Source organism: Eschscholzia californica, unplaced genomic scaffold (genome assembly GCF_041429995.1).
Source record: "Eschscholzia californica isolate CP2 unplaced genomic scaffold, dmEscCali1.0.p SCAF_4, whole genome shotgun sequence".
In the NCBI taxonomy this organism is placed as follows: domain Eukaryota; kingdom Viridiplantae; phylum Streptophyta; class Magnoliopsida; order Ranunculales; family Papaveraceae; genus Eschscholzia; species Eschscholzia californica.
This window is the reverse complement of record NW_028238461.1, coordinates 40,510,152-40,571,099: the sequence shown is the minus strand read 5'-3', so window position 1 is coordinate 40,571,099 and position 60,948 is coordinate 40,510,152. Positions and strand designations below refer to the sequence as shown.

The 60,948-nt window shown below is 35.5% G+C and overlaps 2 protein-coding genes across 5 annotated transcripts; both read left to right on the top strand.

Annotated features, from left to right (window-relative positions):
• Nucleotides 1–14,684: 14,684 nt before the first annotated feature.
• On the top strand, nt 14,685–23,058 carry LOC147544683 (uncharacterized). Of its 3 annotated transcripts, XM_086635135.1 has the most exons (7): nt 14,695–15,035; nt 15,179–15,405; nt 15,952–16,062; nt 20,381–20,536; nt 21,875–22,116; nt 22,346–22,598; nt 22,802–23,058. In XM_086635135.1, the coding sequence occupies exons 1-7, from the start codon at nt 14,752–14,754 to the stop codon at nt 22,807–22,809; spliced, it is 1,281 nt and encodes a 426-aa protein (XP_086491261.1). In that variant the 5' UTR covers nt 14,695–14,751; the 3' UTR covers nt 22,810–23,058. The 3 variants fall into 3 exon arrangements, with proteins under 3 accessions (XP_086491264.1, XP_086491261.1, XP_086491263.1); XM_086635138.1 differs by lacking the exon at nt 22,802–23,058 and having other exon boundaries at nt 14,685–15,035; nt 22,346–22,785; XM_086635137.1 differs by lacking the exon at nt 22,802–23,058 and having other exon boundaries at nt 14,720–15,035; nt 15,151–15,405; nt 22,346–22,785.
• LOC147544682 (uncharacterized) lies at nt 22,802–25,308 on the top strand. Of its 2 annotated transcripts, none has more exons than XM_086635140.1 (6): nt 22,802–23,572; nt 23,777–23,894; nt 23,988–24,069; nt 24,379–24,430; nt 24,854–24,908; nt 24,995–25,308. In XM_086635140.1, the coding sequence occupies exons 1-6, from the start codon at nt 23,198–23,200 to the stop codon at nt 25,171–25,173; spliced, it is 861 nt and encodes a 286-aa protein (XP_086491266.1). In that variant the 5' UTR covers nt 22,802–23,197; the 3' UTR covers nt 25,174–25,308. The 2 variants fall into 2 exon arrangements, with proteins under 2 accessions (XP_086491266.1, XP_086491265.1); XM_086635139.1 differs by having other exon boundaries at nt 23,162–23,572; nt 23,973–24,069.
• Nucleotides 25,309–60,948: the final 35,640 nt, after the last annotated feature.

The following is a 60,948-nucleotide window of genomic DNA, read 5'->3' as shown; positions in this document are numbered from 1 at the left end:
AAAGAAAAATATTTCCAAACTTTTTGTTTCCTCCAAACTTCACCTTTATGTTTTTTTAGTGTTTTTATTCTTTCATCTTCCCTTCCCACCTCCACTATAACTACAACGACTTATACCATACTCCGGCGACCTTAACCATTAATGCCGGCGATTTTCACCACCAAATTCGACGGTCTCTTATTTTTTTTTCTTTTTTTTTGTCTTTTTTTTTTTCGGTCTCTCTCTCACTCTTTCTCTTTATCTATCTATCTCTCTCCCTCTCTCTCTCTTTCTTTTCTTCTCTCTCTATCCACTTTCCCTCTCTATATTTCTCTCCAGAACTCCCGACGAAGGGGAGAACCCCTTCGCCGGAATCTTGTGTGGTTTTCCAGACAAGGTGGCTTCGTCTGGGTTCCAAACGAATTAACCCTACCTTAGTCTGGAAACCAGACGGAGGATTCCAGCGAAGGGGAGAGCCCCTTCGCTGGAACTTAAAGAGAGGAGCAGGGAGAGGGAAAGAGTAGAAAGAGAAGTAGCTGGCCAACTCCGACCGACAACTTTCTGCTGACTTGAAGGGTGTGTTTGGTGGATGGTTTTGGGGTTTCCTCCTTTTTCCCAATAAACTTTTCTTGTTTCACCAAAACACCAATCCGAATTTATCTCAATGTTTGTTCTAGTCATCACTTTTTAACCTATTTTATATAATAGACTAGGGTATAGCCCGTGCCTTCGGCACGAAATTTCAAATATTTTATTTATTTTATTTTGTTTTTATAGAAATCAAGTATTTTACCTTGATTGACTTAACAGAGTTGCATCATCATTTTAGATTGATGAAACTATTTCAAAAATCAATTTGACACAATAAATTTTCTCAAATAAAGCCACAAAAATAACAATTTACAAAATCTAAATACATTAATTAACAAATTACATAAAAGTTAAGTTTACCTATATAAAAAAATAAGAGTTTGCATAAGGATAGATTTCATGATTAACTCTCAGTAAATTTCAGCCAGTATGAATATGGTTATAACATAAATGAAGATATTTTGGTGCCATACTTCAACTGAACAACTAATAATATGAAAAAAAAGGAAAAATATGCGTGGACCGATCCAAGTTCAGATTAGGTGAACCCTTATTAATGTCCTTCAAAGTTCTTGCAAGTATCATAGGTTTACGATATCACTGTGGATACGAAATCGAATGTTAAATTAAGATATACCAAATGGTTGAACTTATGAAGGCAAAGAATATGAAAGGAGATGACAAACCTAAAGTTCAAATCCACCCGATAAGCACGTGCCCTTTTGTGTCTCAAACTACAAATAACCTGGAGAATGAATTAAAACTCGATACTAAAAAACTTAGTAAATTCTTAAGAAAGACAATAAAAACAAACTATATATATAATAAACTCATGCCATATAATTTGACACATTTTGTTTCGCCACATGTAAATCTATTATATGGGACAGAAAAGGACACTAATTAACATAACCATGGATCATGTGGGATTGCATAGGACCCTATTCTCTGAAATGACAAGATAAGCAACTCAGTACTCTTCTGATATTAACGCATTTCACTGCAGTTTCAACAAAAAAAATAAATAAACGCATTTCACTGTTCATTGATGAAAATGCCACATTTAGGTCACTTAACTTCGATGAGTTAGTCCCTTTTGAGTATTATAAATAATATTTTATGTACTTTTCTTGTTAGGTATCATATTTGGAGATAAACATGAAAATCGGAATAAAGGGAACGAATTGTCACTATCATTTCATGTGCACAAAACGAGAGAAAAAGATTTCAAGCAAATCAAATGACAAGAGGAGTCAATGACGAGTCCGACGGTGAAAACAGAAGTCGAATCGGAGCACGGGGTGTAGCACGGAGTTCCTTGGCGCATTTCGTCGAACACCTTCTGCGCATTGGGAACACGGGCCAGGAGCACGCTCAGCACGGCCAGGAGCGCATCCCAGCTCGGGACAAAACGTGCTGGCCCGTGCCAGAAGTGTTTTGGCTGGGCCAAATTGAGTTTTTCTCACTTTTGCTCGTGCCATTTGTGTTTTTCTTGCTTTTCCATCCTTCCTTGACCATTCTAGGGTTATTTTAAGTTATCTTGATTAATTATAGGGTCATCTTAGCTACCATAGTTGTTATTTTCTAGGAAGATAACGTACCAAATAAGAGGAATTCATGCTTTCATCCATATTTGTGATATATCTATGATTGAATACTCTTATAAGTGATTGAATATTGTCTAATAATCTCTCTAGTTTTTAATTACTACATGTTTTCTTATTCTTACTAGTAGATACAAGTGAATTAAGTCAAGTACTATGCCATGACCATGATTTTAGACTCGATCTCACTTCCGATTGAATCCTTATGTAAGAATGAATCCATGAGTGGCTAAGTCTCTTGTCTAGGGGTTTGTGATGAAGTCTTGATATGCTATTGTGTGTGTTTATTTTGGTATGATTCTTGAATTTGATGCACATCTCATTTTCGATTAAATGTCTAAACCTATTTCATGTTGTATGTCATGCATCCATCATAGTTATTCGTTAGGCATTATTCTCGATGAAGACTCATGTTACTTGAATATGTCATCCTCTAACTAGGTATCATCACGAGATATACGCTAGTATTTAGGTTGCCTACCTTAGAGTCGAGAATAGCTCGAATTCGAACTCGGACCAAAGTAAACATACAAATGATCATTTCAAGATGAATTCCTAAATCCTTGACCCCTCTCATATTTAGAATAAAACCCTAGCCTCCTACTAAGATTTAGTTAAGAGTTTAAGTTTAGTTATTTCTTTTGTTACTTAATCGATCAAAAACCCCCGTTTATCTTTGTTCCTTTACTTTTTTAGTCTGAGTTAACATGTAATATCTAAACCGGTAGATAAAACCCTTCGATATCCAAACTACCTTCCCATCCTTGGATCGACCCCCGCTTTGCCGGATTACTACTTGATACCTCCGCTTGGGTGTGCAACCTTTCCGGGTGCATCATTCATATTTTAAGATTTAAAAACAATGAGGACGTGCATAATAAATAAAAATTAAAACACAACAGAGTTTGATATACACTCTTCTAGAAAGCAAAAGTTGAAACCCCTTCTGATTCTTGAAGACACACGAACTTCAACACTAAAACGCAAGAATCAAAATCAAAAGCACCAACATTTCAAGAAAGGAATTACCTAAAAGTGACAAGTCCACGGCGGTACCAATGAGGCTTCTTCACTCCACTAGTAGTGGGGGTTGATTTACAGGCAGCCTGCGATGTGGAAGAGAATCAATCATCGACATAGATGTTTAAATACAAAAGTTGGACGTTTTAAGAAGGTGAAAAATTTGACAGACCTCGGTTGTCACACTTAACCCTACAATAATTCTGGAGGAAAGGCTGCTTCCTGGGAGCCTTTCCTCTAATGCACTTGCGAGCAGTTTTCTTAGTACGGAATTTACATAACCAATTTTGATTAGTTTCATATTTTATTGGAAATTGGAATAAGAAATTTGATTAGAGATATCTCTCTTAAAGTTTAAGAAAATAACTGCAAATTGTATAACATGCCAATGAAGAAAGAGATAGAGCTTATCGCATAGAAATTAGTTCAATACGAATACATTGCTAATTAGTTCAATACGAATTCATTGCGGGCATTAAAATTGTACCGGAGGTTACTTTATGGGAAAGCAACTCATAAGAAAACCCAAAACACAAAAAAGTCTATTACGAAAATTCTCTCAAACTAAAAGAGATAAACATAGATGTATTTCCCGCCGTATAAAAAAAAAAATCACTGTGAATTGTATAGCCCATTGTATGAATTGCAACCATCACTACGGATATAAAACCCTAAAGTTCTTCTAGTCCAGAATCAATTTATTTTCTTGCTGGAGAACAAAAGTTCTGTAATTTAACAATCATAAGCATTAAACAACCCTTAAATTTTTAGAATTAAACAAATTCACAATTACAAAGAGTTCATGCTAATAACGAAAAAAACAAAATATTAACATCACAATAAAAAGAGTAGACAAAAGAAAATTTGTTAAAAGGAATATCAATAATCCACCATGAGTTAGAACATTGTGGTGATTTACAAACACACAAAGCAACATTCGATTGATCACTAAATCGTCAAAAACCTTCACTACGAAGAAATTTACCCTAACAAACATCAATGAGACAAACTCACCCAAAAGAAGATGAGAGATCTGACTCTAAAAGAAGAAGATAGTCAAATAAAACCCTAAGATAAGGGAGAGAGAGAATGGTCGGGTAATCTAGAACGGGAAAGATAATTTTGATAGAAATAGGAAAGATGAATGTTCTGAACAGCATGAATAGTTTTAATTAGGGAATTAAATTACTAATGGTAGGGTTAATCAATCTGAACCTGTGGTGACAGATTAGATCCTTTACAATAGAATTGAATCTGGATCGCCAAAATAGAGAAGGACTTTATTATAAATTTTGGAAATGGCTTCTAGACAATATCCTCTATTAAAAAATGATGTTTGTCCCAGTCAGCGTTTTCCCTTCTGTTATATATAATAGATAATAGATACTTGTGACCTGACCTCTTTGATAATGAATACAACATAGAGAAGCATTTGAACTCATCAATTTTTCCCTTTTTATCTTTAGGTTTCTTTCTTTCCCTAACTCTCAACTACTTTTGCTTTTCCTCTAGTCTTCGGATTCAATAATTTCACATGGTATCTAAGCAGGTTAATTAGTCCTGATTCGAGCTTTGATAATTTTTTATTTTTTCATTCAACCTCGTGATTTAATCATCAACCATTTATGGGTTATTTCCCAAATAGCCCCCAACTTTGTGACCAACTTCCTGCCTAGCCCCCTACATTATCAAAAATACCCAGATGACCCCCTTTTTTAGTTACCGTTATAACTCCGTTAACTAGTAATCACCTCTCTCTCCTCCATCTCATCGCCTCTCTTTGCCACCTCATCTTCTCGCCATGTCATCGTCTTCACCGGCGAAGGTCGCCGGCCGACCAATTTTTCGGCCAACAACCTTCAAACATATATATATATATATATATATATTCCTCTCTCTTCTTTCCTCTCTCGTCTCTCTCTAAACAGATCTAGAGAGAGGATTTTTTTTTTTAATGTTTGAATGTTGCCGACCAAAAATTGACGACGACCTTCGCCGGTGAAGACAATGAGGTGGCGAGAAGATGGGGTGGCAGAGAGAGGTGATGAGATGGAGGATAGAGAGGTGTTGACTAGTTAACGGAGTTATAACGGTAACTGAAAAAAGAGGCTATCTGGGTATTTTTGATAAAGTAGGGGGCTAGACAGAAAGCTGGTCACAAAGTTGGGGGCTATTTGGGAAAGTACCCATCATTTATCAAGTTATTTACATTGACTGAAGCCAATTTCTTCTCAGAAGAAACTTCATTTGTGAGTTTTTTTTCATCGATATAGCCACTTTTTCACCGAACTAAATCTCCTCGAGTATAGTCGATGCCCCCGCTTTAAGTTTCTCTTCAACAACTCCATAAACTAAGCCGACTCCAAATTTATTGTCTATTCATGCTAATCGAGCTGACAAGTTTTTTGAGTCGATTCAGTGAGTTTTTTCCCGTCATGTTTTTTTCGTAGATTCTGCTATTTCCCACGATTTTTTTCTAATCGTTTTGGTTTTTATCTTAATTCATATTTGTGAAAGCTCTTCAATTTTTATTGTGTCTATACCATTCTCCATCATATAATCATATTTAATCGTTCTTTACACTAATATTTAATCGTGCGCTCTTAATATAAAAAATATTTTTTTTCGACCTTAAATTTTCAGCCCGGATCTGCGTCAATTTCTGGCTCCGCCTTTGATCAAAGTAAAATGATAGTCGAAGGCTCATCAAAGCAATCAGAAACCTTCTCTCACAATTCCACGACGTCAATTTACCTCATAACCTCGCGAAGGAAATATTTAAGCCGACAGTTAGCTAAATGGGCTCCTAACCATAGTTGTAATTCCATTTGGATTATAGTTTCGTCTTTGCTTTGCCACAAGTATTGCAATAAGAATAAATGACTATTTGGGTTTAGAAAGATATCACTATAATGAAAAAAGCCTACATAATTTTCTATTAATCATTAGTTATCAAATTATTAAGGTTAATAACATGTTAAGTTTAAAATAATTTGGTGAATTATTATTCAGGTCAAAAACTTAAAACAATTTTCTCTATATCCTAAAACTACCATTTCTATTTTTTTCCTCTCTCTCTCTCTACCTTGTTTGATGGAAACCCTAGATGGGGGTTTTCCAACTGAAAATCGACAGGTAATTTCCAAATTCCCCGTCGTGGTATCTTTCTCTATTAAAGTGCACTAAACTGAGCTTGTGATATGTTCTTCCATTAAAGTGCTCTTTTATATAAGCAAGTCTAAATTCAGGAAATCGTCTGAATCTTGTCGTTTTTGCTGCGAACATGGAGTCTACGAAGCTACTGTTCTTCGTCTTGCTACGGCCAAATGTTTTGAATCAATTGAAAAAATCTTTGGACTTCAGAAAAAATTGCATGACATTTCAAATGAAGGATTCACAATCGGCTATGGGAAATTGGGTTTGTTTGAATAAGCCTCTTAGACGTTCGATGAAATGCTTGACTTAAAATGTGATCCAACAGTAACATCTTTCAATGCCACTGTAAATGGTTGTATTGACTTAAAATGTGATCCCACATCTCAAGAAAAAATTATATAGATTTAAAGTTTAAAGACAAAAATGAAAAATTAGTTACACAAAATAACAAAAAGATATTTAAGACTTTGTATATTTTTTTTACTTGAATAATAATAATCAAATGTTTTTTTGTTTTCAACTCATTTTTAATATGATTTTGACCTATTTAGCTAGTCGTTTCAAGGCATTGATTAATTAAGAAGATGTGATAAGCACGATAAGTGGAAATCAAACTTAGGACCTCCAGATTTATGGAATTTATTCAACCCCTTGCACCACTTGGGCAACCAAGCCTCTGTTGGGGTCCCTCCTTATAATAAAAGGACTCCTAGTTGGAATAGGATTTCCCTTATTCCTTGTTTGGGGAAAAAATAGAAACTTCTATTTTTTCAAGCCTAAAAAGGAATTCCTATTTCTATTGGTAAACCTCCCTATTTATCATTATAAAAGGGAATGAAAGGGAAGAGATTATACACAACAACTTCCAGAACAAAGAGAAGTCAGAGAAAGAGAGATTTCTGAAGTGGTTCTTTCAAGAGAGATTGAAAGAGAAGAATATTGGTTTGAAGAAAAGAAGATTATTAATCTTGTGAAGCAATTTAGTTTGTGGTTATCTTCTTCAACCTTTGGTAATCTAGGATTTGTTCAAATCCTAAGGAGTAGGAAATATCTATTTCTTTGTTTCTTTGTTCAGTTTATCCACCATAGTTTTGGTGAAGAGTTGTTATCCAAGAGTGTTTCTACACATCTTGAACAATTGGTTTATCCACCATAGGTTTGGTGAAGAATTGTGTAACCCATTATTTAATTATAGTGGAAGATTTCTGGACTAGGTCCCGTGGTTTTTTACCTTCTATCTTGGAGGGATTTTTTGCCACGTTAAATAATCTTTGTGTCTCTGCTTTTACATTCACATCGTTTATCTTCATATTCCTGAACAAGTTAATTAGGTTATTTTTCCTAACAAGTGGTATCAGAGCTAAGGTTGGATTTATTGTTCAGAAATATGGAAGTGAATACTAATCGAATGATTAGTTTAGATGGAGAAAACTACTTGATGTGGAAAGCAAAAATGGAAGATTTGTTATACTACAAAGACCTAGCTGCACCCATTGAAAATCACGGTACATAGCCGATGAAGATAGATGAAGAAGACTGGAAGGTATTAGATCGTAAGGTTGTTGGATTTATTCGACAATGGGTAGAACCTAGTGTTTTTCATCATGTATCGACGGAGACTTCCGTTTTTAGTCTATGGAGGAAATTAGAAGAATTATATGATCAGAAGACAGCTGCCAAAAAGGCTTACTTGTTCAGAAAGCTAGGAAAATTACAATATAAAGAAGGAACCTCAAATGCTCAACACTTGAATGAGATGAAAAGTCTAGTAAATCAGCTTTCTGCAATGAAGTTAGTTTTGGATGATGAGTTGCAGGCCTTACTTCTTCTAAATTCTTTACCAGATAGTTGGGAGACATTGGTGGTGTCTCTTAGCAATTCTGCTCCTGATGGCATAATGCGTATGAATCACGTAGCAGGTAGTTTGTTGAATGAAGAAACAAGAAGGAAATCCTCGTAAGACGAGTCTCATTCAGAGGCACTTGTTACAGAAAGACGGGGGAGAGGTAAAAGTAGAAAACCTCATAACCGTGATAAGTCAAGGGGGAGATCAAAACCAAAGAAAGAAGTTTAATGTTTTGGTTGTGGAAAAATGGGTCATTACAAGAGTGATTGCAGGAAACCAAAGAAGGAAAATAAAAAGGATGATGAAAAACAAGATAATGTTGCGGCAGTTGCCTCAGGTGATGACATTATCTTACTCTCAGGTTGTGGAGACACTTGCTTAAGTATAACTGAGTCAGAACCAGAAACAACATGGTTGGTTGACTCAGGTGCTTCGTATCATGCTATTCCATGTAAGGATTTCTTTAACTCTTACAGAACTGGTGACCTTGGCAAAGTCAGGATGGGAAACTTAGGTTTCTAAAAAATCGTAGGAATTGGAGAAGTGAAAATTGAGACGAGCACAGGGAGTACAATGATTCTTAAGAATGTGAGGCATATACAAGATCTTCGATATAACCTAATCTCTACCGGAGTATTAGATGATGAAGGGTACCACAGTCACTTTGGTGCTGGAAAGTGGAAGCTCACTAAAGTAAAACTGTGTAAAGGAGAATTGCATACAGTTGAAAAAGATTTTTCCACTGATCTTTGGCATAGAAGACTCGGGCACATGAGCGAGAAAGGACTTCAAATCCTTCCTAAACGACAAGACTTACCGAACGTAAAAGGTATAAATTTAAACACTTTCTCTCATTGTTTAGTAGGAAAGCAACACAGAGTCTCCTTTCAAAGGAATGCATCTGAAAGAAAATCCAGTGTTTTGGAGCTTGTTTATTCTGACGTTTGTGGACCTTTAAAGGTCAAAACACTTGGTGGTGCTTTGTATTTTGTTACTTTTATAGATGATGCTTCTAGGAAAGTTTGGGCATATGTCATAAAGATCAAAGATCAGGTACTTGCAGTTTTCAAGAATTTCCAAAACATGGTAGAACGGGAGACAGGAAAACCATTGAAGTGCATTCGCACTGACAATGGAGGAGAATACATTGGGTCGTTTGAAGAGTATTGCAAAACCCATGGTATTCGACATGAACAGACAGTTCCCAAAACTCCACGCATGAACCGCACTATTGTGGAGAGGATCAGATGTATGCTCTCAGAAGCAAAGCTGCATAAAAGCTTCTGGGGTGAGGCAATGCGTACTGCATGTTATCTGATCAATTTATCACCTTCAGCACCATTAGCTAGATAGAGATGTAGCTGAGAGAGTGTGGGCTGGGAGAGAAGTCAGTTATGGACACCTAAGGGTGTTTGGTTGCAGGGCTTTTGTGCATATACCTAAAGATCAAAGAACAAAGCTTGCTGATAAAGCCAAGCAATGCATCTTTTTAGGGTATGCAGATGAGAAATTTGGATACAGGTTATGGGATCCAGTCGATAAGAAGATTATTAGAAGTAGAGATGTGGTCTTTCTTGAAAATCAAACTATTGAGGACTTCGGGAAAGTTGAGAAGCATGAGAATCATAGTAATGATCTCATTGATCTAGATCCACATATCTCTTCTAAGGTTATGCATGATAATGCAGGTGAAGAACAAAATCATGAAGATGAAGCTCATGAAGATGTTCCTATGGGTGATGATGTTGAGCAGGAAATGGAAGTTCAACATGAACCACCAGTTGAATTGAGAAGATCGACTAGAGAGAGAGCACCATCTACCAAGTATCCTCCACACGAGTATGTGATGGTTACAGACAGTGGAGAACCGCAGTGTTATGAAGAAGCCCTAGATGATGAACACAAGAAGGAGTGGTTGAAAGCTATGCAAGATGAGATTGAATCATTGCATAAGAACAACACTTTTAAGTTGGTTGAAAAACCTAAGAATAAGAAAATTCTTAAAAATAAGTGGGTTTTCAAAATCAAAACCGAAGAAAGAAATTCACAACCACGGTATAAGGCACGCCTAGTGGTGAAAGGATTTGGGCAGAAGAAGGGTATTGATTTTGATGAGATTTTCTCTCCGGTGGTGAAGATGTCCTTGATGGGTCATGAAAATGTCCCATCTGAGTCGTTTAATTTAGTCGAGTTAGTTCGTTTCGAGTCTTTATTATAATAAAATGGTTGATTTTCTTGATTAGGTGTTTTTTGTAGAGTTAGGTGTGAAAACGGTTAAAAACGAGGAAAAGATGCATGAAGGGTATTTTGGTCATTTGGAGTCAAAGGTATTCTGGAAAATTTGGACAAGGTCAGTGACGAGTGAAAAGTAGAGTCCGAGACGAGCTCGTAGGAGAAAACGGAAGTCAATTCGGAGTCCGGAAGAGTGAGATATGCATAGTCAAAGTTGGAGTCAAACAATGTAGACTGGTGGGACACTTTCGGGCACCATTCTGGCTGGTGGGATAATATCAGGTGACGTGGCACAAACCGGACACCAGCATGTGGTCCCTCTTTTCACTTTTAAGCCCTCCAGAAATTACTTTTATGCCCCTCTTTTTTGTCTCACTTTATGTTCAACTAGTAAGAAATCATTTCTTGAGTAGAAACCAACCCTAACTTCCTATTTTAACCCTCTTTCTCCCATTTTCTCTCAATTAACTCCTAAAACCCTAGCCATCAACCCATCTATAAATAAATCTCTACCTCTTTCATTTCTCTCTAGACTTAAAATCCCTCTCAAAAGGCTCTCTCTCCCTCTTAGCCTCTCTCTCCTCTTTTAGCCTCCTTTTCTCTCTACCTCTTCTAAACTAAAAACCCTAGCCCCCCATTCTTTTCTTCTACTTTCTCTACCACCTTCATCTCTTCTCTACATTTTCTTTCTACTTCTAATTTCTTCTTCAAACCTTCTAATTTCTCCATACCTTCTTCTCTAAAATGTCTTCTTCTTCTATCTCTCTTTTAAATTTCTCTTCTTTTATCTTCTAATAAGCTATTATTTGGAGTTTTGGGTAATATTCTTGAGACATTTGGAGCTAATATTGGATATCAAAATGGAGATACATGGGAATATGGATTTTGAACATTCTTGGTGATTTCTTTCCATTAATCTTTTGTAATTCCATTTACTTTATAAATTTAATGAATATTACTTTAGATTCCATGAGTAGCTAAATTTGTATCTAGGGTGTAGAGGAAACCCATATTTAGGCTTATTTTGAGATATGTTATAAATTAATGAATCCTTATATTGAGCTTCAATGCCTATTGATTGTCATTTCATGTTGATTCTATAACCTTATTATCATTCATGCATTATAATTAGATATTTCATGCTTTTATTGAATTATTAGATGAGATATGCCTTTTAGATAATGAATGATAGTGTAGGAATTTAGTTTTATATGATAGTCAATCAAATATTCTTGATTTTGAATTGTGTTATTAAAGAATATTATCCGAAACCTAATTAGTTCATTAAGCTAGGTTTTGAGTTATAAACAAAAAGTGATTTGTTGATTGAATGCTTGTCTTAAGTAGTCCATTTATGTGGTGAAATCGAAAACCCTAGATTCTTCTTCTCACCTTGATTTCATTCTTATTAGTCTATTAGTATTGTTTTTTTTTTTTTTTAAAGTAGTTTCCAAATCAAATCAAAAATTTGAAAGGGGGTTTTAATTCGAGATTTAGGTAAAATAGCTTGTCCTTTGGAACGATACTCGATCTTATTATAAATACTATAACTTGACCCCTACACTTGGGGAATAGACCTATTTTTAGGCCTATCAGTCCTCTATACGGTTAGTATTGGGATTGGCTACAAGTATGAACCTAGAAATTGAACAACTAGATGTCAAGACCGCTTTCCTTCATGGTGACTTGGAGGAAGATGTGTATATGGAACAACCAACAGGGTTTGAAGTTAAAGGTAAGGAACACTTAGTTTGTAAGTTAGAGAAGAGTTTATATGGGCTGAAACAAGCACCAAGACAGTGGTACAAAAAGTTTGAATCATTCATTAAAGATCAAGGGTATCACAGGACGACTTCAGATCATTGTGTTTTCGTTCATAAATTTTCTGATGGAGATTTGATTATACTTCTACTTTATGTTGATGATATGTTGATTGTTGGTCAGGATGCTAATAAAATTAGCAAGTTAAAGAAGGAACTAAACAAGTATTTCGATATGAAAGACTTGGGTCCAGCAAAACAAATTCTTGGCATGCATATCTCTCGTGATAGAAAAACTGGAAAACTTTGGCTATCACAAGAAAGATACATTGAGAAGGTTCTAGAAAGGTTCAATATGGAGAAGACAAAACCAGTGAGTTGTCCATTAGCCAGTCACTTCAAGTTGACTCGTGATCAGTGTCCATCAACTAGAAGTGAGAAAGAAGAAATGGAGAAAATTCCTTATGCTTCAGCTGTAGGAAGCTTGATGTATGCAATGGTGTGTACAAAACCGGACATTGCATTTGCAGTTGGAGTAGTAAGCAGATTTCTTGCTAATCCAGGCAAAGAGCATTGGTTAGCAGTGAAGTGGATTCTGAAGTATCTTAGAGGTACGTCTAAAACTCGTATATGTTTTGGTAATGATAAGCCAGTATTAGTCGGTTACACAGATGCAGACATGGCAGGAGATGTAGACTCCAAAAGGTCTACATCAGGCTACCTATTTACATTTTCAGGGGGAGCAGTGTCATGGCAATCTAAATTACAAAAGTGTGTAGCTTTATCTACTACAGAGGTAGAATATATTGCCATTGCAGAATGTTGCAAGGAGATGTTATGGATGAAGAGGTTGTTAGAAGAACTTGGTATGAAACAGGATAATTATGTTATTCATTGCAACAGTCAAAGTGCCATCCACCTCAGTAAGAATTCTAGTTTTCATTCAAAGTCCAAGCATATAAATGTGAGATACCAGTGGATCCAAGATGTTCTTGAAGAAAAGGTGTTGAAGATCGAGAAAATTCATACTGACGACAATGGTTCAGATAGGATGACAAAACCATTACCCAAAGGCAAACATGAGCTATGTAGCAGTGTTGCAGGTTTGGGGATGATAAGTCCCTCTTCATAAGTTGGGAGGGGGAGTTTGTTGGGGTCCCTCCTTATAATAAAAGGACTCCTAGTTGGAATAGGATTTCCTTTATTCCTTGTTTGGGGAAAAAATAGAAACTTCTATTTTTTCAAGCCTAAAAAGGAATTCCTATTTCTATTGGTAAACCTCCCTATTTATCATTATAAAAGGGAATGAAAGGGAAGAGATTATACACAACAACTTCCAGAAGAAAGAGAAGTCAGAGAAAGAGAGATTTCTGAAGTGGTTCTTTCAAGAGAGATTGAAAGAGAAGAATATTGGTTTGAAGAAAAGAAGATTATTAATCTTGTGAAGCAATTTAGTTTGTGGTTATTTTCTTCAACCTTTTTGTTCAAATCTTAAGGAGTAGGAAATATCTATTTCTTTGTTTCTTTGTTCAGTTTATCCACCATAGTTTTGGTGAAGAGTTGTTATCCAAGAGTGTTTCTACACATCTTGAACAATTGGTTTATCCACCATAGGTTTGGTGAAGATTTGTGTACCCATTATTTAATTATAGTGGAAGATTTCTGGACTAGGTCCCGTGATTTTTTACCTTCTATCTTAGAGGGATTTTTTGCCACGTTAAATAATCTTTGTGTCTCTGCTTTTACATTCACATCGTTTATCTTCATATTCCTGAACAAGTTAATTAGGTTATTTTTTCTAACAGCCTCGACCTCTAATTCAATGATATTTGCAACAAAAAATAAAAAAGAGTTAATTCCTATATGGCCCCCTACTTTGTGACCAGCTTCCTTTATGGCCCCTTTTTTTTTCGTAAATTCAAATATGGCCCCCTATTTTCATGGAAATGTCCTAACTACCCTTCCTTTAAATCTTTTTTCAAAATAAAATAAAAAAAACAAACATAATTCCACCTCACTTCCCTCTCCACCACTTATCTCTCTCCATCTCACCTCTCTTCCCAAATCATCTTTCTCTCTCTCTCCAACTCACCTCTCTCTCTCTCCACCTCACTCTATCTTCTCCGATGAAGGTCGCCGGTCGGAAAATTTTCCGGCCGGCGACCTTCATCGGAGAATATAGAGTGAGGTGGAGAGAGAGAGAGAGGTGAGGTGGAGAGAGAAAAAGGTGAGTTGGAGAGAGAGAAAGATGATTTGGGAAGAGAGGTGAGGTGGAGAGAGATAAGTGGTGGAGAGAGATAAGTGGTGGAGAGGGAAGTGAGGTGAAATTATGTTTGTTTTTTTGATTTTATTTTGAAAAAAGATTTAAAGGAATGGTAGTTAGGACATTTCCATGAAAATAGGGGGTCATATTTGAATTTACGAAAAAAAGGGGGCCATAAAGGAAGCTGGTCACAAAGTAGGGGGCCATATAGGAATTAACTCAATAAAAAATCTTATTAAGTTAATAAAATTCAAAACTAAAACCTCTTGTGACGAGATAAGAGAGGCCACTCAGACTTTAATGGCGTCTCCATTATCATTCCCACAATTTTACTCCACTGTCCAGAATTGTTGTTATCACTACAACCTTCCAACTCTCCCAATTACTTCAACTAAACATTTTCTCTCTCAACAACAAATTCTCCATCACAGACGTCTCATCTTCTCTCCTAAAACCCCTAACAAAAAACCCATTTCAAACCGATTTGTTAAAGTCAAATCTCAATTGAACTTCCCTCTCATTCCTTCTCAAGATCATTGGGGTACATGGACAGTTCTCTTCGCCACTGGTGCATTTGGAATCTGGTAAACTTCTTTCCCCTAATAATATCACCAGAAACGTATTTTTTTCCTACTAATTTAGGGTTATTTTGTTCTTCGGATATTTTAAATTTCCTTGTACATTGTTTGATACTTGGAGGGTTTGGTAATGTCTTGGTGGATTGAAGGTCAGAGAAGACAAAGTTGGGGGGAATGTTTAGTGGAGCAGTAGTGAGCACTTTGTTAGGGCTTATGGCTAGTAATGTTGGAATCATCTCCTTTGAAGCTCCGGCTTATTCGATTGTCATGGAATATTTGCTTCAGATTGCTGTTCCTTTGCTGCTTTTTAAAGCAGATTTATTTCGTGTTATTCGCTCTACAGGAACACTCTTAGTTGCTTTCTTGATTGGATCAGGTTATAGTTTTTAACATTGAAAATTTCAAGCTTGATTCTTTTCTTTTCGATGTATAAGTGTAATTTATAGTTTACTTGTTTGACATGATTCAGATGATTATTACTATGCTATACGTAATCTGTTGATTTTCATTACATTTATGAAAAAGAATTGCTATCTTAGTTTGTTTTTCTAGGTTCAATTTGTATCATCAAGATTTAGAACATAGAAAACTCATCATTATATGCTAGAATTTGATAGGCTGACTTATATTTTTCTAGGTTTGAGTGTCGAACTATGAAATACCAAGACCAACATTAGACTGCTTTTGCAAGATTAGCAGTACGTAAACTTACTTTTTATCTTCAATTGCTTATTACAGCTAGAAATGTTGTTATCTCTTATTAGTCGAATTAGGTAGAGATTTTTATTTAAACGTTGACATGCATTTAGCAATTTACATCTGTTAATAATGACTTCATCTTTGCTCAGTTGATTGTGCTTTGTAAACTGTATATCAGGTAGAAATCATCTATTTACTAGTTTATGTCATTATGTTATTTCAGCTGGCACTATGATTGGAACAATTGTAGCATATCAGATGGTACCTATGCGCTCAATTGGTCAAGATAGTTGGAAGATTGCAGCTGCCCTCATGAGTAGTTATATCGGAGGAAGTAATTTCACTCCTTGTTGCATCATATAATAGTAACTGTATTCTTACAAGCATATATTTCTTGCACAAGTTATTAGGTCAGTATATAATTCTTAATATCGTAATATAATCAAGGTAATAAGTTTCAATTTAGGTAAAATTTGCGTTGCACAATGTTGCACGAAATATTTTAGTTAGCGGGAAAATAGTTGCAAATTCACGGAGGATGATTTGATTAAACACAAATCCTCCTAATATTGGGCAAATTCTTGTTTCGTCCTTAGTTTATTAATTGATCAGTTCTCTAAATGCAAGTTTGACTTTCTTTTCTAACAATTTAACCATGAAACATTAGGGGTCATTATATCATCCCAAATTACCCTTTTATTTTAATTATATCTTTATCTCTTACCTCTTAATATATATGTAATCTTTCTTTCTTTCCTCTTCTCTCCATCTTCAATTCTTTCATTTTCAGTATCATTCTTCTGTCAATGATGAGACCCCATTGGTGGTCTTCAATAAAAAAATTTGTGTCCTTAGTCGGTGAAGAGGATTGTTTTTCTTCTCTGCGAAAGGGTAGTCATCAGAAAAAATCCTCTTTTTTTGATGAAAGGGAACAAATTTTGTTTCTAGTTTGTTTAAGACTTCCGACAATGGAGGTTCACATCATTGAAAGAACAACATGAGAGATAAGATAAAATGTTATAAAATACAGAGGAGAGATTTAGAATGATGATGGAGAGAAACAACTAAAAGACCTTGTGACGCCCCAAGCCTCCAGGCAGTTAACGATATTGTCCCCCCTTTTTGCACCACACACGGGTAGAGGGTTTTGTTCTTGGCGAAGACTCCACGAGTCCCCCCAAAAGGACTCGCCACTTACCACGCTGGAGCGTACACCTATAGCCCAGGCTCCGGACACTCTCATGAGCGATGTGGGACTATTACATCTTTGGAGCTAAAATGCACATTACGGGCAAACACGTTAGGAAAGGAATGTGAACTTGCATTTAGAAAAAAAAATAAGGTGCCAAAAGCGATAATAATCACAAACCAAGGTCCAAATAAAAATTAACTAATAGAGTCATACTGTGAATGATTTCATGTCAGGGTCTACGTGCAACTGTGCAAGATAAAACTAACCTTACATACATTTATGTTTTTGTATTGTGCATAAATTATGATTGCTATATTCATTTGGATGGTTATTGTGGGTATAAAGATGAGTTAAACTAATTATTGTTAGGTAGCATTTCATTCCTATCAAAGAAGTAGTTGATCTTAACTTCAATTTTATTACTCGAGGAATCCACAAAATTTAAAGATGAAATAACTATAATGGAAAGGTGAGATATTTCGCAAGTCATATTTCCGTCTCTCAACATAATTTATTGGGGCTCTCCATTTGTCTTTGGATCGAAGTTAGAGGTCTATCGTGTATTAGAAATTCTTTCGTGGTTTTATTGTTTTTCGGTTTATTCTAGGAGGAAGCCAAAGTAATCTTGAAAATATTTAAATCTTTTGTTACTTTCCCCTAAACAGTAAGTAGTACGAATTCTAAGTTAGAACTTGATTTACTAGTGGTTGCTTCTTTATTATTTGTTTTCATCATTAATTCATTATTTAAGTTTCACCAGTATGAATTTTAAGGTCTATTTTAGTTATTCAAGTTTTAATTAGTTGTTTGGAGGTTTATTTAGATTCCATTAATTTATTTGTAACCTCCTATGACGTTTCCACCTGCGATTCTGCATAAGAAAGTGAATTCCATTGGTTAGTAATTTCGAGTATATTTCCATATTGTTGGAGTTCTGACTTGTGTGTGTGTCTAAATATATACAGTATACAGTTAATGTAAGAGTACTGTAGTCTTTACAGATTGTTTGCATTTATCTAGGGTATTTCCTTGTAAGAAACATGTTAGAAAATAATAATTGAAGTAGTTCAACTTTTCTTCACTATCCTCTCAACTCTAGACTTCCAACATGATATCAGAGCAACACATTAAGTGAATCTACACTTGGTATATCTCGTTTTTCTCTTATTAGATCTCTGGTTTAGGGCTTCAGAAAGACTCAACTTTCTCTCTTTAGGTTCCACTCGTATTTTGGGAAAATCTGCCTTGTTTCAGCTTGTTTTTGCTTGGATCTACTAGGATTCTACTGGTTTTAAGGTTAGTTTGGGTTTAACCTTGATTTATCTGCTGTTTGCACTCGATTTACCTACTATTTGCACTAGATTTAGGCCTTGAACTTGTGTTTGTGCTGTTGTTGGAACCTGCTGTTTCAGCAATCAAATTAATAAGGGTCAACTTGAATCTGGTTTAGACTCTTTTCTCATTCATCTTACTTGACTTATTTAATGAACTCAAAGTCATCTTGTTGGTAGTGTATATTGTTACTTGATCACTTTATAATGGATGAAAAATCTAGACCGATACTTTATGGATTATTGATTCTTCTAAAACATAATGGTCTCAATTACCTTCAGTGGCCAAAGGCTAATAGTGTGTTTCTTAAAGCTCGTAGAAAGTGGTCGCATATCTCATCGTCCCCACCAATTGATACGAAGGAACTAGAGGCGTGGGAAGAAGATGATGCTCAGATTATGACGTGGTTAAAAAATAAAAAGAGATATTTAAAACCGTAAACTGCTTGAATTCGGCAAAGGAAATTTGGGGTAGTCTACAAGAATCGTATTCATCAGATCATATCATCAGTTCATCACTAGTACATATGAATTATTTCAAAGTAATTTCACCAGTGACTCAGTGAGCAAGGTGAAAGGTCAGTTGGTGCGTATTTTTATGAACTTAAGGGTTTATGTTAGGGGTTAAATGTATATCAACCTCACACAAATGACATTAAGACTGAACCAAGGCAACGTGAAGAATTTCGAGTCTCCAAGTTCTCGTTAGGAATGGGTCCTAACTTAGCTCATATTGGGTCAGGAATATTGTCAGATTCGGAAAAACCTAGATAAATTGCAAACAATCTACTATTTTTTTTTTTTGAAACTGCAAGCAATCTATTAAGACTACAGTAACCTTACATTAACTATATATACACACACACACACACGAACATAAACCCAAGTTATAACTCCTACACATATAAATCTCACTTGATATTCTGGTTTAGGAAATTGTGCTGAAGACCCTAATTTGCTGTTGGTCTTGGTTAAAAAGACATGTGAACATTTTTTTGTCTTGGACTTCCTGTGCAATGATGTGCAAAAATTCACGCGCTATGTGCAAATCGTACATATTGTATTCAAACTAATGCAAGGGGTGCACACTTCTACCCCTACGTAAGGAGCTGAAACCTAGAAAGAATAGATGGATCCTTTTGTCAGAAGAAAATAAGGTCTAGATCAAGAAATGAAATTTCGGTTTCGATGGAAATTTCGGTCGGTCCAAAAGTGGACACGTTTCGTGGAAACGTTTCGGTCTGTGTGGAAATTTTACAAATTTGCGGAATGATAAAATAGTTCTAAAACAATTAAGTTCGGTATTAATCTGCAACAAAACAATTAGTTTAGGGGATAAATTGAGTTATTTAACTCTATTAGTATTAAAACAGTTAAGTTAGGTGTTTATCTGCAATTAAACAGTTAGTTTAGGGGGTACATTGAATGATTTATCAGATGTAAACCTAAAACAATTAGTTTAGGGGTCCAATCTGCTATAAAGTAATAGTTAGGGGGCTAACCAGAAATAAAACATAACATTCTTTTTTTGTAGTAAAAATTGGTTTCCCCTTAAATACAACCCTTAATCCCTATTTCTAAGACTTCTCAGCTGAAACCGACTGTTCCCTCTTCCTCTCTCTCTCTCTCTCTCTCTCAAATCGGAATATGAAGTTAAAGATCACCTAAAGAAGAGAAGAATCTCTTGAAGAACAAAAGATTTGAGAAGAAGTAGTCAAGAAAGATGGAACAAATTAACAGAAAGGTAGAAGATAAACGACTAAGGTATTATATGAGTTATAATTTTAGAATCTTTCGAAACCCTAAACTTAAATCTCTGTTTCGAAATTTCGTGTCAGATTTCGGTGGAAATTTCGTTTCAGTGATGTGAATTTAGGACATAAATATGTCGACATTTTATTCCTTGGGCTAGATAGTTTTGGCTAATTTTCTCATTCTAGTTCTTTAAGACATTTCCTTTTATATTGAGTATAGAACTTTCTTGAGCTAATATATATGGTTATAATGAACTTCAGCAATTCCAACTTCTTATGTTAATTGTTCTACTTCATGTAATGTTGCAATTCACACCAGTTGCTTTAGTATCCTCAAGTTCTGTCTAGATGAAGTTTGCCTTTTATATGTTGCAGCGGTCAATTTTGTTGCTGTTTCTGAGGCTCTTAGGCTATCTCCATCAGTTTTTGCTGCAGGAATAGCTGTCGACAATGTTATTTGTGCGATATATTTCACAGCTCTTTTCGCATTAGCGTCTAAAATACCACCGGAGGCTTCAAAACTAAGCAAAGGTGCAGAGTCATTTACATTGCAATACAGATACCGCCATCAATCCATATTAACTCAATATACATGATCCATTTTCATTTTTCTTCGCTTATTAGATGGTTTTTCTTGTGTCTGCATTTCACTGGTATTGGTTTACTTCATACATCTGGATCTAAATTGTGTGAACTAACATTGTAGTATGCAGGATATTCAGACTTAGAAAGTTCAAAGAAGAGGGGTTAGCTTCACTCTCTAATTGCACTCTTTAGCAAGCTATGTCTTTCTCATTGGTGGAAAGTGGAGGTCTAACTTTTCTGCTTTTCTTTACATATTCCTATTAAGTAACTTCATCAATACAGTTAATTTCAACTTGTGCTATCAGCTAATTTTCTTGATGTTACAAATTTGTTAAAGTTGCCGTTTTCATATGAAAGAAATTTTTTTTGTAATCACAACTCATACATTCCAATAAAAACTAACCAAATATTGGCCTTCCTGCTATAACTTGGCAGGACAGCAGTCAATATAAAAAAATGTTTATTTCGTTTGATCCTAAATGAAAGTTTAGGAACCAAGTATTTTAACTTTTAGTGACTGCTCATTACTATCCTTCAACGTGACGTCGGGAAGGTCAAAATCCATGATTTAAACCTTTTAATAGTTGAATGGTAAGAGATTTAATTACTTACATTGGTCATGAGCATTAATTAGAAGAAGTTTAAGCAACCTATATTCTAGAAATTTCTTTGGTTGCCTGAGTTATGGTTAAGTGCATTACTGAGGCAACTAATTTAATCCGAAATGTGTAAGAGAAAGTTGAAAAGTGAACCTCCATTTTCCACCAGCAAAAGAGACTGTCATTTAGAGTGAAGACCCCAAAAACACTTCTTGACTGTATATTGGGTCAACTTTAATCTCAATCAGTAATAACTTCATAGGTTCAAAATGCCGAATTCAATCCATGTGTCATCTTTAAACAAGTAAAATTTCCATCAATAAGATAATAGTTACTAAGTGAATCAATATGGCTGCGGCTTGTGTTTCTTTTGAGATACTGACTTCCTTAGTTCCATTACTTTATGAAGTAGCTATTACGTGCTCTGGCATGGTAACATTTCTATGTTGTTTTCCCATTTTCTGATATATATAATATCCCTGGTCTTCTATAACTCAATTGTTTTTCTGTCTTCTATAACTCAAACTGATAACTGTAAATATCATACCAATCTAAATTCTCATGTGTGTACAATGATAGCTTGACAACCTAGTTAAGAACTTGGCGTTTGACATGGTGAAACTAGACAAGATAGGTGTAGTTTTATTTTGAAGCTACCTTACGATGAAAATGGAAATACGTGCAGATGGTCTAACAGATATGGAGACTCACCCTGAAAGCAAGCTATCGGTCCCACAGTTTGCTACCTCTCTCGCAATATCCTTTGGCATTTGTAGTATTGCCACTTACCTCATACAAAATTTTGGAAGTCAAATTGGAAGTCTTCCAGTTATAACAGCAATCACAGTAATTCTTGCAACTTTATTACCAAAACAGTTTGGCTACCTCGCACCGTCGGGTGAGGTTATGGCTCTTATTCTGATCCAGGTAAAATAATTCATATGATTCATAGTTTCCTGCTATGCTTTATTTCCTTAATCAAATTCTTTGACCATGTTTTGTTAATATTGTTATCAAGAAAATTGCCCCTGTAATATGTAGCTTGCACAAACTCTACTATAAAAATCTTCTCTATTCTCGTTACTTTTTCAGACAGAGTGAGTAAACGTGCTCCATCTGCCTTATTTAATATCTTCTATGTTATTTTCCCCGACAGGTGTTTTTTGCAGTAGTGGGTGCGAATGGAAGAGTATGGAACGTAATAAACACGGCTCCTAGTATATTCATTTTTGCTCTCGTTCAGGTTGGAGTTCATCTTGCTGTGGTACTTGGACTAGGAAAATTACTAAATCTAGATAAGAAGTTGTTGCTATTGGCATCAAATGCCAACATTGGAGGTCCAACAACAGCCTGTGCAATGGCTACAACTAAAGGATGGGATTCTTTGATTGTTCCTGGGATTCTTGTAGGTATATTTGGTATTTCAATTGCTACATTTCTTGGTATTGGGTTTGGTATCAAAGTTCTTAAATATTTGCATTCGTAACAAAATCTTTTGAACGAAAGAACTACGAAATTTGTATATTTGAATGTTGAGATATCCAGCCAGAATATTATCTTCCAATAATAAAGTTGAATGTGTTTTTTAACTCTAAACTATTGCATTCAACAGATTTATGAACTTTAGATCACACAAGTAGCTACAACTTGTAAAAAGTTCTAGGGCTCACCAAGAAGAGAAACGGTCGTACTAGAGAAGAAGAATTAGGGCATTTTTTCCATGTTGCAGCTCGTGAAGAAGATTTACGTTCCTTGAAAATCACGATTTAGTTTTCGGTTTGAGATGACACCGTAATAGTCTATTAAAAACTTAGACAAAAGTATAAGAAACTGCTACAAGAACACTTATTCTTCAATTGCTTTTGAAAACAGGCAAGTATTTTCTCTTTATACTTTGCTCTATTTTTTCACTTACTCCAGCTCTAAACTTCTCACCTTTCAATTCTTTTGTCATCTCTCAATATTACTACATTCAGCCTATGATTTTTCATAGCTCTCTGTTGCATCAATGGCCACATTTTCTCTCTCATATTCATCTTTAAACCAGTGCCTGGGCAGTAATCTGAACAAAAAAATAGTCAGTTCACGCATTCTCGAACCGAAGTATTTCCAACAAGATGGTGGAACTGGAAAGATAAATCGGAAGCTTAGTTTGAAGAGGAAAACGAACCGAAACCAGCACCTATCATTAACTCGGCAGTTGTCGTTCATGCCATCAAGCAACAATGACGATTTTTGGGCGAGTCCACCAACTCCACTAGAAACAATTGAGCAATTTTATAATTGTATAAATAGCAAGAACTTGTATCAGTTACGTGAATTGATCTCTAACGATTGTTGCTTCGAAGATTACACATTTACTGAACCATTCAAAGGAGAAAGGGTACGTGTATTACTTTTAAGTCAATCATATGGGTTCGACCAACAGATAGCCGTTCTTAGATCAAAATAAATTTCTTTTGTTAGATGTCGAGGAACATGTATTACTTTTAGGTCAATCATCTATGGTCTTGAACTCCAGAACGGCGTGAACCTAACTCAACTTACATTATTCAAGAAAAGTTATTTGAACTCCATGAATTTGCAGGAAGTAATGGAGTTCTTTAAGCAGTTAACAGAAGGAATGAGTAAGAATGTTAAGTTTGTAACTCAAATCATGTGCAAATCAAGTGATGAACAAGTAGTTGCTACAATGTGGCATTTAGGTAATAATTACTTTTCATTTGAATTATAACCCTTTCAAAATTATGACTTAATATTCATACAAATCTGTGGAATAAAAGTTATCTATGATGCAGAATGGAAAGGAAAACAAATACCCTTCACCAGGGGTTGCAGTTTCTTCGAATGCGTACAGGACAGAAAATTCGTTGTTATAAAGTAAGAACAAAACTTGAAATATGCAGCATCAACTCTCTTGTCGACCTCCTACAAACCCGTAAGACATCCTAGGGTTCATTTGTCGATGTTTTATTGAGATATGTATTTCAATGTCAAGAACTGTTTTGAGATTTTCTTTTTCTGAAAATTTCAATAAATATATTAGAGGGACGCATCATATTGTTTCTCGAATTTGAAATTTTTTGAGAATTTCAAAATTATAATGTAGGAGGTGGTCAACAAGAGAGTCGACCTAGCTCTATTCTAAATATTGTAAGATTTACTTACGAAAGTAACAAATCTATGCAGGCATGCCCGAGTATTAATCGAGTCACCAATCAAACCAGGAGCTATGGCATTGGTAATTTCCCGTATAACTACTAAATTTCTTCAGTAAAAGAATTTTCGTTATCACGGTTTAGGGCTTTATTAGTTTTTCTTTTCAAAGCCAAATATGAAACTTGATTCGCAATTGAGTTGGCTAGGGAAAGTCAGAAAATGTGGTGTTGTAGACTCGTGGTGTCTAACTTGTTTCATGGTTGTCTCGTGTTGTTTTTTGGTGGGTTATAAAGTAAACCTGAATTGAGGGTTGTCGTCTGAAATAACTTGAAATAACTATGGTTTCCTTGACTAAGAAAAAATAGATTTAGACGAGTTAGACTCGGGCGAGTCAAAATTCAAACTATGAGAAAAAACACCACCTAAATCTGCAAAACAAGAATTGGTCTAGTTTGATTTTTCATTGTGGTACCTAATATGGCCTTTTCGTTCATGAGAATCTCAGAGTTTGCTAAAGTTTGTTACATCAGTATTCGACGATTTCCCAGTAGCAACTGAGAGTAAGTTTCCGAATTCTTTGTACTTGTTCAACACTTGGTGTCCATCATTTCTAAATTAGAAACTAAATAGCATTTTGTTTATGCAGAGTTCTTACAGAGACCTCATGTTGTACTACAGTTCCTAATAAGGATTTACAACATATTTGTGGAGCCATTAATACATCCACTTCTAGTTCTCTATATCAACCTAGGGAAATTTATTGTTGGGTTACTCCGATACGCCATTAGTATGCTGGCTAACATCTCAAGAGTCTTCTTCAAATAAGAAATTCTAGTTGGAGTGACAAGAGGATGTATGTGAACTTTCATACTTCGTTTTAGTTATCTTTCTTGTCATGATCTCAGGCCATCTTTAATAATGAGGCAAATATATACTCAAGGCAAGGCCACACTTTTTTCATACTCCCTCCGTCTCATATTAAGAGTCTCACTTCTTTTTTTTATCATCTAAAATGTATCTACTTTCCCACAATGCCCTTACCTTGAGTCAACAATAATTTGTTGGAATTTATTTTTGCAATAAAAGCACTTAAGTGCAGTGGCGGACCCAGGAAATTTTCTTTGTGGGGCACTTTTAGTTAGAACGAAATTGTCGAATTTTTTTAATGTGATGTGAAAGCGAGTAAGTGTAGACGGTGAGAAGTCTACGGGTCGGAAGTCAGAAGGTCGGTAGTGAAAACGTCTTCTGGAATTCCAAACGTCGAGTTCTTGATTAATGGGCACCAACAACGTGTGAAAGAAACCTGCAAAAGAAGGTGAACAGACACAAACAAACCCGTGAAGGCTTGGGGGGACACCGGGATGGTGCCTGCCAAGGGCCCTCCGACGGTCAAGTCAGCAAAGTATTACAATGAATAATAAATGAAAAGTCGAGGATGTAACCGTTGATGCGTAATCGGAGAGTGGCTAGGCTCGTAGAATGACCGGAGTTCGAATCTACGGGAGTGAAATGATCAGAAGTATGAGAGTAGATGTTACCAGTAGCGTCGAGCAAGAAGAAGGTTGTGATCTCCTCGAAGACGTCTGGAAGCGTCGAGCAGGGAGCGTCGAGCCGGAAGCGTCGAACAGGAAGCGTCGAGCAAGGATAAGCTTTAACACCCTTGAGGCGTCTAGTAGTGTCCACGACCAGAACCAGGTGAACTTGTATGCAAAACGTCTCAAGGATAATCGAAGAACAGAGAGCGAGTGGAGAAGAAGAAGTAGTATGGGTTGCTTTGCTCTGTATTCGATGTCCTGAGAAATGAAAGTGCTCCTCTTTATATAGGCTTGAGGAGTGATCCGTTGGGAGGAGTAAAGGCTGACCGTTACGAAGTAAATGCATGTTAAGATACCTGGGATATGGTGACGTGTACACTGGCTGTACATGCACAACGGTTGTGCATGTTCTCTGGCAACTACTCTGATTGTGCATGTGCATGGTCTCACATTTATGTGAGACGTTACCATGTTATGCATGTCAATAATGGGGGAATATTCGTTGCTAGGGTTACGTTGACCAAGTCTGATATCTTTGTCATTATGGATATATTTGACATGTAGAGTATCTCTTCATTAAATAATCTCTTACACGTGGTACGTGGAGATATAGACGTGTCGAGCGCCAGACGTGTGGAGATTCGGGCGTGTGGAGCTTTGTGCACGTGGAAACTCTTTGCACGTGATTGGGCCTTGACACGAGTTTTAGGGTCTAGTTGACGAGTGCTCATTAAGAGACTTCTGGGCTGGGCCCAAACAAGGACAAGCGAGCCGGGTTGGGCTTGACGTCTCGATGGACATTTTATCGTCGAGGGCCCAGGTGTAGTTTTTGGTCAACACAGTAAGTTTTGTACATTATCGGTACATTCGAATCTAATTCAACCACTATCGCCTTGTGAGTTACTTTGATTGAAATAGATATCAGTAAGTAGTCTTATACACATTCGAATTGTACATAGAGAAGTTAAGGAAAGAGGGTGGACAAACTCATTTTAGAAAAATAGTCAGAAAATAACGCACACATATATATATGTATAAGGAAATGAAATAAAAAGAAGGAATACGGATGATATAGAGAAAAATATCTCTAACAATGTTAATGGGAGTCTTTGAATTTATAATGAAAAACGACTAAATGGTGAACTGAGCGGTAAATAAGGGGTTAAAATGAAGAAATATAGAGTTAAAAACATAACTAATTACCAACAAAGGGGCATATCCATATTTAGTCATTAAAAAATTAAAAAAAGAAAAAAGTGCGGGCTGAGGGATTCAAATCCAAGTCAAGACAGTGGACAACATGAGATAACACCAAAACACTAGCTGTACTTTAATGAAAGAAACCTAGAGTTTTAACTATCTAATGCATTTTACCTCTTTTAGGAATCAATACCAAACTATAGGCCGTGGGGGCCCGTGACCCCACGGGTCCCTACGTGGGTCCGCCCCTGCTTAAGTGTTTAGTGAGGTGGGAAATGAGACTCTTGAAGTTTAGATTTTTTTACAATAAATAAGGGTACAAATGGAAGAACAAACTATATGAATAAAGTTGGAGTTCCAAAGCGGGACTCTTAATATGAGACGGAGGGAGTATGTAAATATATATAGTAGGTGGTGTGCCCTATGGGCCTTGATAGTTAATAATATGTTATGAAAAATACAAAAATTTTAGAGAGAAAGACAACCCTAAAAAAGACCACGAGAGATTTTTTTTCGTAAAACTATATATTAAAAAGGTCTTCCAAAGATTGTCTGTGTAGTTTTATAAATGGGACAAACGAATTCGTTAAACAAAAAATGGAATTGGTTTTGGTATGTGTGACAATTATTGTTTTAGAGGGAGAAACTACAAATGAAGCTTAATCAGATGATGATATATTTGATTTCTTTCTTTATTCGATCTCTCACTTGAAATGACATTAATGACGAACAAATGATATCACCTTTAATGGATAATCGAAGCGTTGAGTCAAATAGAAATAAAAAAAGGAGAATTTATTTTGATACATTAGTCCGAATTTATTTTCTGTTCATGACGTATTATGAACATATTGTGTTGTGCTTGTTCATAACGTATTATTTTTATTTTTAACGCATTATGACGAGAAACAAATATTTGGTGAAGGTACGAAACTAATTTTGTATTTGAGTTGAAGAAATACAGGATTATATGATTTCACGGGATTTCACAAGCGGGACATAATTTAGTCAGAAAAAAATTCATTTTAGACCTCGCGTCAACAATGATTTTTTTTCCCAATAAATTTGCCTAAAACTAAGAGTATCAAAAAAAGAAAAAACTTGGACTAATCGTCTATAATTTAGACCAGACAATTTTTTTTAGTCTTCAGCTCCCTGAGTACTTTTTTAATTTGCAACGCCTTACGACAACTTTACAATGCTTTTCGATAGCTTTGCAACCGCCGTGCAACAACTCTGTAACTGCCGTGCAACAACTCTGCAACGCCTTAAACACCTTGCAACAATTTTACAACACCTTGCAACAGTTTTGAAAAACATATTGGGGTTTTAACCAAAAAATACAAATATTTTGATTTAAAAAAAAAAAAAAAAAAATCAAATTTTGGATTTTTAACAAAAAATAATTAACTTGTTTTTTTAATTAAAAAAAAGTTTTAAATTAGGTCTTCAACCCAATTTCCTGTTTTTTATTAGACACATCTCTCAACATTTTCTTTAGAAATTTCGTTGGAACTTAAGTATCTTAACATAATGTCTACTCAACAAATTAAATTTTTCTTTTTGAAATATTTGTAACAAAAATAATTTATTTTAGAGCGTATTTTATTTATTTCATTGTATAATTAGCGTTTAAAATAAGTTAAATGTTTGAAATCATTATGGCGTCGTAGACGCGGGATGTTAATGTCTGTAAAATAAAATATCATGTTCTTTCTATCTTTCTTTCTTAACTAGTCGTTCATATTTGATTTAAACAAAAACATTAGATGGTTGAGCTATTGTTTCCTCGGCTTATCTTTAACGAGTCAAAATTCTATTTTAGTTAATCTTAGTAATTCATTTTCGTGTCTTAAATATGACAAACTTACTTACACAATCATCTAAAGTTGACCAGCTTTACGAAATGACTCCCATATATTTATATATCTTTAGTTTGATTAATTTTACTAGTGTTTTTTCTTACTTTCTTCTGATACAACTTCCCTCTATATATTTTCCGTTCTTAAAAACTCTATCAGAAATCAACTCGTTTTCAAGCAAGGAATAACCCAGCATTTGGAAGCGAGTCACTTTATACTTCTCCTTCCTCTCTCTCTTTACCCGTCTCTCTCCCCCTTATGTCTCTAGTACTCTTTACTTAAGCAGGTGAAGAGATAAAAGAATAAGAAGGAAAAAGGAACAAAAGTCTATGTTAATACTTTATTGAATTTTGGGATCAACTGAGTCAGTTTCACGCTCTCTCTCGTATTACTAAAATTATTAGATTTTAAGATATTCAATATATTTAGAATATTTTCTGAAAATCTCCTGTATCATATTCAATACTTGAGATAGACAAATAGTACCTAATTAGTTTATTAATCATACTGACAAGTCAAAGTTTAAATTTTGTGTTTGATTGTTTCCATTCATAGACCTTTAATCTGTCACTTATGAGTTATGACCTAGTAGTAATCAATATGGGAGGTAGAATCTGAAATTCCATATTGGTGTTCTATATTACTAAAAAACCAACGTATCCTCATTATTATCCATACAAATAGGGGAGATGTGGAGAATAGACATTGAGGTTAACTTGTATGACAGTTCTTGTGAGGACGAAATTAGAAGTTGAAATGAAAGTTGTATTGGGTAAAGAAGAGGAAGCTAAGCTGCACCACAAAAATTAGGTGGTGTTTGATACAAGATTAAGACCTCATATTTTGGCCCCTATTTAGAGCATGCCCAATGCAAAATTTAAAAAAGAATCTCAATTAGTTCTGTTGGTCAAGTTCTAATTGAAAGTTTCATTTTTAGGTGACAAAAATAGAGATCCTCAATTTTTGTACATCTCCGACACAACTCTAAATATTTTTTTACTAATGCAACATAATTATTTTAGAAAAAAATGAAGACGTGATTTCTGTTGGTTCAAATTCAAATGTTAATGAGTTGGACAATTAGATATATCTCAATAGGAAACTCTACTTTTTAGAGTGTCATCTTGAGATATCTCCATTCCATCCTCAATACATTTCAACTAAAATACTGAAGTTTCTTTGTTATTTTTTTTTTCTAAAACTGAGCTTTTTGAATAGTTCTTGTTGAATAATCAATCAAACCAATGACTGAGTTTTAAAGTTGTCCAACTAGTGAACTTAATTGTCCGGTATCCAGGAAAATTCATACAAATGGTATATTATGGCAAGGTTAAACATGAAAGTGATGTCAAGAATTAGAATTGGGAAGAGCTAAATGACATTCAAAATTTAAATGGAAAATTGATAGTTGAAAGGTATAACTCAAGGGTTCTTTACAAAATTTCATTCAAAATAAGAGAAAATTAAAGTTATTTTAATAATGAAAAGACTAGGAATGCAACTATAATAAAATCGAATTAATGTAAAAGGCCATCAAGGAAAAAGTTTAAAATATTGACAAACCTTAAAACGATTTAAACGAATAAAGAAAATGACGATTTCTAGAACGAATCATGATAGATTTGCAGCGGCGTGGCTAAGATTCTGGAGGCTCGCTTCAGAATTTCAGTCGAGGCCTTACTATGACAATGTAAGAAAATGTACAGGTGGAATAATAAATAAAATAAAGATAAATTAACTGTAACATAATACGGAAGAAAACGTCTGATGATGTTGGGAAGTGGCTTCCCGGATATCCCTACGAAAACCACCTTTGTATATAACCTTCAATCAATGATCCTTCTTGTTGTTGATCGTTTGATGGGGATAACTAGAAAGACACTTTGACGCTCAAGTCAGATTTGTGTACAGGTTAGAAGTTTAATGAATCTCAATAAGTAAAGTTTGAATCACATTTCTGAGCAAACCTATGTTGCTTATATAGGTTTGCACAGCGGTGGTAAATCATCTACTGTGAATTGTGGTGGTCGGATACTGGCTTCATGATTTTTGGCAATACGATATCAGTCATAATAAAGAGACCTGATGTTGGATCTCGTCTAATTGATTGATCATGCCGTGTTGATTCCTTCCACGATCAATCCTGCTCCTGATCTAGCTTCTGGAAACCTGGGGGAAAACCTGCAAGGAGCTCGGAAACTTCTCTGCCGCTCAAGATAGTCAGATTGGCCTTGTAGATAAAAGATTGAGTATTGAGTGAACCTTGGAGTTCGTTGTGAACATGAGAGTATACCTTCTTCAGGTGATTTGGTGTCCTTTTATAAGTTGTTTTGGACCGACTGTTAATAGACAGTGATCAGGAGGCGGGCGAGACCCACCGTGTTGTACTGAAACTACTATTTTGTAGTTGAGAGATTTAGGATATTCTTTTGAGTTTATCTTGTATCTTAGATATTTAGGGGTTCCTCTATTTTAGGATCATCGATAGATATCAATCCGAGTTATTAGATCCTCCAAGAGATGTTTCATCCTCTTGAGACTCTTGAAGGCAAAGTTTAGTTAAATACTAGAGGTCTTCACTGACTGAGATCTTTGATAAGATTTGGGATTAAGTCGTTAAGCGTTTCACACGCTTCTACCTTCCCTTGTTCTGGGCTCAAGGTATCGACCTTGCTTACGTGCACTTCCCTAACTTTCTCGCAAATTTTGGGACAGACCTGGTTGTATCTGAGTCAAGCCAAGGCTTAGGCGCCTAGGATAATCATGCAGACCCCTAGTTCTGGGTTTGAGTTTGGCAGACCTCCTTCGGATTCGACCTCCCTTGCTAACTTGACGCGGGTTATCCAACAGACTTTCGATCTATTCTTGGCACATTGCCCTTAGTCAACTTATTACCATTTTTTGGATCATCAAATCTCAAAATTTTTGAATGGTCAAAGGTAACCGATATTTTTTTAATCAACGTCATCACACAAAACATTACGCAAAACTCATGATACATTCGTCTCTCTTGTAGTAAGTGAATGTTCAACAAGATCTTTGTTCAACCGATATTTTGCTCATCAACGACATCACACCAGATTGTCAAGTCTCTTATTTAGCATGTGAAATATTATAAAGTTTAACTTTCATTGCAGTTTTGTAGTTTTATCTGATCAAGAAAAAGAATGGCTAAAAAGATTTCCAAGAGGAATTGACCATCTAAAATATTGGGCATAATGAAATTGATAGAATCATTGTGCTTGTGAACCCAATGGATAAAAATTAGCTAAGACATGCTCGTGGTGTATAACCGCCTAACTGAAGAAACCACTCTAGGGAGAAAAAGTCAAATAGAAAAATATTCTTTCAGGAGGACTCGGTCTGTAGACCTCTTTTGCACAATCCAACTTGTTAAATAATAAGTTTGAACAAGAGAGAACAATAATCAAAAGGTATTTCATTTATAGAATTTACAAATACTTAGAAAAGAATTTACATGAGAAGAATTTACATAGTGGGAAAGATTAAAATGGAAATCCTAATTACAAAAGTAGAAATAATAAATCTATTTACGAAAACTACTCTAATTATATTAGAAGCTAATATATTTGCAATCTTTTATTATTCTTGCCGTTTTGATGTATGGGAGGCACCTGTTACTATGAGCACCTCCAATATTACTTAAATACGGATCCCATACTATTTCGATTCTTTTCGCTAAAACAGCAAAGAGAGAGGACCGGGACAGTAAAGAGACAAGACCTCTTATGCCGGAAAAATAAGAAAGTTAAGTCTTCAGTGCTAACGTGCAGCTCCCATTCCGAATCCAAGAAAAACCTAAGAGAAGACCATGCTACCAGTCCTAGCTGGCACCGAAGCCAAGGGAAAGCATCTCGCAAGAAAGGAATAGGACCTAGAAAGTTCCACAGCTTTTTCGATAGCAGCAGATTTTTTAACATAACATACGATTCGTTCAAAGCCCAGAGACATGCCTGCTACGCTTCCTTGCTCCAAAATCAAAGAAGCATTTTCGATTCCCTCTCGTGCTAACAGCCATTCAGGTAAGCCAGGAGCTAAGCGGTAATGCCCTATGAGCCTACTTCCCCGCAAGTTGGAGTTGGGGAAGAAAATCTGAGTCAAGCTTAACTTGGAAGTTAACCGATGAAATTGGTCAGAGCCAAGAGGCTTAGTGAAAATATCAGCTACTTGATCGATAGAGCGAACATGAGATATTTGGATAAGGCCACTTTCAAGTTTCTCACGAACAAAGTGGTTTCGAAGATTTTGCGTTTTGTTATTCCCTTTTCAATGGTTAGGGTTTCTGCTAGCGGTTAATTTACTTATTTTGTTCTTCGTCTTGTCTTTTGGTTGGTCTCGGCCTATAGCACTTATGCAACATACCAAACACCACCGTGCTAGCATATATATCCACGTCCCATCTCAAGTGAGTTCATTTTCTTTGGAACTCAAATGCACTCATACCATACCGTACCGAACTCCATCTTGCACCATACCACATAAGCACAACTTGATCTAGCACCAACTTGCCCAACGATGTCCACTGTCCATCTATCTTACTCTTGACCCCTGTCTTCTGTAAGAAGCTTGAACTCTCAACATCACAAGGCACTCGATGGTACATTCGACTTAAGCATTAGAGAGTACACTTCAACACCATGTTGTCATACCCTGCTCAAACACTCAAGTTGCTACTTGGATCAACATAGCTCCACTCTTGGTTGCCAATCTAACAAGATTCCTCAAACTAGCTTTCCACAAGATCTCGCCTGATTCTACTTGCTATCTTGGTAAGCTTCCATACCAAGCATGTTGTCCATCCAAAGGACTCCATATATATCATCATGCCAAACATATCTGCCATAATGAACTCTTGACTAAAGCTTGCATACGATAACAGATGCCTATCCTAGCTCCATTACTGCCACATGTCCTTTCTCTCCAAGGACTCCAACATACGATGTACCCAATGCGTACCAAGTCGTACTGAGCGTTGCACCAAGCTCGCACACAACTTGTCATGCCATTCTCGGTTCATCCCATTTCTTTACTTGTCCTTACCTCTTAAGGACTCAAGCATATATGTTACCTTCTTGCGCACCAAGTCACACTAAACTCTTATCTCTTGAGCTTGCACACGACTTCTTGTGTTAATACGGTTCCATCTCAACTCGACATATGTCCTTCATACTCAAAGGAACATATGACCCAAAGATAGCTACCTCCGTAAAACATCTCTCTCTGATTCCAATATTCTTTCAAAATTTTTTTTCCAATTTCGAATTGGGAGATTTTATAGGCAATGCCAAAAGTTGTTAAAGGCAATGTTATTTGCCTCCAAGACATTGTCAAAACAAGTGGACTAACTTTGGTTAGAGGCAATACCATGTGCCCATGTCCCTTATATTCTGTGGTAAAAATTGTCGGTCTGGAATTCGAATATTGCCGGTCAAAGGTCACCGGGTGACGACCTACCTGAAATAAATACAACTCTCTCTCTCTCTCTCACCCTCTCTCTCTCTCTCTCTCTCTCTCTCTCTCTCTCTCTCTCTCTCTCTCTCTCTCTCTCTCTCTCTCTCTCTCTCTCTCTCTCTCTCTCTCTCTCTCTTTCTCTCTCTCTCTCTCTCTCTTTCTCTCTCTCTTCTTCTTCTTCTTTTTTGTTCTCCTTCTTCTTCTTCTCTTTACTCTCTCTCACTTCCGTCTTCGGCAAAGGGGAGGATCCCTTCCCTTTTCTTCCATACAATATTCCATCTTTTTCCTTCCTTCACATCTTTGTTTCTTCTTCTTTCTCTAAACCCTCTCTCTAGAGTTTCTGCAAAATAAGTTCCCTTTTGAGTAAATCTGCAAAACCATTCTATCATTCATACAGATTCCTTCAAATGTCCATGCCGTTGATACCCCTAATAATAAGGGCGTACTTTTTGTTGGAATCGGAGCCGATTTTGGATCGGTTCAAGTCGTCAAACTCAGAAACGAAGCACACCATTGCGTTCGTCTCGTCGAGCTCTTAAGTTTAGACTCAAGAATCACTCAAATCCGATTCCGGATGAATGAGATATTCAAGTTTAAAGTTTGATCGATTTTTGGTTGATTTAGGGACTAAAATCGCAATAAGGAAAAGTTGGTTTGGGGGCTATTTACGCAAAGAGGACACGTCCAGATCAGACGGCCCAAATCCCAGCCGACACGTCTGTTGCTAAAGAAGTGACCCGTCACTTTACTTTCCAACAGATGCGTCCCTAAAACCCAACAGAAGTGTCCCTTATGAATGCATCTATTCGAAACCTATTTATAGGACCCAAATCATCTCCAAATTCCAATCCGTTTTTTCCAGAGTGTCAAGCATTGTTAGAAGATCATATTAAAGTATCTAAGAGAAAGATTTTGTAGAGTTTTCAAGGAGTTTCATAAGCAAGAAGTTTGGTCCAGTTGCATAAGTCAGAGGTTAGTATACTTTCAAGTTCGACTGCTTTCTGATTCGAAGTACCATTGAATCGAAAGGTTAATCGTTGTATCCTGGGAGACAAACGCCGGTAACTGTTTGGTACTATACAGGGCGTCAATTGTCTTAAGGAAAGAGGAATACCTCGCCTCGATTAAAAAAAAAATTTCTTCTTCTTCTTATCCTCCGATTTTTCTTTTTTCTTTTTAGTCTATCTGATTTCTTAATCAAAGACATTCTGATTTTCCAAATCAGAAGTGTGTTGATTTTTTAAGTAATAAATCAGTAAACACAGAAGGATACAATTCCTCTTTCCGATCTTAAATCGATAGTGAGATTCGACTACGAATCATCTGTTCTGGATAACAGACATTATCGGTTAGAAATACGAAAGATATTGAGTTGTTTTATTCCTTAGTTTTTCTCCATTAATTTGGAAAGAAAGTGTTTTTGATTAATTTACAAATAAAATCAAAGTAGTAACCAGTTTCACCAGTGATTCGGTTATAGACTCGCTGAGTCAACTCGTTGAATCGGTACACCGAAACCAACAATCTTAAGACAATTGAATTACTTCGGTATACTGAACTAATTTTCTGTGTCAGAGAAATAGAGATGGCAACAACTGGTGAAGCCATAATGAAAAGTGTTGGTCCTGTCCATGCCGAAAAACCGGAGAAGTTTAAGGGCATCGATTTTAAGCGATGGGCACAGAAGATGATGTTTTATCTAACCACTTTAGGGTTAGTAAAATATCTGACTGAAGACCAACCAGTCCTTCGAGAAGACGGAGATATCCAACATACTTCGGCCGTAGAGGCCTGGAAGCATAGTAATTTTTTATGTAAGAATTACATTCTGAATTCGTTGGATGATGGGCTTTATAATGTGTATTGTGTTATTGATAGTGCAAAAGAATTGTGGAACACACTACACAATAAATATAAAGCCGAAACTGTAGGAGTGAAGAAATTTATCGTTGGAAGGTTTCTGGACTTTAAAATGGTTGACTCTAAACCAGTCATAACCCAAGTTCAAGAATTCCAAATAATTCTTCAGGAATTAAAGGGCGAATCATTGGTAACAAATGAAGCCTTTCAAGTCCGAGCAATGATTGAAAAATTGCCTCCAGGTTGGAAAGACTTCAAGAATTACCTTCGTCATAAAAATAAAGATATGAGCCTTGAAGAACTTATCCTCAAACTTCGAATAGAAGAGGATAGTCGTACTGCAGAGAAGAAGACAGAGAAGTCTTCAAATACTCCAAAAGTAAACGTCATCGAAGGGGGACCAAAACTAAAGCGGAAACGCTGGGGCCGTGAAGTGGGCTCAGGAAAGCCGACGAAGAAGAGTTTCGACGGCAACTGCTTCAACTGTGGCAAGAAGGGGCATCTTGCCAAAGATTGTCGTTCTAAAAATGACAAGATCAACAAGAGAAAGAAAGCTAAGCATCAGGCTTCTCTTGTTGAAGATGAAGATGTCCAGAACCTGTGTGCAATGGTTACTGGAATCGAAGATGTGGCTGAAAAGTTTCAGAATATGAACCTCTGTGCGGTTATTTCTGAAGTTAACCTAGTTGGAAATCCGAAAGAATGGTGGATCGACACTGGGGCCACGAGGCACGTTTGTGCAGATAGAGCCATGTTCTCCACTTATACCAAACTTGAAGAAGGCGAGACACTGTTTATGGGAAACGCCGCAACAAGTCAAGTTCAGGGTAAAGGGAAAGTAATCCTAAAGTTCACTTCAGGAAAAGAAGTAACCCTAAATGACGTCCTGCATGCACCAGACATTCGAAAGAATCTTGTGTCTGGATCGCTCCTTAGCAAGAACGGATTCAAACTTGTATTTGTTTCCGATAATTTTGTTTTATCCAAAAACGGAATGTATGTGGGAAAAGGGTACTTATGTGGGGGGCTCTTTAAATTGAATGTTGCAACTGTAACTCCAAATATTATTAATAAAGAAAAACCATTAGCTTATGTTGTTGATTCTTGTAATATTTGGCATGAGAGACTAGGTCATGTTCATTATAACTCTTTGAGAAAGTTAATGCACATGGACTTAATTCCAAAGTTTGATATTAATTCTTCGGAAAAATGTCAAACGTGTGTAGAGTCTAAATTGACAAAGACTCCTTTTCATTCTGTGGAAAGAAATACAGAACCATTAGAGTTAATTCACAGTGACATATGTGATTTAAAAATGGTCCAGACTAGAGGAGGTAAAAAGTATTTTATCACCTTCATAGACGATAGTACAAGGTACTGTCACGTTTACTTGCTAAGAAGTAAAGATGAAGCAGTAGAGAAATTCAAAATCTATAAGAATGAAGTTGAAAATCAACTTAATCGAAAAATTAAGATTTTGAGAAGTGATAGAGGCGGAGAGTATGAATCTCCTTTCGCTGAAATTTGTGCCGAAAGTGGCATCATTCATCAGACTACTGCTCCTTATACACCTCAACAAAATGGTGTAGCAGAGCGAAAGAATCGAACTCTGAAAGAGATGATGAATGCATTATTACTCAGTTCTGGATTACCTCAGAACTTGTGGGGGGAGGCAATATTATCGGCCAACTACTTATTAAATAAGTTACCTCACAAGAAAACAGGTAAGATACCTTATGAGTTGTGGAACGGCAGAAAACCATCCTTTAAATTCATTAAAGTGTGGGGGTGTCTAGCCAAAGTCCTGGTGCCTTTACCTAAACGGGTCAAAATAGGACCAAGGACAATAGACTGTATTTTCGTTGGATATGCAGAAAACAGTAGTGCATACAGATTCTTGGTTCACAAGTCTGATATAGAAGATATACATGTGAATACAATCTTAGAATCACGGGACGCCGAATTCTTTGAAAATATATTTCCATGTAAATCTATATCAGAGGAAAAATCTCTGAAAAGAGTCAGAAACGAAGAAAATACAGAAATCTCTGAAAGAGATAAAAATCTAGTAGAGGACAAGTCGGAAGAGCCTCGAAAGAGTAAAAGGGCAAGGGTAGAAAAAACCTTTGGTCCTGATTTTCTAACCTACATGTTAGAAAGTGAGCCTCTAACATATAAAGAAGCTATGTCAACTCCAGAAGCTCCTTTTTGGAAAGAGGCAGTGAACAGTGAGATTGAGTCCATTATGAATAACCACACATGGGAGTTAGTAGATCTCCCGATAGGTTGCAAACCATTAGGTTGCAAATGGATCTTCAAAAGGAAATTGAAGACGGATGGATCAATCGACAAGTATAAAGCCAGACTTGTGGCTCAAGGATTCAGATAGAGAGAAGGTCTAGATTATTTCGACACTTACTCTCCTGTTACTCGAATCACGTCAATAAGATTGCTAATCGCGATAGCATCTATCCACAATCTAGAAATACATCAGATGGATGTAAAGACAACTTTCTTAAATGGACAACTGGAAGAAGAGATCTATATGACTCAACCAGAAGGGTTTGTGGTACCCGGCCAAGAGAAGAAAGTGTGTAAGTTAGTAAAGTCGCTTTATGGTATAAAGCAGGCTCCTAAGCAGTGGCACTTGAAATTTGATCAAGTAATGTTATCAAATGGGTTCAAAATAAATGAATGTGACAAGTGCGTCTACACTAAGGTCAATGCTAAAGGATGTGTAATCCTATGTCTGTACGTAGATGACATGCTTATTATGGGAGATAATATAGATGTCATAAAAACAACTAAGCAAATGTTGTCGAAGAATTTCGACATGAAAGACTTAGGTAGGGCTGAAGTCATTCTCAGAATAAAAATATCTAGAAGCTCTTCTGGGATAAAATTATCTCAGACTCACTACGTTGAGAAAATTCTAGGAAAATTCAGCAAGAATGATATGAGTTTAGCTCGGACGCCGATAGATCCGACCGTGCATTTGATGAAAAATCGTGGTCAAGGAGTAAACCAGTTAATGTACTCACAGATTATTGGAAGTCTAATGTACTTGATGAATTATACACGTCCAGACATAGCCTATTCTGTTAGCAAATTGAGTAGGTTTACTAGCAATCCAAGTAAAGAACATTGGACGGCGATAGTAAGGGTACTCAGGTATTTGAGACAGACTAAAGAGTATGGGCTATTATATACCAAATATCCAGAAGTATTAGAGGGATATGCGGATGCCAACTGGATCTCAGATACTGATGATACCAAGTCAACCAGTGGATACATATTCACATTGGGAGGAGCGGCCATATCATGGAAATCCTCAAAGCAAACATGCATAGCTCGATCGACAATGGATTCCGAATTCATTGCTCTGGATAAAGCAGGAGAAGAGGCAGAGTCGCTGCGACACTTCCTGGAGGACGTTCCTATATGGACTAAGCCGGTGCCTGCAATAAAAATACACTGCGATAATCAGGCAGCTATTGCAAGAGCACATAGTAAAATGTATAACGGTAAGTCACGACATATTCGTCGACGACATAACACCGTAAAGCAATTACTCTCAGAAGGAGTCATAACAGTAGATTATGTCAAATCTAACGATAACCTAGCGGATCCATTTACAAAAGGGTTACCTAGAGAGTTAGTAATTGCTTCATCAAGGGGAATGGGACTTTTGCCTAAAGTAAATGAGTAAAGTCATAACGGAAACCCAACCTATGTGACTGGAGATCCCAAGATGTAGGTTCAACGGGAAAACTGAAGTTATATACTGACTCGAACGGAACACTGAAAGAGATTTATCTCTTACCCATTCCTAGGATGACATCAGTGTTGTCTGCAATGAGAGGTTAAGCGTTAAGCTTTTAATGAATCCGAAAACTTAGAACTTGAGTCTAACGTAAGGTATAGCAGAATACCTTATTACGGATAACCTATATGTGTGCGAACTGATGCCGGTTCTATGAGAATGTCGTAATGGCCGACTTCTCTAGAGCACACATGAAAACCAGGTTGTTCAGGGCCGAAACGAACACAACCGAGAACTTTTGAAAGTAAGGAACTAGTTGTGTGATAGTTACTCGTTGGTTTACAACTCATGGGACCCAGTTCAAGACATAGTTCACTAAGGTCTTTGTAAACCCGATGGCTACTCACTACGGAAGATTCAAAGCCGCAAGCTATCTATCCCGATGCAGCGAAATTCCGCCTCTAACCTCTGTCAGTGTCAGTGTGTCAGTCTAGTAAGTCTGCATGATAGGAAATCTCGAATATTCATTCATGTGGGGGATTGTTGGAATCGGAGCCGATTTTGGATCGGTTCAAGTCGTCAAACTCAGAAACGAAGCACACCATTGCGTTCGTCTCGTTGAGCTCTTAAGTTTAGACTCAAGAATCACTCAAATCCGATTCCGGATGAATGAGATATTCAAGTTTAAAGTTTGATCGATTTTTGGTTGATTTAGGGACTAAAATCGCAATAAGGAAAAGTTGGTTTGGGGGCTATTTACGCAAAGAGGACACGTCCAGATCAGACGGCCCAAATCCCAGCCGACATGTCTGTTGCTAAAGAAGTGACCCGTCACTTTACTTTCCAACAGATGCGTCCCTAAAACCCAACAGAAGTGTCCCTTATGAATGCATCTATTCGAAACCTATTTATAGGACCCAAATCAACTCCAAATTCCAATCCGTTTTTTCCAGAGTGTCAAGAATTGTTAGAAGATCATATTAGAGTATCTAAGAGAAAGATTTTGTAGAGTTTTCAAGGAGTTTCATAAGCAAGAAGTTTGGTCCATTTGCATAAGTCAGAGGTTAGTATATTTTCAAGTTCGACTGCTTTCTGATTCGAAGTACCATTGAATCGAAAGGTTAATCGTTGTATCCTGGGAGACAAACGCCGGTAACTGTTTGGTACTATATAGGGCGTCAATTGTCTTAAGGAAAGAGGAATACCTCGCCTCGATTAAAAAAAAAAAATTCTTCTTCTTCTTATCCTCCGATTTTTCTTTTTTCTTTTTAGTCTATCTGATTTCTTAATCAAAGACATTCTGATTTTCCAAATCAGAAGTGTGTTGATTTTTTAAGTAATAAATCAGTAAACACAGAAGGATACAATTCCTCTTTCCGATCTTAAATCGATAGTGAGATTCGACTACGAATCATCTGTTCTGGATAACAGACATTATCGGTTAGAAATACGAAAGATATTGAGTTGTTTTATTCCTTAGTTTTTCTCCATTAATTTGGAAAGAAAGTGTTTTTGATTAATTTACAAATAAAATCAAAGTAGTAACCAGTTTCACCAGTGATTCGGTTATAGACTCGCTGAGTCAACTCGTTGAATCGGTACACCGAAACCAACACTTTTCTCGAGTTATTATTTCTAAGATTTTGCATTTCGGTATTAACTTTTCAATGGTTAGGGTTTCCTTTATCGATTAATTTACTTCTTTTGTTCTTCGTCTTGTCTTTTGTCTTTAACCGTTTTTTTGTTTGATTGCTTTGAGTTTGGTAAATATCTATTGGAAATTTCACGATTTTTGGATCATTTAGTAGTTATATTTTGGTGCATTAAGTTCTAAAATCCCATCGCTCTTCACTTATAGATAATTAATTAGAGATTCTCTATTCAGATTTAAAAAGTGGATACTTTTGGTTAGAAGCTAAGACTTTAGTATTTAGTTGAATCAATGAAATAAGTTAAAGATAGCTCACATATCCAGTACCTCTCAGGAGGAGGATGAGGAAGAATTAAAGATAACCTACTTTTTTGGTTTGATTTTCAAGAGAAGTCTTAAATCTCCTCCGGACTTCAAGATCACTTTTACGAGGGTTGTCATGTAAACCTCACATATCCAAGCTTTTATCTACCCTTACCTACAAATTGATTAAAAATTCTTGAATATAACTTGGCATTGGGAGTTTTAGTTTCTAAGATATGTAGATTTGTACAGAAAAAGAGGTTTTTTTTGCATGTTAGGTCGTTGGTGAGAGGTGGTCGGCCGGCGACTTGACTACGTTAAGTCAAACCCTAATTTAGGCATTGCCTCCCCATGACACATTGCTTTTAACCAAATTAAGGATTGTCTTTAGCGAGATTGTCTATAACAATTTTGGGCATTGCCTATAAAATCTCCATTTCGAATTTCTCTCTCTAATTTTTTTTTTCTTTTCCCATATTTTCTTTCTAGATTTTCCTGTCTCCATATTTTCTTTTTTATTTCCTTTTAAACATATTTTCTCTCCTAATCTTAACTACTTTCTTTGTCTCAAATTTTCTCTCTTTATATGTCGGAAAGACGTTTTTTTAAGATTTTTTGATGAAAATTTATAGGACATTTTGTTATATACAGTACATAATAAAATGTCTTATACATTTTTTCCAAAACGTATATTGCTTTATTGAAAATTTCTAGGACATTTTGTTATGTATAGTACATAATAAAATCTCCTATACGTTCCTTCCAAAGCGTAAATTATTTTAATGAAAATTTATAAGACATTCTGTTATGTACATGACATAATAAAATACGATAAACCAAATTCAGAATATTTCATAGAACATAGATCTGATTTCATTCACATTTTCAGGGATTTAAAAAATTGTAGATTTCATTCATACAACTCTTAATTAGAACGTAAAAAATAACAGATCTTACAAACCTCTTACAAATAAGCCCAAGTTTGATCATAAATAATAGACCGAATTAACAGAGATCTTAAATCTAGTTTAAAGATACCAGATTTGTTGTCATTCGATTTAACTATTAAGAAACCCCTAGATCTTTTTTATGATTTTAAGATCCTTGAATCCAGAAAAATCAAAGTAAGAACCTAACCATACGAAACCGATCATAAATAATCAACAATCCTTGATTATCTGAACCATATGAAGCTGATCCTTGATCTTCTTTTAGAGGGGGAAAGAAACCCAAAATATCAATCCTTGATCTTCTTTTAGAGGAAGATCTACTTCTTTTAGATAGAGGAAGAAACCCAAAATATCAGAGATTTTAGTGGCAAAATTGGGAAGGAGATCAAATATAGAAGACTTGGTTCCATGATGACGGGATCGAAAAAATTTCGCCAAATTTTTCGAAAAAAATGACGCCACAGAAACAATTCTGAGAAAGGAAGAAGGTAAAATCTCAATCTTTAGAAAGAGATGAAGAAGATAAGATAAAAAGATGACAAGTTTTAAGGTTTATGGAAGATTTGCATCTCATGATTGGATATCAAGTTGTCCTTAGTCAGAAAATGAAAGAGAAGTTGTTGAATGTCCCGTCCAAGGGTAAGAGGGGAAGAAAAAAAAAGTTGTACTTTCTCTAACGTTTAGATCTGTTTTGAACTTTTAAATTTTTGGGGTGGTTCGAATTTACCCCCAAAATTTTGGCCTCCAACTCATTTTTCCTATCATTATTGGTAATTATCATTTTCACTACTTTTGTTGCAAAATTTAGAATCCACTCACATGTCTATGAAAAGTCACACATTTTTTTTGTTGGTACAGTTGGGTCTCTTTTTATACTAGAATCTATCAAACTGTCAATGAAAGTCTAAATCCACTGAAGTTCACGAATTTACGAATGGTGTTGATTTTCGCGGTCTTTAAAATATTTCTGATTGATTGTCACAGACATTGGTAGACTTCAAAATATCCAATCCGTAAGTGAAGAGACTTTGGAGTATCTATCGAAGTCTGAACTTACTACCATGGCTTAGTTCTACTAGTCTAAACAAACAAGTTCCATATCAATCATATCATAATATGTCAATATCAAGTGGGGTTCACTCAGGCCCGTGTTTGGGGGAGTGCGGGCAGGGCGCCCGCACTGGGCCCCCAAACATGAGGGGCCTACTTTTTATAGCGTCTTAACATATATATATAAATCGGATATCTAGTTTATTAACAAGCAGGGCAATAGATTAGTTGGTAAGGAGGTTAGATTGCTTTGCAATTGGGCGGGTTCGACTCCCCCGTCCTGCATATTAATTAAATTTTTTGAGCGGGATATTAGCACCGCTAGATATTGTGTTTGACGCCTTTTGGGTGTGTTATTGGGCGCCTAAATGGCTGAAACTACTATTTGAAGATTATTATGATATAATAAACACTAAAGGACAATATTTGTATTTACACCTTTAATAACGCAAATAGAATAACTATGAATATTCCTATCTCTTTTGCGAATGGGATCTCTAAGGTTTCGAAGTTTATCCCAACACTTTCAACTACTCAGGCAATCAAGTGTTAACATTATTCTTCGGTTTTAGAGTTTCTGTTGATTTTGTCTCCTCTGTGATGTTATGAGTATAACTGTTAAACCAATATTTATTTTTATTCCGTTACACTTTTTCTTAAACATTTTGTTATTTAAAGTCTTTGTTCTGTCCCTCGTCTGTTTGTTAAATGACAAACTACATATTTAATATGATATTACATTAAGATCCACAAGGTCGATTAAAGTTTAAAATTTCATTAATTTATAGTTATAAACTTATATTCTAAGTCTTAAGATAGAATAGATAAATCTTTTTGCTTACCGGTGATTGTGAATTCTTAGACTAGATTTCCAATGAAAATGAATTTTAGAATGATTTTTTTTTTCTTATGACTACTTTTTGCAAAATATTATTGGGTTCATTTATGGTTTCATGTACCGACTCATAAATTAGTTTACATTATTTATTTATTTATTTATTTATTTTTTATTTTTTATGGCACGAAGGGCCCATATTCAAATTTCGCACAGGGCCTCTGGAATCTCAGGCACGGCCCTGGGTTCACTTTAGATAAGAATCCACATGTATAGGCATTAGTCTTAACAAAAAGACATGTCTAGCCGTATGTCATGTGGCAACTTCCTTACCTAATACTTAGGTACACATCTCCTTCACTAACCATGACTTAATGACACATGGGTTGACTACCTCACAGAAAAAGAAGAGAAAGCTAACTATAGTCGTTACTCTTTCCCAATTAAGTAAACCCCAATCGTTTCACTTATAAAAGAATATTACCAACACCATCTAGAATTTATGTACAAAACGTGGGAATAGGAGAGCCGTGCAAATCACGCTGGAAGAGTAGAAGTTAGAAAGAGATATGCTTCATGTCTTTACCAGACCATACTATCTCAAAGTCAATTTGAAATATGTATGTAGATGAATCAAACAACACACGTTAGACAAAAAATAAATATTTGAAATACATATAATCACTCATTAGGCAAGGTAGTGGACCTTGCTATAATATAGAATTATGGTATACAAAGATGCAAATGCGATGGCAAACGATAATTGGTCCAATTTGTATTTGTTTACTATTCTTATCGCTTTCTTATTTTCCATGCATGGATGGATTTATTAAGGCCTTTATTAAAAGCAAATGAAGCGAGCCTCGCCCAACACAAAAAAAATCACTTCCACACTGAGCAAAATTATTGAGGCAATGACTGATTTGACCAAAAAAAAATTGGTAATGGCAAAAAATCACTATCTCTTCTTAATGGGTTTTCAAATGTTAAGGACACAAAGTATAAAATTATCAAATTTATAAAAACAAAACAAAAACATGACTTTATATTGTAGTCTTGCTCCTATCCATATCATATTAGATGTTCCAGATCCTGTAAAAACATTTGTTTATTTCTCTCTGACTGCTTTTTGGCCTCTTTTTTTTACCATTGTTGATCTATGTCTCTTCTTAAATATTTTTTGACGGATATCACATCTTTTTGTCATTTTTCACCATTTATTCATTGTTCTTTTGCTTTTCACCGTTTGTTTTATAGTTTCTAATGTATCCTATACCATTTTTTGTTGATTATTTTCTCTATATCGTTTTTCAACTTCAAGATGATCAATTCGAAATGTTTTTTTCGTTGTCACATACAACCTTTTATTTTTGTAGTTGTTCAGTGGATAAAAGCACTTGTTTGTCTAGCAAACTAGAGGTTGTGTACAAACTGTTGTTTGCCATGTATTAATTGTTGTTTGCCATGTTTATCTTGAAAACTGATGTTTGTTTATCATTATTTGTAACGCCCCAAGCCTTAGCAGTTATCGATATTGCTCCCGTTTTGACCACCTCACACAGGTACGGGGTTTTGTTCTTGGCGAAGGCACCACGAGCCACCCAAAAGGCCTCGATACTTATTAAGTTTGAGCGTACACCTATAGGCCTGTCTCTGGACACTCTTGCGAGCGATGTGGGACTATTACAATCCCCCACTCTCAGCGAAGAGCCGTCCTCGGCTCTGATACCACTTTGTAACGCCCCAAGCCTTAGCAGTTATCGATATTGTCCCCGCTTTAACCACCTCACAAAGGTACGGGGTTTTGTTCTTGGCGAAGGCACGAAAGACTCACCCAAAAGGCCTCGGTACTTACTAAGCTTGGGCGTACACCTATAGCCCAGTCTCTGGACACTCTTGCGAGCAATGTGGGACTATTACAATCCCACACCCTCCGCAAGAGCCGTCATCGGCTCTGATACCACTTGTAACGTCCCAAGCTTAGCAGTTATCGAAATTGTCTCCGCTTTGACCACCTCACAAAGGTACGAAGTTTTGTTCTTGGCGAAGGCACCACGATCCCACCTAAAAGGCCTCGATATGGGCAAAGAAACACGATTCACCCGACCATCATAGTATGCAACGACACCTTGGACCCCCACAACGATATTGTCCTCACTTTAGCCACCACCTACCGCGGTATGTGGTTTTGTTCTCCCTTGGAGGCCTCGGTACTTACTAAACTTGAGCGTACACCTCTAGCCCAGTCTCTAGATAATCTTGCGAGCGATGTGGGACTATTACAATTCTCCCCCCTCAGCGAAGAGCCGTCCTCGGCTCGGATACCACTGTGTAACCCCCCCACCCAAAAGGCCTCGGTATGGGCAAAAACACACGATTCACCCGACCATCAGAGTGCGCAACGACACCGTGGATCCCCCACAACGATATTCCCCTCACTTTAGCCACCACCTACCGCAGTATGAGGTTTTATTCCCCTTCGGAGGCCTCGGTACTCACTAAACTTGAGCGTACACCTCTAGCCCAGTCTCTAGACAATCTTTCGAGCGATGTGAGACTATTACAATTCTCCACCCTCAGCGAAGAGTCGTCCTCGGCTCTGATACCACTGTGTAATGCCCCAAGTCTTAGCAGTTATCGATATTATCTCCGCTTTGACCACCTCACACAGGTACGGGGTTTTGTTATTGGCGAATGCACTATAAGTCCACCCTGAAGGCCTCGGTACTTACTTAGATTGAGCGTATACCTATAGCCCAGTCTCCGGACACTCTTGCGAGCGATGTGGGACTATTACAATCCCCCACCCTCAGCGAAGAGATACCACTTTGTAACGCCCCAAGCCTTAGGTGTTATCGATATTGTCCCTGCTTTGACCAACTCACACAGGTATGGGGTTTTGTTATTGGCGAAGGCACCACCGGCCCACCCAAAAGGCCTCGGTACTTACTAAGCTTGAATGTACACCTATAGCCCAGTCTCTGGGCACTCTTGCGAGCGATGTAGGACTATTACATTATTTAAAAAAGGAATTCGTTAAGTTATGTCTCAGTAGCTTAACAGTTCATATCGAGCAAACAACAGTTTGTATCGAGTTGACAACAGTTTGTTTCGAGCTAACCACTATTTGGAAAACATATTTGATTTACAAAACATCAAATATATATCAAAACAGAACAAACACGGAAAAAGAACATCGTGAAACATAGATGAAGACGGATATAAAATTACTCAAGCTTCAACAAAATCTAAAACATATCAAAAAGACTGATCATAAATCAGAAAAGATCTGATATTCAAAAAGAATCAACAATTTGTAGAAAGCAAACATTTGTTTGTAAAAGCAAACAACTGTGTGCAAAAAGCAACTAACTTTATGTGCAGAAGAGTAGTTTTATCATTATTAGGAAAAAGGTGAATGTCACCCGCGTGTGAACAAAAATTATAGCGGAAATTGCCATTTGGTGGCCTAAACTACCATTTGTTAAGCATAACAATGGTCAACTTTGACCAAGTTAAAAAGTAAACAACACGATCTAGAAATAAATAGGTCGGCCCCAATACAAGTCATTAGGGAGGCAAATTTGAAAGAGCTTTTCGACCTAAGCCCAGAACTGGAGGTCAGTACCAGTTTCACACGCATCTTAAGTCCTGCTCTGACTATAAAACATATTATTCCAACCATGGTAAGAGCTCCACCGTAGGTGTCAGAACAGTAAGGGAGGTCTAAGAAAATCAACTTGGTGCCTTAGGTCTGACTTGATCAACGGAATGGGAAGGTGATTCGAGTCACGATTTACCCAACCTAAGCCCTTGACTCGGACTAAGGTCTTGAACGAAGAAATCAACTAAACAAACACGGTGCACCCGGGCTTCAAGCAAAGCCTGAACAGGGAAAAATTACGTGAAAAAGTAATGCACGTCAAAAGCTCACATTCTGTATCCGCAAATTGCCAAATAATTTGTCAATGTCTGAATATACATAATGATGGAATACTATCATCCTAACAACCATCAACGCGTGACTCCATCTAAGCTGGCCCCTTACACTTAATCATCTCAGTTGGTCATCATAGTTGGGCAATCGAACCTATATAAGTATATCAGGTTCGCCCTAATTAGGGGATGAGGTTCACCTTCCGAACTCGGCATTTTAAATTGAATTATTTGAATATAAAAACATCATCTTGACTTGAGCGTCGGAGAGCTTTCTGAGTTATTTTGCAGGTTTTGTCCCTTAATAACGAGGAAAAGTTCATTATTTATTCGTTGATTCTTCATTATATGAATGATGGCATAAAAAATACTTTTGGACAGCATCAACTTGACGTTAGAAGGAGATCGACTATAGATATCTTTAATGTTCGATGCCTTGAACCCGAAGATTTAACAAAAGAGATTGCACGCTTAAAAGAATAGAAAAAACACGATGAAGAAAACAATATGCTCATGTTGTTCTCCTCCTGAAACTGCAAGAAGGGATGAACTAATTGAGGAAATTAAAAGAAACATAAGAAGTTATGGAAAAAAGAGAACGAAGAAGCCAAGAAATTAGAAAGCGGGAAACAAATTTATTAAGCTAGAGAAGCTTCAAAGAGAGCACGGTAGGGAAACCCTATAGCCAAACAAGAAAGAAAGGAATGTTGCTTCCAAAATTAGAGGTCGATTCGAAAAAGGTGGGAACTCGGTCCATAGATTTTTTTTCAGTTTTCAGTATTTTATTTTCTTAACACGAGCTTTTTTTGTAAGATATTTTGTAAGTAAATGTTTAGAGTCTTTCTTATTTTTTTCTTCATGGAGCTACCATTCCCAGAAACAAAGGATATTCGATTCTTTTTATATTTATTTTACTTGTATTTTTTGTAGCTTTTATCTTTATGGGATGCGATTTTATCTCTTCTTTTGTCGCAAATTTCACTCTTGAAATCAATGAAATTCCCTTTTGCTATTAAAAAATATTTTAATTTTTCTCGAGCAACTCAGTATACGTTGGCGTGAATGCCTTCGGGGCTCGTGGTCACTTTCGGGCAACGGGAAAACCAAGCTAAGTTTTTTCCCAGCCCAATTTACTCGATGACTTCAACTGGTCTTATAGTTTGTTTGTCCAACTGGTCCAATCCTAGTATTTTAGTGCCCGAGCCCAGACATACGTGCCCTTTTCTCGACCCTAGAAAAGAATACCCTTTTGCCGTATCTAGAAGATACGATCATACAACCATGATTAGAAAGATTCCATTAACGGTCTTGCCACGTGGCCTTTATTAAGCCAGTGAGCTACAATCATCATGCAAAATTTATGTAACCAACAAAAGTTTACCAGAAAAGGATTTGAACTTCACCCTTTGATTGATGGCAAATTTTGAACCTACAAACTGAACGAACTTGAGCGTCAGAGTGTCTTTGCAGGTACCACCTCCCATCAGGTCATCAACAACAAGAAGGAAGGAATTAAATGAAAAGTAACTAGGTCGATTATTCTTGAGATATCCAGGAAGTCATTTTCCCACATCATTCGACTCGAACTCTCTCTTTATGTCATTTGTCTTTCTCCTCTTTATAAAAGATTAGGTATATATCTACCTAAGCAGAGCAAGAGATGGTGAGAGGAAGAGGATTTGATAATTAATGAGACAAATATAAATGATGCGAAAGCAAACAATGAATTTTTTTTATCAAGAAATAATATATTGATTATTGTGCCGAGACAACACTAAAAAAAGTAGAAATTTACATATTAGATAACATCGACTCCCAAGAAAACAAGAAGGTTTGAGAAAGGATCCCTCATAAAAATTCTAGTTGGAAAAGCCCATGGATAAATTAATGTCTTGACCTCTATAATTATTTGCTCAACCTAACTGAAACTATCTTTAAATATCTTTGTGTTTGGCTCCTTCCACAACGCTCACCATATAGCAAAAGAAATAGCAGTTCCTAAGTATCCCTTTCTTGTGTCTAACTTATATCTCTTCCATCTTGTAAATAAAACCTCTATCTGATTTGGTATACTTCTGAAACCGAAAATCATTTATGAAAAAAACTTATCTCATATCTTTCTAGAAACTGAGCAGTTCATAAGCAAATGATGTGCATCTTCTTCTGCACACTGACATAACACACATCTATTAGGGATAGAGTAACCCCTTTTTTAGAAGATCTAAAGTAGGGATTGATTTCAACAATGTCGCCCAAATAAAAATGGGGGCTTTCTCTGGTATCTTCGACAAGAAATCAAAACTGGTTCTTAAAGCAAACAATGAATTGAAAGCGTAATTTTAACTGGTCGTTAGCGGAAGTGTTAGATACGAAATCAAAACTAAAGTTGGCTAAATTGTAGGGATGAAAATGATGGATTAGCCAGAAATGGAGGGCTAAATAAGAATGAACCCTTTAATATTTGCAAATAGCAAAGAGAATATAAATGCATGTACTTCACTAGAGGTTATCTAAGAATACATACAATACCCATGCTTGTTGAGGATGGGGATGTGAGAGTAGTGCACATGGTTTCACGTTGGAAAATTGAAAGCGCCATCACAATCTTCATGCCTTTCCATTTTCCCATATCCCTTTCCGAGCCCCATTGGTTGATGGCTTGATGCAGACATATTCACGAGAATCACCACCCTTACAATTAATATACTATCTTTTTTTTTATTAAAACCCTTAATGATATGATGATCAGTGCCCCAGACTAACTAGATAAATCTTTTTTAATCTCTGTTCATTTAACTTGGACATTATATTTAGTAACCTGGATAACAACTCCCCTTTGGGAAGGATTTAGAACTTATCCTCGTGATAAAAGTAAACTAATATAAAATATAAGTGGCCTTAATTTCTTTTCTTTTCTTTTTTTGTTGAAGAGGGCCTTAATTTCTTTTTGGTTCCATATATTATAATAATTTATTTATTTTGCCTTCTATTTTTCATAAGATTCAAACTAGCGGTTTTTTTGTTAATGCCTACGTGACCCCAACCCTAACCACATGAGCCCATCTTTCTTCTCTTCGCGGAGAAGAAGAAAGGCATTGCCTCTGACTATACTTTGTCAATTTGTTTTGACTTCGTCTTTAGAAGAAAGCATATACATTGCTTTAACAACTTCGGACGTTATCTATAAAAAAGATTTATTTTATCTATAACACACTATGAACGAAAAATAAAATGGGAAATGCTAAATGTACAAAGAATCTTTGACAAGATTCTTGACAAAATGTTAAATGAACGGTCCGATCAAAGTCAAACTTTGATTAACTTTTGTCTTTTAATGAAAATGAGTCATTAAGTCAAGAATTTTGTCAAAGACTTTGTACATGTAGCACTCCCGAAATAAAATATTTCTTTAGAGAAAAAACTTAATGTAGGAAGAGAAAACTTTTGTATTTAAAGTTGAAGAACATATTTGACTTTGTCAGAGCGAATCACAGTAATTCGTGAATTTTTTTCGCAAAAAGTAAGTACTTAAAAATATGTTATTCATAATGTATTATGAATGGTTTTAGGTATTATGATGGTTCATTATTATTAGTAATAGTTCATAATGTGCTATGATTGTGCATATTAAGTATCAAAATATTATTTCCAACAAGTTATTGTCTAAAAAAATATTGTAATAAATGTAATGACATATTAGTATATAATACAAAGTAGTAGTGCGCGGAGTGGACTTGATAGTTCATTTAAACATTTATCAATTGGACGACACGAACTCTCCACCAAATCATGAGTAATATTTTAAGAAATCAATATCCTAGGCGGCTAACTAGCTTCCGTAGTCTCTCATTTTATCGTTAGAGATCCAATTGACCTCGCGTCATCTGTTCCGGATCAAAGTGAAATATAGTAGCTACGTACAATGGGTCCTAAACTTAGAAGAAGCAACACGTGATCTAAAGTAATTTATTTTTGGCACTTCTTCACCTAAACCCTAATAAAGGGTGCAACATGTCTCTTTCACTAGAGGAAAATAGAAGGCAAATTACTGTTGGGTTGACTACCTAAAGAAAAAGTAATGAACCAAAAGAAGAACATTCTTATTAATAATTAATTGGTTCTCTCACCATTAAAAAAATGAATAGTTAATTGGCTACTTAACCTACTTTCTTTGTTTCTTGTTGGCGATGATATAAACATGTACACTATCCATACACGCATGTACACTATCCATCCATACACGCCCAAGAAAAAACATAATTCCACACTAATATATGCCTTTGTCAGACGACGCTAATGAGATGTGTTTTTTTGTTAAGTTTGTGATTTATCCAACTCAAAATGAATCAGTTGTGAGTGAAAAAGACATAAACATTATACTTGGTTGTTAGATCGCTTTTTTTCTATGTGGGACCATCCTCACACCCCTTCAGATATGGCGCTATAGTTGAACTGGTCTACGTTAAGATACAGTATTGTTTTCGTTTTCCATGATCACTTTATTACGGTAATCTAATTCACTAAAAATCTCAATTAGTTTACCACAAGATACCGAGACTATCCTCCCATTCTGTTTGGCTGAAAATGTCTTTAGATTCAAAGAGAAGGCTTGCAAGTAGATCCATCATAAAAAGTTGTATATACAGTTCTCCAAATATCACGAGTTGTAGGTAAACAAATGTATCACTTCATAATTTCTGGAGTCATAGACATCAACAACTGTCTCTTGACTTTTTTATTTTTAGCTTAAGATTTCTCATATTTAACGTCATCTTCTGGAAAATGGTAATGAATTACCACGAATTAATGAATTTTTTTTTTTCAACAATATGCACCTCCATATTTTGAGACCACATATCATAATGTTTTCATTTAATGTAACCACTGAATTGAAGGATCTTCCTAACTGAAAAATTGTGCTATTTTCTAATCATCTTTTCCACCAATTAATTATGAGGAAAAACTAATATCAAAAAATTTTGAAAAACAAAAAAACTGTACCTCTGAGAAAGTCGATATGATCGATCAACTTAAAGCGCCTTGTAACTTTTGACATTATATAGACCACACATATAACAATTAGAGTTATGGTTTTGTCTTTTTGCCTTCTTTTAATACCAAAATAAATTCTCTCTCGTTAAAATTAAAATGCTGATGAAGGTTTTTTTCTTCTTTTACTGGATCTATAATAGAAAATAGAAGATCAAGGTTTTCTCTCCTCCAATCGGCAGAAATTCAGAAAATAAATTTAAGACTGTTGGCTTTGATACCAAGTTCAAAGTGATCAGAAAAATTCTTTTATTCCTTGATGATTTCAAAAGAATTATTCTTTGATGATTTCAAAAGAAATACAAGACCCTATTTATATAGTTGGAATACTGCTAATTTCTAATATCTTATAGTTTCTAGTATCTAACATTTTGCTACTTTTCAATATCTCAATATAGAAAAGATATTTCAAGATTATTTTCGGTGTATGAAATTAACTATCTAGTGAACCAAGAGTGACTAAACACTGAAAAATTTAAATTAAATTTAGAGTTGGAATGGGTTCAATTGATAGAAAAGGAATAGATAAGTGCAGAAGGGACATATACGTTAAATTTGGAATGCTTGTGGTGACAATTGAGTGAATAAATGTTACAACTGGCTAAGAGACTTAAGAATTTTGTCTTGATCTTGGTGAATTGTGAGATTGTCCTTTAGATCTTTAAGATCTTGGCTGCAAGAAAACCAACCATTGGATCTGGCATGTTTACCGAAGTCGCCCGAATCGGGTGATATCAAGGTGGTTGGATCGTGACTTTTGGGACCTTCTAGAAGGTTGCTCGCTTGCCCAACCAGTATAATGTAAGCTATCAAATTAGTTTGTTTGGGCGGAATGCATGCAGTCTCATTTTCCACGTTATCCACTTGTCATTTGCTCTCCAATCTAACTTTTCCATCTTGCACTTTATCCCCTAACCAAACAGAATTTCAGTTAATCTTTCATTGAAAGGTCAAACCTTGGAAGAAGAATATCGCATTCACGTGGAATTAGATTTTGGTGATTCTTAATTCTAAACTTAAGAGTTCGATCAGAAGAATTCAACGGTGCGTCTGTTTCGAGTTTCACGAGTCAAACCTATCTAAATCGACTCTGATTGATCTAACACAATGTTTGTGGTGCGCCCAGTGGCTAGCTTCATTAACCTTAAAAGAGTTAAAGGTGGAAATAATATCTTCTCTAGTGTAGGAGTAATCAAACCATAAATTGAATTGAAATAAATGATGAAAGATTCTTTATGAATAAGAAAGAAGATTTCTTTTACTTTATTTTTGAAATGGCAAATAGGAACAAGTGGTATAAAGATGGAGTTAATAGCCAAGGATAGATTGAGATCAAGGAAAGAAGTTAAAGTTGGTACCCAAGTTGATGTATAGATAATTTTTTTATATCAAATCATAATTGATTAAAATCGGATTACAAGGTAGTCCATTTCTCAAAAGAAATAGGATTAATTAAATAAAAAGAAGATGATAAGGATTAAAGAGTAAGGAAGAGTATGATGCTATAAAGTTGTTTTGTCCTTTTACTCCTTAATATCTCAAAAGAAATAGGTTTTTATCATAATGTTCCCTACATTATTGTTTAAAGACTCTCAAATTCTGATTATTTAATTTGAAATGTAAAACAACCATCATTTTATATTCTATTATATATAGAAAGAATTAAATAAAAATCATCCATAGCACTCACCATATCTCTCTCTGAAGTCTTATGAATAAAAAAATTGACCGATATAAAATTAAAGATATTTTCGAAAACACTTTAAAAACGAGTAGGATCTCTGTCTATCTGCTACTTTGTCATCATTGAAATGCAAGCCTCTACTTTTTTTTTTTTTGGAAAACAACATGATATAGAGAACTTCCCCAAGGATATCACATTAGAGATGTTTTTACGCGTTAATTCTATCAATATATCCACTACCCCTTCGGGGTGAAAATCCAGTTGGATTGGGTGCAGCGAGCTCGCGTGCTCAGAACCTTGAACGGATAAGGTAGCAAAAGAGAGACGTGGAGGCATAAAAACAAACCCTCTTAAAAAATGTCGATATATATCTTTGAGAAAATACGAAGTCTTTAAGTTGAGTGGGTTTACGAGATGACTTTCATGTCAAATACGAAAGTAAAACTTTTAACCTGAGTTTAACTCGTAGGCTGAAACAAACTAAGTGGTTACAAGTTACTACCCAATCTAAGTTGACGATGCCCTTTGTTTGCAACAAACAAGACAAACGGAGGGGACTGCATAAGTGGGCTAAAATCTCACCTCTACCCTACCCTTTTAAAGTGTTAGATGCGTGTTTCTAGGTTTTTCCAATTGTAGTCGTTTGAACATGGGAACTTTGTCAAGTTGGCCCCCACTGTCATGCCCATCTTCTAGAAACCTTAATTTTAAATTCTAAACTTTTCATTTTATTGTGGTTTTATTATTTTTTGTGGACACCAAACAACTATATTACGATTCTCTTTGTTGGTGAACTATTTAACCATCTTCTAGATAAACAATGACATATTTTATTACTCTCTCTTTTTTATCCCATCATTAATTATACCACTTATAAAATTATTACATTATAAATTTCATAACATCTTAATTTTTCCCTCACATCCTCTCTCTCTCTCTCAAACTCTCTCTCTAAACTCTCTCCAATCTTCAAACATTAAGTCATCTTCTCAAATGGCAATCACTGCAAGATGCCCAAAAATTCCCAAGTTTCTACTTCTCATACTTTATATCTTAAGTGTATTGAAAAGATTCATATCCTCTGTTTTTAGAAAAATGGGTTTGAGTTCATTTTCAGATTCAACTGAAGAAAATTCAATAAACCCTCAATCTGGATCAGTAGTTGCTACTGCTAAATTGATTAAGAAGATCTTACCAATTAAGAAGTTTGAAGAATTAGAAACCCATGATCAAGAAAGTTGTGCTATTTGTTTATGTGAATTTGCGAAAGAAGATGAAATTAGACCATTGATTCATTGTCGTCATATATTTCATGGGAGTTGTTTGGACGGTTGGATGGATCATGATCAAAGAACTTGTCCTCTTTGTAGAACTCCTTTTGTACATTTAGAGATGCAGAATGCTTTCAAAGAAAGTTTTGATCTTTCAGAATCTGATTCTCATCTTCATCAGAATCCTGTTTTGTTGGTAGGGTAGAAAAGAATAGTCAAGCTTTTTTAGGTGAGGTAGTCCTTCATTTTAGGTTTTTTTTGTTGTTGTGGAAGAGATGGTATTGTATATACAATCAGAGTGAGAAGAAACAATTTTGTATTTATTTTGGTTATAATGCAAAATTTCAATTCTGATCAATGGTCCAAGTTCTTAGAATTTTTGTTAATACTCCTTCCTTTAATGTTGGAAAGTGAGTTTAAGGTGGTGTTTGTTTTTTATTTATTTTCAGATTCTAGATGTTTGTTTTTCTTAGGGGTGGTAGTGGTTCAGGACATTGGGGGACACTGAAAGACAAAATGTTTCGATAGACATTTTGATGTAGACGCAGCGGAATTAAAATACGTAAGAACAATAAAATAAACGAAGAACTGTAAAGAAAATTATAAATAAACTAAAACTTAATTAACTTCAATGGTTTTTCTCTTCAATCTCCATAATAAAATAGACTAGACCTCCTTTTATAGGATAACAAACTTTCCTAGATAGACTCAAACTAGGATTCCTAAAATAATAAAATACTCAAAGCATAGAAACTTCAAAATAAAGAAATATCAAATTAAAGTAACTTCCTAATCCTATACTAACTAGGACTACTATTATGGCCGAATAGGATGTGGGCACGCGTGGACGTGGGCCCACATGTTATACGCCTGCATCAGCACCCTGTTCCCCAGAAGGTTCGTCCCGAACCGATTTCGATGAAGAAAACAAGTTGATGCACCCGCAGACGATGAACTTTGTTATGGCGATCCGTAATTCCCACTTCGAACGAAGTTTGCACTGAAATGGAAGGATACTAATGTGCAAGTAATCGTCAACCTCGTACCCAAACTCATATGCCAATGATTCTCGCAAAATTAACCTTAGTGAATAAATAATGTTCATCTCGCCATCTTCCCACGGTAGGCTCAACCACATAATCTTCAAGAAAGTGTGAAGTACTATGAGCAAGTGTGAAGTAAGAGTAATTGTAACAAATTTCCAAAATACTTCATCAATAGCCAAAGTATAAGCATGACCATCGCTAACTAAGATATCGATATGGAACCATGTAGTGTAGATATGCCACGCAAAATTGACTTTTCCAAGTTCATCTTCATGTAGTTTATGTACTCTAACGTGATCAATACCTGGAGCCCACTGTTTGTTTTCTTCAATTGATATGTGAAACCTAGATGGAAGTTGTTCAATTGGTATGTGATCTTTGACCATTGAGTATAGGTTCATTGTAAGAATTGGGAAATTGATCCTCTTTTTCTTAATTGTTTGAAGAAAACTTTGTAGGAAGAGATTTGATAGAGAAAGCGGCGATGTGGGACATAATTGATTCGGAAAATTTTTATGATTCGAAACAACTAATTCTTCTCCCGGAATTATATACGGATCAAATAAATTGTCGGAGATTGTGTTATCCAATTGGATCTCTTCTTCCTTATCTGTCTCATCAAAATTTTCTTCCTCCATTATTGAAAAACTATGATTTTTTTTTATCAAGAACCTCTCCTTCAATATTATCAATCTTAGTGATTGAAGTAACTTCGGAGAACTGTCTTCCAGATTCAATCTTTGTTTCCGTATATGAAAAATATTCATCGAGAGGAAGAAAATCATACCTGAAAATACTTTTCGATGTATCCCAATCATCAATGATCGATTTTCCTTGATCAATAAGTCTCCATTGCAGGGCATTATATTGTTCATAGATTCTTTCGGACATATGTTGCTCAACCAAAAAACCTTATCTTCGTCGGGAACGTCTTGATTTCTGAACCAATCTTCTATGTGTTGAATCCAGAAATTTATATGAAATTGACCTTCGAAGAGTGGAATTTTAGAAATTTGATGAATTTTTCTTTCATCTTCTCGATCAATATAAAATTGAGTTGTATCTCGAATAGGATCCCAAGATAAACGTGGAAAAAATTTCCAACATTCAAGCGGAGATGTATCCATATATTTTTTTTTTTTTTTGTAAAAAAAAATCCAGAATTTTGATGGCTCTGAATACCACTTGATTTAGACGCAGCGGAATTAAAATAAACGAAGAACTGTAAAGAAAACCATAAATAAACTAAAACTTAATTAACTTCAATGGTTTTTCTCTTCAATCTCCATAATAAAATAGACTAGACCTCCTTTTATAGGATTACAAACTTTCCTAGATAGACTCAAACTAAGATTCCTAAAATAATAAAATACTCAAAGCATAGAAACTTCAAAATAAAGAAATATCAAATTAAAGTAACTTCCTAATCCTATACTAACTAGGACTACTATTATGGCCGAATAGGATGTGGGCACGCGTGGACGTGGGCCCACATGTTATACGCCTGCATCACATTTTAAGACAATTGGAGACATTTGTCCGTAGACAAAATGTCTGTATGGACATTTCAAGACATTTGATTCATGGGCAAAATGTCTTGGAGACATTTCAAGACATTTAATTCATGGACAAAATATTCTAGGGACATTTTAACATATTGAATCCATGGACAAAATGTGTAATGGATATTGTTGTTGTTATTATTATTATTATTATTATTATTATTATTATTATTATTATTATTATTATTATTATTATTGTTACTATTATTATCATCTCATCAATGAAGAATAATTGGTAAACATTTATTATTTTAATATTATCATTATTGTCTAACCATATGAAATAATATATTTGTACTAATATTTCAAGAATACATTTTTCGACTTTTGTGGACATCTGCAGACATATGAGAACATTGATGGACATTTATTATTTTAATATTATCATTATTGTCTAATCACATGAAATAACATATTTATACTAATATTTTCAGAATATATTTTTCGACTTTTGTGGACATCTGTGGATATCTAAGGACATTGATGGACAGTTGGTGGACATTTATTATTTTAATATTATCATTATTGTCTAATCACATGAAATAAAATATTTGTACTAATATTTCCAAAATATATTTTTCGACTTTAGTGGACATCTGAGGACATTGATGGGCAATCGGTGGACATTTATTATTTTAATATTATCATTATTGTCTAATCATATGAAATAATATATTTGTACTACTATTTCAAATATATATTTTTCGACTTTCGCAGACATCCGTGAATATCTGCGAACATTGATAGACATTTAGTTGATATTTATTATTTTATTTATTATTGTCTTATCATATGAAATACAAGAAATTTAATTAATATTTCAAATATATATTTTTTCGACTTTTTTATACATCCGTAGATATCTCTGGATATTAATGGATAATTAGTTGATATTTATTATTTAATATAATATAATAATATATTAATATAATCAAAATATAATATAATAATAAAATACAATATAATATAATAATATAGTAATATAATAATAAAATAATATTATAATAATATAATAACAGCATAATATAGTAATATGATAATAATATTATCATTACTATAATAGAGTATTATAATAATCAATATTTTTATACACTATTTATTAAATATTATTAATCTAATTTGATAATAATAATTATTATTTTTATTATCTTCCTTAATGAAATGTCCCCAAGTGTCTTCTATATTTTGAGAAACATTTTTTCTCCAAAAGCTCTCCAAATTTACACTAAAATATCTCCAAATGTCCCTAAAACCAATTTGTCTTGAAATGCCCCTGAATGTCCCGATCCACTACCCCCCCCCCCCCCCCCCCCCCCCCCCCCCCTTTATTTTGGAAAGTCTGAATTATTAGCTGAATTAAGTCAATAATTTCTGAACTGGCTGAAAAAAGACCCACAATTTTTCAAACTCAAAAGAAATCTGAAATCATTGTCAACATCTGAATCGTGTTAATTTACACTAATAACTCCATGAATTAAAAAAAGGGCCGGTAATTATAAGGCCCAAAATGGGAAAGTTAAAGAGAATCAAGCCCAATACTAAATAACAATGAGGAGAAAACCCAGTAGGTA

Coding starts and splice junctions, on each gene's coding strand:
- LOC147544683 (XM_086635138.1), top strand. CDS start 14,752: ATGGCGTCTCCATTATCATTCCCACAATTTTACTCCACTGTCCAGAAT. Junction 15,406..15,951: donor TGCTTTCTTGATTGGATCAG/GTTATAGTTTTT, acceptor ATGTTATTTCAG/CTGGCACTATGATTGGAACA. Junction 16,063..20,380: donor GAGTAGTTATATCGGAGGAA/GTAATTTCACTC, acceptor TATATGTTGCAG/CGGTCAATTTTGTTGCTGTT.
- LOC147544682 (XM_086635139.1), top strand. CDS start 23,198: ATGGCCACATTTTCTCTCTCATATTCATCTTTAAACCAGTGCCTGGGC. Junction 23,573..23,776: donor AACCATTCAAAGGAGAAAGG/GTACGTGTATTA, acceptor ATGAATTTGCAG/GAAGTAATGGAGTTCTTTAA. Junction 24,431..24,853: donor AACCAGGAGCTATGGCATTG/GTAATTTCCCGT, acceptor TGAGAATCTCAG/AGTTTGCTAAAGTTTGTTAC.